Source organism: Cibotium barometz, chromosome 28 (genome assembly GCF_041138505.1).
Source record: "Cibotium barometz isolate CiBa-2024 chromosome 28, ASM4113850v1, whole genome shotgun sequence".
In the NCBI taxonomy this organism is placed as follows: domain Eukaryota; kingdom Viridiplantae; phylum Streptophyta; class Polypodiopsida; order Cyatheales; family Cibotiaceae; genus Cibotium; species Cibotium barometz.
In genome coordinates, this window is record NC_141073.1 from 47,405,155 (window position 1) to 47,477,243 (window position 72,089).

The 72,089-nt window shown below is 39.0% G+C and overlaps 1 protein-coding gene and 1 pseudogene across 1 annotated transcript; both read right to left on the reverse strand.

Annotated features, from left to right (window-relative positions):
* Positions 1-7,146: 7,146 nt before the first annotated feature.
* LOC147622877 (serine/threonine-protein kinase PEPKR2-like) lies at positions 7,147-9,596 on the reverse strand (annotated as a pseudogene).
* On the reverse strand, positions 7,147-11,274 carry LOC147622876 (serine/threonine-protein kinase PEPKR2-like). Its single transcript, XM_086822499.1, has one exon. It carries the CDS (start codon positions 11,199-11,201, stop codon positions 9,822-9,824), a length of 1,380 nt encoding a protein of 459 aa, XP_086678625.1. The 5' UTR covers positions 11,202-11,274; the 3' UTR covers positions 7,147-9,821.
* Positions 11,275-72,089: the final 60,815 nt, after the last annotated feature.

Here is a 72,089-nt window from a genome sequence, read left to right on the forward strand (position 1 = left end):
GCACTAAAGGAGGAGGCCAAGAGAAGGGTGACCAGAACCTAGGGGATTCACTCTTAGAAAACTTATGATATCACGTGAGTGTACAAGAGGGGGGTTTTTTTTAAATGAGGCATAAGCTTTATAAGGTAGGGGTAAGGCCAGAACCTAGGGGATTCACTCTTAGAAAACTTATGATATCACGTGAGTGTACAAGAGGGGGGTTTTTTTTAAATGAGGCATAAGCTTTATAAGGTAGGGGTAAGGCCATGTATTTAGGTAAATACTAAATCTTAAATTTAAGTTAGGGGGAGGGGGCCTTGGGGGGGTGATTTACAGTGATGATTTTATAATACTTACCATCTATTTCTTAGTATCATGCATGAAGTACTTATGTTCACTCAATAAGGTTCAAAGTAACATACTTTAATCTAAGGAGAGGGGGGGTGTAAATGCTAAAGAAAAAACCCTTATAAGCTTAATAGGGGTGTTATCATCTTATGAGCATCATATACAGGAGGTTTTTGTGAGGTTCATGCACGCAGGTGACGTCCCCCTTTATTGTGAGTGAATCCACCGAGAAGCAGAACAAGGTGGGAGATGCTTCACTACCCAAACCTACCATGAATGATGAGAAATCCTATATGGTCAAAGGCCAAAAGAAGCGTGAGTTGAACAAGGATGTGGGAGTCACGTCTTAGGCCAAAAACCTATTTGCAAAAGTGCATGGGAGCGCCAAAGGAGGCTAAGACAAGGCTAATTTGAACAAGGAAGTGGGAGATGATTCGCACTTGCTGCACAAGAGAAGTGAGAAGAAAGAAAAGAAAGTGCACACACCACAAGTTACACCTGCAAAAAAAGCCAAAGCCCAGTCTTCAAGTACTCACAGTGAAACCTCGTGTCTAAAAGGCACGGTGCATTTAAGAGGGGGTTCAAGTGGGATCGATGGCTGAGGGGGCCGATTTTGGGCGGGGTCGATCTGGGCCGTCGGATTCCCAAAAGTAAACTAGGGCCGTCTGATAGTAAACTAGGGCCCCAAAGTAAACTAGGGCTGCCCCACATAATAAAAGAATATATTAATATGGGCCGGAAATCCTAGCTAGCAAAAATTATAGCCTAATGGTAAGACTGTGGCCTCCCATGCGGCACGTTGTGGGTTCAAATCATTTCTTTTGCATTTTGAGACTTAGGCAAAAAAATTATAAGTCCAAACTTGGGAACTGGAGTAAACTAGGCAATATGGCAAGCTTGACTTTACTGTGCGGAGCCGCCCTAGTTTACTTTAGGGCCTTAGATCTAACTAGGGGAGGCGAAACATGACATCTTTTGCATTTTGAGACTGTGGCAAAAAAATTATAAGTCCAAACTCGCCACAGTCTAATGGTAAGACTGTGGCCTCCCATGCGGCACGTCGTGGGTTCAAATCATTTCTTTTGCATTTTGAGACTTAGGCAAAAAAATTATAAGTCCAAACTCAGGAACTGGAGTAAACTAGGCAATATGGCAAGCTTGACTTTACTGTGCGGAGCCGCCCTAGTTTACTTTAGGGCCTTAGATCTAACTAGGGGAGGCGAAACATGACATCTTTTGCATTTTGAGACTTAGGCCAAAAAAAAAATCTAAGTCCAAACTCGGGAACTAGAGTAAACTAGGCAATATGGCAAGCTCAACTTTACTGCAGGGCACGGCCCTAGTTTCCTTTGGGGCCCTAGATCTTTTGTAAACTAGGGGAGGGGAAGCACGACATCTCAAAAAAAACTTGGCGATCCGATGGCCCGAATCGCCCCCGCACAAAATCGGCTCCTTAGCCGTAGATCCCACGTCCTTTTCCTATGTGTCCGCAGACTCTCCCTAGCTCTCAGACCACTCCAAACTTGAAGGGATATCACCTCACAGGCTCTTTGCTGCCAACAGCTACAAGCCCATAGCTAACTCTGATGAATGACTTTCCTCTTGAGAATGACTAGCTCTGACCTAGCTGAAGTAGAATCTCTCTTTTCTGAGTCAACTAGCACTTCTAGTTGCTCACACCACTCAAACCACACAAAATCCCGTCACAATGGATACTCAACTGACAGCACCTGAATCACTGCTGCCACACACAGAAAGCACTCAGAACATAAAACCTTCCTACTGGTAATAGTAGCTAATAGCTCTGACTATCATACGAGGCCCAAAAACACTTCTTACACACTCAAACAAGTTAGCTCAAGATCCTCTTACTCCCAGATGATGGTTCTGATGTTCTGCTTACATAGAACTAACTCTATATACTTTCTCTTCTAATTCTAACTCAGAATCAGTTCTGGCACAAAAGACACTTAATCTACCCTCTCAGAAATCCCTTCTCCATCATCTCACTCAACTCAACTCAACACAAATAAATCATCAAGGCACAAAAAGACACTTAATCTGCCCTCTCAGAGATCCCTTCTCCATCATCTCAACTCAACTCAACACAAATAAATCATCAAGGCACAAAAACTCACCAAACTACAAAAAAAACACAAGCTCAAAACACTCTACCCTTCATTCAAACCAAACAAACAATCTCAACAAGCCTGAGACCTTGGGCTTTAAAAAAAAGAAAGCACAAGAAACTTTCTGGATCTGCCACAAATAGACCCGCAACTTCAAACTTCACATCATCATCATCTTCATCCTCCACTAACCAGCTTTCAACTAACAAATAGGTATAGTCAAAGAAGTTCTAATCTGGATCACGTTTGTAACAGAGGTTTTGCTTAGAGAATCCAAGAAACACCTTGGCCAATCCTTCGCTTGGCTACCTCCTTGTGCTTTGATCCAAACACTCCTCCCTCACTGCATCTGACTCTTCTTTGTAGACCTAGAAAGACATGTAGGCATCTCCAGCGTGCTACACTGAGACCTACAAAAGCCCACACAACTACAGTTCTTTCCTGGTGGTCTCTCCAACCTTACTGCTATCAACCACACTCGATTAATCACCCCTTTTCCTCTTCAAGCACTGTTGCCGCGTTTGTTCTCTTCTAGAAGATTATGCCGCCTGGCTTCCATGATTGCTCGTATTGCTTCTATTTTGGTTTAGCACATTTGCATTTTTCATTTGCTTGCCACACGTCTTTGGCTACCTTGGATTCACACAACACTATCATACACACAATCTATATATACACACATCATGTTTGTGAGGGGCTTAGATTTCCCCTCACAACATGGCAAACTAGAAATGCGCATTCTCACTTCTGATTGCATGTACATAAGTTTGCAGGTATCCAACTACACGTTCATATCTCGGGATGCATGTATACTGGGCCACACATGTTCCTAGGTCCCCACACATGTTCCTAATGCCGTGAATGCACGCTTATAAACCTCAGAATATCGAAGATCACTAAGGTCACCCCTATAAGAATGATACATACCAATCCATGATGCTCCTATATGGCCTACATCCCAAGATAGATCTATCTCCAATAAAAGTGGATCTAAGTACATATCTAGATCAAATGAAAATCTCTCTAGATCCATATGCATAATCCTCTCTCCTACGAGGTCTCACCTTAACAAAATTGTGGCTATGCTCATGTGCAATGCCTGACTACCCAAACATATGCACTAAACCTAAGTGAATGCTACCAGCAGGTATGCTATGAGAGCTAGGAGTAGAGATAGAATCATAGATATCCCCGAATAGAAGACCTAAAAGAGTAGCCTGACTTATCTAGCACTAGGAACTTAGGTCTGTGCTCCTCATGCACTATCGTATGCTCATCAACATGTAAGGTATCATCATCCCCAATCTCATGCATGCCAATGGATGCATCACTAATCAAAAATTGATCCACATGATAGTCTAATGCATCCATATCTCCTAATGCATCACTATGATTGACTGGAAAGTAGGTAGACATAAGCGTATCATCAATCATAATGCTCAGAATGTTCACTGCCATCCCTCCCATCAAGATCATGCCCACATGATCTAACTCACACACATTACTCTCACTATCACTATCGCATGCATCATCATCATGTGCATATGTGTCAGTGGCATCATGTGCACGCATATCAATCATCATTTGTATGTGTGTACGATAACATCAATATCATCAGTGTATGTTTGTGTGATACAACAATATCATCATGTGTATGTGTCCACAATGATACATCATCATGGTCATCTGAATCTGAGTCGGCATAGTCTACATCCTCGAAAACATAGTCGTAGAGGCTCAAGAGTGTGGGACACTCAAACAAGGAAGACCCATCCCATGTGAACAATGCCACACCATCTATGTTGAGGTGGCACTGAAATAATAAAATCGCCATGACCACAACATGTGGACCATCTGTCATGTACATTCACCTCATGAAACAAATACCTCGAGTGATGAGGTATCAATGCCTCGAGCTCAAATAACCACCGATGGCATGAGTAATCCTCCGCATCATAGCATGAAGTCGACGAGTAAAGGTCTAGAGGTCTGAGTCTCAAAGTGCCAAAGGTATATGTGAGAGCGGCGAAAGACCTGTGATACAAAGCACAAAATGGCAAGTCAAAGTAGCGATCCCGTAACCACAAAGATAGTGCCACAGCTGATCTCATGCAATTAGGATTAATAATAGAATCGAAACTGTATACATAGTGTTGATCATAAGAGGGATAGAGGTAATAAGAAACACCCATATCTACATGTGAACACTCCCCACAAAGCACCACTCCCAAATACGCCAAATCGGCCCAATGTGTGTAAATAACCTCCTCAAGGCTCACCCCATGTGAACAAGGCTCAAAACTACCACGTTGTGCATGAACAACCTCCTCAAGGCTCAAGGCAAGTGAGTGAACTCAATCATTGCATGTGAACAGCTCAAATCCATGTGGATCACTCTGGATGTGAACTACCCTTTGCTCCCAAAAAAAAAGGTAGATGAGAAAGTGTGGAATGAAAGATTAATGGCTAGGGTATGTGAATAAAGAGACCAAAGGATTAATTGGAAGGTGGACCAAAGTATAGAATGGCTCCCTTTTCACCTCACATTGGCAGAGCAAACCCTAAACTAAAAGAGCTATTAATGTTTTTATCCTCCTTCCTCACTTCTCTCGCTAGAGCAAATAGGCTCAATCTCTCCTGTCTGTGCTAGAACAAACAGGCTGCCTAGCTCTCAGAGCCATCGGATCGCCAAAAGTAAACTCGGGCAAAAAAAAAACTCTGCCTATGAAGTAAACTAGGGATCCTAGTTTACTTCACAAGCCGAGTTTTTTTTGTGATGTCCGCACTTGGCCTATGAAGTAAACTAGGGATCCTAGTTTACTTCACAGGCCAAGTTTTTTTTTGAGATGTCGTGCTTCGCCTCCCCTAGTTTATAAAAGATCTAGGGCCCCAAAGTAAACTAGGGCCACCCCGCAGTAAAGTCGGGCTTGCCAAATTGCCTAGTTTACTCTAGTTCCCGAGTTTGGACTTATAATTTTTTTGTCTAAGTCTCAAATTGCAAAAGAAAGGATTTGAACCCACGACATGCCGTTAGGGAGGCCATAGTCTTACCATTAGGCTATAATTTCTGCTAGCTAGTCTATCCGACCCATATTAATATATGATTTTGTTATGCGGGCAGCCCTAGTTTACTTTGGGACCCTAGTTTATTATCGGGCGGCCCTAGTTTACTTTCGGGGATCCAACGGCCCGGATCGCCCCCGCCCACAACCGGGCCCCCCTAAGCCGTCGATCCCACTTGAACCCCCTCTTAAATGCACCGTGCCTTTTAGACACGAGGACGGTGAAATGAAGTCCCACAAACCATGTGCTATTTGCACTTGCCATTGTTAGGCAAATATTACCACAATTGTTATTATGACTTACATTTTTGTAATCAAACCTTGTATCGAGAATGTTTCAGCCTATTTCACCAAACTCAACGTGATAAATGAGTTAGAAAGGCTATGATTGCCACACAAGGGAAAACCAATACTGCTAGGCTTGGCGTTGCTTTGATAGATATGATGCTGTTGACGAGTGCTTAAGGATCTTAATATTTGTGATATATATATATCCAATGACACTGCTATCCACAAAACAGCTACCAATGCTATGTGCTCTTGCCCAACGCTCATCTATTCACATGACAGCATAATGGTGGTGATCATGAGCTCATGTAGCGGTGTGGCGGTAATACCCCAGAAGCCTCAAATCAGAAAGAGGGTGGGAGCTCATGCCTGAAGGGCAGCAGCGCCTTCAAAGGGGTTGCTCAAAATCTGCAAACCATCACTCAGAGCTATGAGGTCCATTTGGAGAGTACCTCCCCCACCCCCCACATCCTCTACATCAGCTTGTCTTTGGGGTTGCATTCTTACCCTTGAAGATTGGTCTCAAGCAATATTGGCTGGTTGCAAGAGGCCTCACAATAATCAAGACAAAGTGCCCCGTGTTCATTGTCCCAAAAGGTTTGCGCAGGATATACACAACAGAGACTGGCGTTGTGACATGTTCATCCAGGAAAACTTGGCCAAAGGTGGATAAACTTGCCAAAGTTGGTGACCCCCCGCAAAGCTCATCTGGCTCAAAAACAAGACAAATGATGATAAACATGTCTGATGATGTGATTGTGATTTGTGAGATAGTGTTAAGGGTATTACGTGCGTGAACATTTGAAATCAAAATTATCATCTCAAAAGCCGCCCCATATTTAGCACATTAACATCAATTCAAAACTAGTGTTCCTCAAGCTGAAAAGTCCGCTTTGTATGAAACTTTGCTTGATTGTATTCACATAGTTCCAGTAATGGCTACGGTGGATTGAGGTTCAGAATGTCCTTATAATACGTAAATGTAAATCTACCAGGGATTCCCAACGGGCCACTGCCAAGATCAAATTTACTCCAAGATCACTAGTTCAAAACCTTGAAGATTATGCTACCACTTGTAATTGCAGACTGTAGTGTTTCAAGCTTTTTATTAGAATACAGAGCTGATTCAAGTGCTGGCCTTCTTCATTGAATATGATGAAGCAGGCAGCACATTCAAGTGCTATGTATAAGGGGACTAGCCCCTGCTCACTTTAAAAGATTTTCTTTTCTTCGAAAAACGACCTTAATTTTGAAGTCTCTTCTTCTACACTTGATATGTAAAGAAACTACACATTGGACAACAGTACACATACTGTTCAGAAGTTAAGCGTCTTTCTCTCAATGTCTTTCTCAGAGGCATGCTATTATCTCAATGTGAATGGAAGCATGTAACAAGCTGAATGCCTTATAATTTCACACTGTGGTGCTGTAAGTATTGAATTGCATCACAGAGAAGATTCAAGTGCTACCCATCTTCTTTAAACTTAGTGAGGAAGGCAGCAGATTAATCAGAGTTCTAGATGATTTGATGTTCATGGCATCTGGCAATAGAATACATGGCACATGACACGCCACATCAAGTTTCATCATCCCGGCTAGCACATCTATGTTCCAGCAAAAGCCCAGAACATAAGGCTGGACCATGTTCTGTTTGGCACATCGATGCCGTCGCAAACAGCCTCATATTCAAGGTAGAAGTGCCCTCTCCCTCTATTTTGAGGTGATGTGTAGCACACACCCTTTTTTTTTCTTTCGAACTGGCCTTAGGCCCAAGATCCCCCCGTAGTTACTGATTTTCCACCACCCCCAGGCGCTTATTTATCCACCCGTAGGCGATGCCACCGAGGAAGCACCAAGGGGGTTTTGAACCCTGGACCCCTTGGTCCTGGAAAACACCTTCACCACTTGAGCTATCACCTCATGGGCAATGCTACACATACCTTGTCTGTACACATTCCAAAAAAGTGTGCAGGCCCATGTGGGACGCACCCAAAAGGGGGGAGGGGTTGCTACGCAACAGGAGAGCCCCTCTGAAAAGGATCTTGAGCCTTCACGGAACAGCATACCATGCTAGAAGCCAGGAGCTCTGATCTAGCACACAAAACCAGGAGTTGTAGTAATTCGGGCAGGATGAGCGATGGCATCCCAATGTTGTCGGTAGCATTTTCTGCCCATAGGGATGCGGACTCTCGATGTGATCTTGGCATCCTCATCATCCCCGTGATCTGCATCATCAACAACTGGCTGTATTGGCAACACTGAGGGCATGAAGACGAGCGATGGCATGTGCCATGTCACCACGATGTTGCTGGTAGCATTTCCTGCTCCTGTGCACACCCGTTTTTCTAGTAATCTTGGGAGCCCTGTCATGTGCTTTATCAACAGTTACCGACTGTGATACAGCTCCATGCTTCAGGTTGGCATCGATCACGGGCTCCATGTTGAGGACAAGCCATGGATGAGACAAGATCTCATCTAGGGTAAGCCTGGAGTCGGGGTCTTTGTAGAGGATGCCCGTGCGAAGGTCTTGTGCTCAAGGGGAGAGGCCAAAAGTGTCGAGTTCGAGCTTGTTGCATAGGATGGCATGATGGATGGCAGAGTCAGGGGCATCATGGGGGAGAAAGGCAAAGCAGAGGTAAGAAGCAGGTGAAGGACGACGCCCAAACTCCAAGCATCGGGGCGATGGTCATATTTGCCCCAAATAACCTCAGGAGCATGGTAACAGGAGGTTCCGACTCGATCATGAAGGATCTCTCCGGGGCAATAGTGGCAGCCAAGCCCAAGTCTGCTAGAAATACATCCACATGATCGGCGCCTTCCACTCGATGCAAGAGGATGTTTCCCGGTTTCACGCCCCTGTGGATGATGGCACGGGAGTGGCAAGCGGCAAGTGTGCGAGCAAGGCTAGCCACTATGGGAGAGGACTCGCCGTCATCAAGCTTGAATCGCGGGGGATGAGAATCAAGTTTACCAAGGAGGTCTCCTGCGTCACAGAAGGGGGTGAGGAGATGGAAGCAACCATCGCCCTCAATGGTGGAAACCAGGGGTAGGATGCCGGGTATGCCGCTGAGGTGTTGGAGAAAGCAGGCCACGTCTCCTTAAGAATTAAAGAACATGTCATGACTGTGAGTTCACCTGTTCATGGCATCTGGCAATAGAATACATGGCACATGAGAAGCCACGTCATGTTTCATCATCCTGGCTAAACTATGTTCCAGCAAAAGCCGAGAACATAAGGCCAGACTATGTTCTGTTTGACACATCAATGCCGTTGTATGCAAGGCAGAAGTGCCCTCTCCCTCTATTTTGAGGTGACACTACACATAATGAACATTTCTTGTCTGTACACTTTCCAAAAAAGTGTGCAGGCCCGGGGGGGTGGGCCAAGGCTCATCTATTGACATGATCGCATAATGGTGGTGATCATGAGCTCATGTGGCCATGACATTCCATTAGTAATACACCATAAGCCTCAAATCAGAGAGAGGGTGGGAGCTCATGCCTGGAGGGCAGCAGTGCCTTGAAAGGAGCAAAAACTTGCTCAAAATCTGCAAACCATCACTCAGAGCTATGAGGTCCATTTGGAGGGTACCTCCCCCACCCTCCACTTCCTCTACATCAGCTTGTCTTTGGGGTTGCATTCTTACCACATACCATGACCAGCATCTAGCAATAGAATACATGGCACATAAGAAGCCACATCAAGTTTCATCATCCCGGCTAGCGCATCTATGTTCCAGCAAAAGCCAAGAAGATAAGGCCAGACTATGTTCTGATTGCTCACAGCCATATTCAAGGTAGAAGTGCCCTCTCCCTCTATTTTGAGGTGATGCTAGCAGCTACACATACTGAACATTTCTTGTCTGTACACTTTCCAAAAAAGTGTGCAGGCCCATGTGGGGCCCACCCAGGCCACTGGTGGGTGTGTTTTCGCTACGGAACAGGCAAGCCCCTCTGAAAAGTATCTTGAGCCTTCATGGAGCAGCATACCATGCTAGAAGCCAGGAGCTCTGATCTAGCACACAAAACCAGGAGCTGTAGCAATTCGGGCAGGATGAGCTATGGCAGGCCAATGTTGTCGGTAGCATTTTCTGCCCATAGGGATGTGGACTCTCGACGTGATCTTGGCATCCTCATCATCCCCATGATCTGCATCTTCAACAACTGGCTGTATTGGTAATCCAGGGTGAGAAGGCAGACGAGCCACAACACTGAGGACATGAGGACAAGCAATGGTGTGTGCCATGTCACCACAATGTTGCTGGTAGCATTTCCTGCTCCTGCGCACGCCTGTTTTTCTAGTAATCTTGGGAGCACTGTCATGTGCGTCATCAACAGTTACCGACTGTGATACAGCTCCATGCTTCAAGTTGACATCGATCATGGGCTCCGTGTTGAGGAGAAACCATGGATGAGACAAGATCTCAGCCAGGGTAAGCCTGGAGTTGGGGTCTTTGCAGAGGATGCCCCTGAGAAGGTCTTGTGCTGAAGGGGAGAGGCCAAAAGTGTCGAGTTCAAGCTTGTTGCATAGGATGGCATGATGGATGGCAGAGTCGGGGGCATCATGGGGGAGGCCATCAATGAAAGGCAAAGTAGAGGTAAGAAGCAGGTGAAGGACGACGCCCAAACTCCAAGCATCGGCGCGATGGTCGTAATTGCCCCGGATAACCTCAGGAGCCTGGTAACGGGAGGTTCCGACTCGGTCGTGAAGCATCTCTCCGGGGGCGATGGTGGCAGCCAAGCCGAAGTCTGCTAGAAATACATCCTCATGATGGGCGCCCTCCTCCAGTCGATGGAAGAGGATGTTTCCCGGTTTCACGTCCCTGTGGATGATGCGACGGGAGTGGCAAGCGGCAAGTGTGCGAGCAAGGCTAGCCACTATGGGAGCGGCCTCGCGGTCATCAAGCTTGAATTGTGGGGGATGAGAATCAAGCTTACCAAGCAGGTCTCCTGCGTTGCAGAAGGGGGTGAGGAGATGGAAGCAACCGTCATCGCCCTCGATGGTGGAAACCAGGGGTAGGACGCCGGGTATGCCGCTGAGGTGATGGAGGACCTCCGCTTCCCATCGAAGCTGCGCGTCTTGGGATAGCTCCTCTGCACTTAGTTTTCTTTTCCTGGATGAGACTTGATGTTGCAGGTCATCAGCGAAACCCGGAGCCTCTAATTTCCTCCTTTTGCTAGCTATGCTCTGTTCTTTCTGCTGTGAGATTGATTGCTGCGGCGAGCGAGTACGACGATGAGAGAGGATAATCTTACAAGCGACGCGGGGCTGATCGCTACACAGAAGAACTAGCCCCTGTCCACCTTTGCCGAGCTCGCGGAGCGTCTCAAGACCCAATTGCCTCTTCAGAACGGAGCAACAAGAGCACAAATCACTCTCTGTTATGCTAGCCATATAAACTTCTTCTTCTTCTCCTACCTGCAAGCTCTCTGATTTCTTCTTCTTCTTCTTCTGTTGAACCAAACGCTGCTCGATGTTGCTGAATTTGTTCTTCTGATTTTGCTTTTTGATTCTGCTTTTCAGGTGTAAAGTAGAGAGTAAAAAGCAGATGTAGCCCACACGCTAAAAGGGTCAAAAGCAAATTGTTCCAAAAAAGCAAAATGAACCTTTGTGATCTACTACTTCCAAACTTAATTAGATGCCAAAGTGAACTTCTTGCGAAAAGTTTCTCCCAATTTGTCCTAGAAATCCAAAATGGCTGGCTGGTTTATATTGAGATTAGGATAAATCAAAACGAACTACACATTCACTCTAACACATTAATTTGACGCTTTTATTTGTGGTGCATTAATTAGTGCTTGCTATGCGCGGGCATTAATTAATATTAACGACGACGAAGGTCAAAGGCTCGTCCCTTTCGCACGCCAACCTAGCCCAGCGCTCCCCCCTCTGCCCTTCATACGCGCCTCAAGGCCCACGGCATCGCCCTCATCACACGACGGTTGGCCAATAATGCTTCATAAAAGGGGAATCTCTCCATAACTGCCTACACTTGTTCCCACCGAGCAACGGATTCAGGATACTGGCAGCGGAAGTAGCACTTCTCGCGCGGGACAGGGGTCCACACTCGGGGCCTCGCCCATGGATATCCGGACAAGAGACTAATCCGTCGGTTTGTCCAAAACCGAAACCGGAAAAACTTCCTTTACCCGGAAAGCATGGGCGATTCCACCAGGATAACTCTTTACTCTAACGTAGTCAAGATCATTACGGATCAACTGATCTGACTGCACCTTTAACGGTACTTGGTCAAATCAAGGAAGAAACTTGCACTTGGATCATTGGGATCAACGCTTTTTTCCCCATCAAGAGGCACAGCCGTTGATTCCTATCCATAGAACAATTTCTATCCGGGATTTACTTCATCTATCGTAATAATAGAAATTAAATCTCGATTTACGGATCCATCAGTCCAGCCTAACCCCATCCAGTCCCATGGGTTAGCCAACCGCCCAACCACTGTAGTGATGGGATCCAATTTGAAATTTGGTTAGGTTTTGTCCCGGGTACCAAGGAAAAGAGTTCCAAGGCCCCCTAGCCGGAAGTTCATGCAAACATAAAACTAGCCACACCACTTACACACCCAATATGAAATTGCCTTTTTCTTAGCTTCAGCTAACTTTAAAACAATCCTTTAATGAAACCATAGTACCACTGATCACAATCTTTCAATTTATCTGGTTGATTCATAATTTCCCATCATTCCTTCATCAGAGTATCTATGGCATCATTGGCAACTAGAACGCTCACCACCTGTCCACACAGGGGCCTTTTCAATAGTTCCTAGCCCATAATACTCGGCAATATAATCACTTATAAAAATCAAGATGGACTCTCGTTGAAGATCAGCAAGATCAACCAACAGATCCATATAAAGAGCCATGGACTCATCCATTGAAGACCAGCAAGGTCAATCAACTAGATCCATGCCCGGTTTCACAAAACAACTCTTACTCCTTGTTCCAATATCTTCCTCGACGCACGCGTGGGTATCTTCGGCGACCCAGAGCCCGAGCACCGTATGGTCAGCACCCTCTAGGATCCTTCGCAGGTGACCTAGCGCTTCACTCATAGGCCGCTTCCTTGGTCCCTCATCCACCGTACCGGAAGCTCACCATTTAAATCGAACCGAGGCTGGTCAAGACCTCGGTCGACCTTGCTACGCGAGACGTCCTCCATTGACTCTCCGTCAGCAGTTGCAACTTTAACAGTTAGGTCTTCATGACCTTAATCCTTAAGACGGTCAAAATGCTTCCCCAGCATTCTTGACATAAAACAGTCATTTACAAACAGTCATTTACAAACAGTCACAAAAATACAGTTTCTAAATTGAACTCTCGTCTTTCCACATTATCCCTCCTTAGTCCACATTACTTATTCCACATTCCATTCAATGTGTACTCATTCTCATCCATTTCCTCATATCGACGACACATTAATTCACATACACATTCACCTTCACATCCATACATCCACATTTACATGTATACATCCATTTTCACATCCTCATTTATACATCCACATCCCATATCCACATTCATACATACACATCCATATCCACATCCAACATCCACATCCACATCCACATTCACATTCACATTCACATTCACATCCTCATTTATCCACATCCACATCCACATTCACATCCATACATCCACATCTACATGCATACCTCCATTTTCACATCCTCATTTATACATCCACATCCCTTATCTACATTCATACATACACATCCATATCCACATCCATACATCCACATCCACATCCACATTCATATTCACATCCATATATCCACATCTACATGCATACATCCATTATCATGTCCTCATTCATACATCCACATCCACATACATACATACATCCACATCCACATACATACATACATACATCCACATCCACATACATACATACATCCACATCCACATTCTCATTCACATCTATACATCCACATCTACATCCACATACATACATACATCCACATCCACATTTCCATTCACATCTATACATCCACATCCACATTCCCATTCACATCTATACATCCACATCTACATCCACATACATACATACATCCATATCCACATTCCCATTCACATCTATACATCCACATCTACATCCACATCTACATCCACATTCACATCCACATTCCCATTCACATCTATACATCCACATCTACATCTATTTATAGAATACAAGAGAACTCTTATATTTGATATAAGATTTCTTTACACATTTACTTATGCATAAATTCCATTTAAGGAGATTAATACTTCCGAAGAAAAATCAATCTTTTATGCATCTTCCTATGCATAAATTCATTTTAAATGAAAATGACACTTTTGAATTAAAATTCAATCTTTTATGCATCTTCCTATGCATAAATTCAATTTAGATGAGAATGACACTTTTGAATTAAAAATCATTTTTTTAAAATGCATCTTCTTATGCATAAAGTCAATTTGGTAGGAATTACACTTTTAGAATAAAAGAATTTCTCTTATGTATCTAAGTTATGCATAAAATCCATTTATGATGAAAATCACACTTTTAGTATAAAAAGAATATCTTTTATGCATACCTCCATGCATGAATTCCAATTATGATAAAAGTAACACTCTTACAATAAAATAATCAACTTTTATGCATACCTCTATGCATGAAATTCAATTATGATAAAAGTCACACTTTTATAATAAAATAATCAACTTTTATGCATACTTCTATGCATGAAAATTAAAAATGATAAAAGTAACACTTTTGATATAAAAAAATTTCTTTTATGCATACTTCTATGCATGAAAATTAAAAATGATAAAAGTAACACTTTTGATATAAAAAAAATTTCTTTTATGCATACTTCTATGCATGAAAATTAAAAATGATAAAAGTAACACTTTTGATATAAAAATTTTCCTTTATGCATACTTCTATGCATGAAAATTAAAAATGATAAAAATAACACTTTTGATATAAAAATTTTCCTTTATGCATACTTCTATGCATGAAAATTAAAAATGATAAAAATAACACTTTTGATATAAAAATTTATCCATTATGCATACTTCTATGCATGAAATAAAAATGGTAAAAATAACACTTTTGATATAAAAATTTATCCATTATGCATAATATTAAAATTCAATTTCTCCATGATTGTAATGAAATTATTTCAATTAATCTAGGATGTTAATTCCTAGAATATGGTAGGAAGTCCTCTTTTTATGCTTTGAATGAGATTATTTTATGCATAATTTTTATAAAAATTTTGCCATAGCTCCGCTGCTATGACTGATAAATCTCAATTTTTCTAAGGGATAATGCTTATCATTAAGAAAATAATTAAAATAATCTCTAATTGGATTATCAATCCATAATGGATTGAATCATTAATATACATAAACTAAAAGCATAGAAAAAAGCCATTAATTTGGCCTCAAGCATAGCTTAATCTTGGGTTAAGGAAAAGCTTTATGAAAAGCTTGATTTGGATTGAGAACGGTTCATGAGTATGACCATTTCTTGAGTGAGAGAGAGAATTTACATAAAAATCATTAGAATTTAAACATAAATGAAAATTAACTTCAATAGCATTATGTAACTCTTCACTACTATTCAAACTTCAATAGCATTAAAAAAAAACCATACCAATTAAACTTCTCAAGCTTGAGAGGGGTTGAGAAGAGAGAAACATTGAGAAATTATAGAAAGATCAATATTCACTAATTACCTTACAACTTGCTTGATTCTTTGTTCACGGTAGAGGCCCCCAACCAATCAATTGGTTAAGTATGTTGATGGAGCCACTAATGGGGATTGAAGAAAGAGGGAAGCTCCAAAAACTAGTGAATTATTAAATGAATTCACAGTTTCTGGCTTAGGTGGAGTAGAGTAACGATGCATAAACACTATATATTTTTCAACAAGGGGGAGGCTTCTATTTATAGGAAAAATTGAGCTCCTAACCAAACAAACTGATTCTAGAATTTTCTAAATCAGTTTGGTCAATATTTGACCATTTTTAGGTCAGTTAAGCTAACTTTTTGGAACTAGACTTAAATGAGGAGAGAGGAGAGATGAAATATCTCAATTTTTATGAGTTTAAAACTCATTCAAGCATGTGAAATATGCACCTCCTTTAAAGAACTCCCCTTCCTTACATATGTGTCATAATGGAATCATTTTAGTATTGCTCATAGTTTTTTTTTACTAATAAACTTGTACATTTTAAACTCTTCATCTTATGTGAAATATGCACCTCCTTTAAAGAATTCCCCTTCCTTACATATGTCATATTTTTAATATTGCTCATAGTTTTTTACTAATAATCCTTGTACATTTTCAACTCTTCACCTCATGTGAGCATTTACTCATTTTTGGGTATTTTCTTTTTACAAGTTGGATTTATCTCCTCCCTACACATGGATTGATGTTATTGGTCCATAGGAACCTTAATTGGACCATAGTCTAAAGATTTCTGAAAATCTAGACCCTTAGACTAAGGTTCTTTATACCTATTTCCAATTAATTCCAATTGCACATTGGAAAATTCTTTTTGAATTTCTGTTTCAGGGGAACTCATCTGAATTATAAGCGATATTTTTCTATCCAAAAATATTCAAAATCTGAATATTCTCTCTCTAGAATAATTTTTCTCTCTCTAGGCTAAAATAGTTAGCAACAGGGTCTTTATATTTCTGAAGAGGGTTGATTACAGGGGAAGATACTAGACATCAAAAAGGGGTTGGGGGAGGAATCTTACACCTCGGGCCCCTCCTCAAACTCTTTCTTTGTTTTTGTCTACACTAACCCTCTCTCTACTTCAATATGAATTAAACTATCTAAAGATATAGGCCTAGGAGAACTAACATTAATAAAACAAAATACGCAAAGAGACGCTGATCCTACCGTAATGATGGGAATTTTGAGGGGCGACTTAGTATTGACTAATCTCTAGGACATCTTTTTCTATCCTCTACATCCTATCGTGCTAAACTTTCGTAGTTGATGTCGCGTTCTCCAAAACTCAGAAATTATGGATAACAGTGTCAAAAAATCAAACATGTTTGTCCTAGATGACATTCCAGAGATGTTGCCAACTACGAAGTAGTAGCACATAGTTACCAATGGGTTATAAGTCATAGCTGGCTAGAGGTATATAACACTCACCAACATCTAAACCTATGTGAGTCCACTCTCTATCATCCTTTTGGCATTATAAAACTCTAGACTAATATCTACAAACATTTAGAAGCCATGCTAACAAATGTACAATACAATTTGATGCTACCCATATAGAGTATCCCACTATAAACGAAGAAGAAATTCTAGACTTATGGGAGTTTATTCTCATAATCCTAGCCACCCACCCCCTAGCACAGGTTAGAGTCAAGAAGAATATTCTTCTTCATTTTCAAAATCAATTTCTTCTTCATTATAGAGTATCCCACTAAAAACGAAGAAGAAATTCTAGACTTATGGGAGTTTATTCTCATAATCCTAGCCACCCACCCCCTAGCACAGGTTAGAGTCAAGAAGAATATTCTTCTTCATTTTCAAAATCAACTTACCCTGTCTATTTTAATGTCACCTAGTAAGCTACTTAACCCATATCCTAACACACAACCTACTAACACATCTCAGGCTAAATGCATTTTCTCATCTTTTTATCCTCCCGAGATAGATTTTCCCACTAACACTCTCACCCCTGTTGAGATTCAAGCTCGATGTCAGTGTGAGCCAGCTATGCTATGTGCTGGCAGATTAGGTAGGAACATGTGTGAGACATAAATGACCACGTGTCCAGCTGGTCATAGTGTGTGGACATTAGCTAGGGTTAGTAGAGTGTGGACACAACTCATTGTGTGTAGTGTGGATTATGGATTAGTGCATTATGTTTTGTGTGAGAGTGGACATGGCTTCCCTCTATGGTTAGGGTTTGCAATATACATTAGGGTTTGCTCCTGTGTGTGTGTCTCCTCCTCCTCTACCGTTCTTTAAACATGGTATCAGAGCCTTGTGCTGTTTATTAGGGTTTATGAGTGAAGAGGGAGAAGAAGCTGTGAAAAGAAGCTGTGAAGCTTGCCATTGGAGCTGTGAAGCTTGGAGCACACCAAATACTATCAGATCTGAAAGCTTGGCCTATCGGGTAAGGTCTTATAAACATCCTTGAGCGGATTGCAAGTGAAACAGGCAAAAGCAAAGCAAAATAGAGCAAATCAAAGCAAAGAAAAATTCTGGTTTTTGAAGCTTTCCATTAAAGCTTGGGAACATTGATGTATGGTGGAAATACGCGTGATTCTGGCAGAAGACATATGTATTTGACAAAGAGGGATGTATTGGAAACCCATGTGCAAGCCTTGAACAAAATTTGGAGCAATTTGAATGCATTTAATTGAGTGGAAAACTCTGGTTTTTGAGCTCACACAAAACAGAGAAAAGCAAGCCCAAAATTGAATCATTTGGAGCATGTATTTGGTAAAAATCAAAGCATTGGTGGATTGCACACATACCTAGGAGTGTTGGGGACTTGATTACCTCATCATTGAGCATTACAACCACTCCCAAAGAGCTCTATAGCAGGCGGCGCAGCCAGACAGAGGAAACAGGGCAGTTTTCTGGTATTTTTCACACGAGGAGGTCAAATTTCACTTATGTGCTTGATTACTTCCACAATTGTTTTAGCAATTGGATGCTTAACACTTTGGAGAAGAGGGCTATGTGATTTGTTTGGTCAATTATGCCTAATTGAGCTGGGAATGAGCTGATTAAAACAGGCTGTCCACTGGTTGCAGAGAAACAGAGCATTTTAATTGAGCAATTAATCTTTGGTGTTTTACAATTGGACAAATTCCTCTTACATGGAGTTGATGGACACTATTGCTAAGCCAATGAATGCCTGGTTGCGCAATTTGGTGAAATATTGAAGGAATTAGAGCCAAATCATTACTGGTTTTTCTGGTTTTTCTGGTTTTTTCAAAAATAGAGAAAGGGGTTTTCAAAAATCGATATGTACACATGTCAGATGGTGTTGATACTCAACATTGAGGTTCATTAGGTGTCAATGCAAATTGCCCATACTTGATTGCACCATTACATTGCAATTTGGAGCCTTGGAAGGCGTGTCAATTCAGGGTATCCCGCACTGAGTGAGTCAGTTCATCTTGGATGATTATACAGGTTGATTTTCTACGTCAAATTTGGAGTTTGTTGGCTACCTTGGAGTATCTGGAACATTCATTGGAGTGTGGTTGAGCTGAGGAAGGCTCATTTACAGTTTTGAAGTGTGCGGAAGGTGCACATTGAGCACATATGTCGGATAATCCACTTCAGATTGTTGGTGAAAAGCTGGATAGGAAGAACTTCCAGGCATGGAAGTACAGGATAAAGAGTTTCTTGAAAGGGAAAGGATTTTGGAATCTCATTACAGATGCTGAGCCAGAGCCTGAGCTACCTCGACAACCTACACAGCAGCAGCTTATTGCTCATAAGCAATGGTCAGAGAGAACATTCAAAGTGCTGCATTATTTGTCTATATGTATTTCTGATGCTATGCTCATACACATACAGGATGCTGAGAATCCCAAAGATGCATGGGATACTTTGGTCAAAATGTTTGATACAGATACGAGTGCTCACAAGTCTCAATTGCGACAGCAGATACACAATGTGAAAAGGAATAAAAGGAGCATACATGATTATGTGCAAGAAATCAAGAAGTTTGCAGATGCATTGGCCACAATAAATGCCCCCATGCCTGATGATGATTTGGTGGATATTACATTGCGTGGTCTTGGCAAGGAATACAAATCTTTTGATACATCTATCTCAGTGAGGAGTACAGGTTTACCCGACTTCGATGAGTTGGTTTCACTCTTATTGGTTGAGGAAATCAAGCTCAGTGATTCATTTCTGGATGCATCTACTAGCCATGATGATGGCAGAAATCAGGCTTTCTACTCGCAGAGAGGTTTTAGAGGCAGGGGGTGATTCGCATCACGACGAGGACGTGGTGGTAATGGTCGTGGATGGTAGGATAGCCCTCCACAACAGAATTTTCAGCCTTCATATGGTGCTCGAGGTGGTCGTGGATATGCACCACAAAGAGGCAGAGGTAACCCCCGTGGTCGAGGACGTTGGCAAGGCCAACAAAATTCTATGCAAGATGTGGAATGCCATTACTGTGGCAAATATGGTCATATGGCGAGAGATTGTTTCCGCAAACAGAATGATTTAAGAGGGGGAAGAGCACAGCGTGGTGGTCATTATGGAGGAAACTATGCACAACATGGTGGTAACTATGCATCAAGTAGCAATGATGGAACTGCAAATCATTTGTTTGCCATGAAGCATGTTGTGGGTTCTATGACGACAAATGCTGAGAATGATGATACATGGTACATGGACTCAGGAGCATCAAACCATATGACATGTCATGGTGAATGGTTTGAGCATATGAAGCCTATGGATGTAAAAGGCTATGTGGAAACAGGTGATGATACTCAGCATGTCATTACACATGTTGGAAGTGTACCATTGGTCATGCATAATGGTCAGACAAAGTCTATGTCAGATGTGCTGTATGTGCCTTCGATCACTAAAAGCTTGGCCTCAGTTGGTCAAATGGTAGAACAGGGATTACAGGTTTGTTTCAACGAGCATGGATGCTTCGTTGAAGATTTCAAACATGGATGTAGAGTGATTGCTAAAGGCAAGAAAGAAGGCAGATTGTTTAAGCTGGATGCTGGAATTCCTGAGCTAAAATCAGCCATGTTCTCAAAGAGCAGGAATGTGGTACAGGACATTGATATGTGGCACAAGAGGATTGGTCATGTCAATATACAGAGATTAAAGAACATGCAAACAAGAGGCATTGTCAATGGATTGCCTAGGTTCAAATATGATGGACATATGCATGTTTGTGAAGCCTGTCAGTTTGGAAAGCAGGCAAGGTTGAGGTTTCCTAGAGAAGGAAATATGAGTAACAGGCCACTTGAGATAGTACATAGTGATGTATGGGGTCCTGCACAAAACCCATCTATCAAAGGCAGTTTATACTATTTTACATTCATAGATGATTTCAGCAGGATGACATGGATATACTTTCTGAAAGAGAAGAGTGAAGTGTTGGAAAAATTCATGGATTTCAAAGCTTTTGCAGAAAAGCAGTATGGCTGTTGGATTAAATGTCTGAGGACAGATGGAGGTGGTGAATACACCTCAAAGGCTTTTGAGCATTTCTTGAGGAAGCATGGAATAAGAAGACAATTGACTTGCAGGTATACACCTCAGCAGAATGGTGTGGCTGAGAGAAAGAATAGAGTCATATTCTGAAGTGGCAAGGGCAATGCTTAATGAAAAGAGCATGCCAGATTACTATTGGACAGAAGCATGTGCTACTGCAGTGTATATTCTGAACAAAACACCTACAGTAGCCATTCATGGAAGCACGCCAGAGATGCGGCTTACAGGTTACAGGCCAGACATTGGACATCTTAAAGTTTTTGGATGCATAGCTTATGTACATGTGCCTGATGAAAGAAGAAGGAAGTTGGATCCTAAAGCAGAGAAATGTGTATTTGTTGGATATGCACAGGATCGAAAGGCCTACAAGTGTTATAATCCACAAACTAGGCAAGTGGTCATCTCACGTGATGTGGTGTTTGATGAGCTTGCTAGTTGGTATAAAGAAAAAGATGAGGGTGTTATTGAGTCACTTGAGGCTGATGTACATGTGAACTTGCCATCACAAGCAAGTTCTAGTTCTACTACTATGTCTGGGCCAGCAGGCAGAAGCTGAGAGTAGCAGTGTACGTCCATGGTCAGGACGGTTGAGGCATGAGAGTGTAAGCACTGGGAGTAGTGCTATGGATAAAGGCAAAAAGAAAGTCAAAGGAATTGGTTGCTTTATCCAGTACAGAGGCTGAGTACAGAGGTGCAACCATTGCTACTTGTGAGGCTATATGGTTAAAGAGTCTCTTGGCAGATTTATGTGAGCCTCTTGATGGCAAAGTTGTCATTCATTGTGACAACATGAGCAGTATACAGTTGGCAAAGAATCCAGTGTTTCATGCGAGGACCAAACACATAGAGGTCCATTATCACTTTGTCAGAGAAAAGGTGCTAGATGGTACAGTTGATCTTCACTATGTGAAGACTGATGAGCAGGTGGCAGACATCTTTACGAAGCCACTTAGCAGGGAGAAGTTTGAGTACTTCCGAACTATGTTGGGAGTACATGGGATGAGCTTGAGGGGGAGTGTTGAGAGTCTCGATATCCCAAGCTCATCTACATCTTCATCGGCAGTACATCATGAGCTTGAGAGGGGCTGTTGAGATTCAAGCTCGATGTCAGTGTGAGCCAGCTATGCTATGTGCTGGCAGATTAGGTAGGAACATGTGTGAGACATAAATGACCGCGTGTCCAACTGGTCATAGTGTGTGGACATTAGCTAGGGTTAGTAGAGTGTGGACACAACTCATTGTGTGTAGTGTGGATTATGGATTAGTGCATTATGTTTTGTGTGAGAGTGGACATGGCTTCCCTCTATGGTTAGGGTTTGCAATATACATTAGGGTTTGTCAGTGTGAGCCAGCTATGCTATGTGCTGGCAGATTAGGTAGGAACATGTGTGAGACATAAATGACCGCGTGTCCAGCTGGTCATTGTGTGTGGACATTAGCTAGGGTTAGTAGAGTGTGGACACAACTCATTGTGTGTAGTGTGGATTATGTATTAGTGCATTATGTTTTGTGTGAGAGTGGACATGGCTTCCCTCTATGGTTAGGGTTTGCAATATACATTAGGGTTTGCTCCTGTGTGTGTGTCTCCTCCTCCTCTACCGTTCTTTAAACAACCCCCGAGGAGGTACTCGCACCTCACCCATATCCAACAAGGCACTCTCAAGAGGTAAGACACACCATCCTGCAAGATAATCTTGAACCATTTACTAATGATACCATCTTGGATTCTTTGTTAGCTGCTGGAGAGTATGAGGGGCTCATACGTGCAGGTAATCCTCTTTTGAATCCAAAGTTAATGCTCAGGGTATTCATGCAGATTATTCCATTTGAGCCCACATGCCAGATCATGCCAGAAGCATATTTAGAAGTCACTCCAACAAAATAGCATAATGTACCATACCCTCTCCGCGCCCCCCATGACCTCACTTAGAAGAACTACATTGGCTGGAGAGGGCACATTATGGGCAAATGTGGCAAAGCACACAAAGTTGGGCCAATCCTCAATTAGTTGATTTGCTGGAGATAAGGATAGTTACATTTATGATTAGCTACTATTTTTGCAAGTGGAGGAAAGCAAACCATGTGCACACAAGAGGTGGCTATGCCACTATAGTCACCACTGAAGAGCACCCCCGCCTGGAGGATTTTGGAATTAAGCTCGAGTGGAGAAAGGAGTACCTAGAAATTCCAAAATATAGCTAAGTGTACATGAGCGTGCCACCAACACTGTGGGTCGATTCATTATACATGCTAGTTAAAAGAAGATGGACACCACTGGAATTTCAGGAAGCCAAAAGGCGCGACTCGCATGTGTGCTACAACATCCCCATCTTTATGGCAGCAACATTTGCACACATTCAGGAACAAAGATAGCAGATACTTACATGGATCAGAGAATGGCACAGAATTCCAGACCCTGCTATTGTTGTAGCTAGCGTCAGATTTTTGAAATAAGTGGTGGAACTCACCACCAACCAAAGGAGCCTTATGATGGCTATGAAGTAGAACACCTGAGGTTCGACATGAACCAAGGGCCATCAAATAGGGGAATCATGCTTTATTACCACCGACTTCAATGTCTTCCAGGATACATGCATATCACTTTCGAAGACATGGTTGATACAGGATTCTGGATATCACATTCGGCATTCCGACACATACACTCGAGAAACTCCAATCCAGGAGGGACTTCTACCGGCATGAGTTTGGTGACTAGGTCTTAAGACCTCGATAACAGGTTCTGTGGAAAGAACCTACATCAGCAGAAAGGGGGGGATATTAATCCCATTTTGGATTAACAAACATGACCTCAATTGAGGACATTAATAAGTGTCATAAATAGCACTATAAAAGTTGTACATTATTTGATATTGGCCACCCAAGGCCTAGTAAATAAGTACGTTTTGGGCGCCAAAGTGTGAGGTCCCTATCCCCACCGCGCAACAAATTTAGGGGTTCTAGCAGCGAAAGTAGCACTTCTTGCGCGGGACAGGGTCTCACACTCGGGGCCTCGCCCACGGATATCCGCGCAACAAATTTAGGGGTTCTAGCAGCGAAAGTAGCACTTCTTGCACGGGACAGGGTCTCACACTCGGGGCCTCGCCCACGGATATCCGGACAAGAGACTAATCCATCGGTTCTTCCAAAACCGATCCCGGAAAAACTTCCCTTGCCTGGAAAGCACGGGTGATTCCTCCAGGATAACTTTTCTCTAATGTAGTCAAAAGCCTTAACTAACTGAACTGATCTGACCAAACCCATAAGTCCCAAGTCAAATCAGGGAAAAGATTGCACTTAGAGACCAACGCTTTTTTCCTCATTGAGAGGCATAGCTGTTGATTCTTTTCCATAGAACAATTTTTGTTCGAGATTTACTTCATCTATCGCACCATAACAGAATTGAGTCTCAATTTAAGGATCCATCAGTCCAGCCAATCCCGTGGGTTAGCCAACCGCCCAACCACTATAGTGATGGGATCCAATTAAGAATTTGGTTAGGTTTTGTCTCGAGTACCAGGGAAAAGAGTTCCCAAGCCCCCTAGCTAGATATTCATGCAAACTTAAAACTAGTCACACCACTTACACACCCAATATGAAGTTGCCTTTTTCTGAGCATCAGCTATCTTTAATGAAACCATTGTGTCACTGATCACAATCCTCAAAATCTCCGGTTGAATCCTTATTTCCAATCATTCCTTCATCGGTGTATCTACTATGGCATCATTGGCAACCAGGACGCTCACCACCTGTTCACTCAGGGGCCTTTTCTTAGCTCATAGAAGCCGGCAATAGATCAAAATGGAATCTCCACGAAGATCAGCAAGATCAACCACCAACGGATCCATATAAAAGAGCCATGGACTCATCCGTTGTCAACCAACTAGATGCATGCCCGAATTCAAAAAACAATTCTTACTCCTTGTTCCAATATCTTCCCCGACGTACGTGCGGTATCTTCGACGACCCCGCAAAGCCCGAGCACCGTATGGTCAGCACCCTCTAGGATCCTTCACAAGTCACCTAGCGCTTCACTCATAGGCCGCTTCCTTGGTCCCTCATCCACTGTACTGGAAGCTCACCATTTAAATCAAACCGAGGCTGGTCAAGACCTCGGCCGACCTTGCTACGCGAGACGTCCTCCGTTGACTCTCCGTCCAGCATTTGCAACTTTAACAAATAGGTCTCCACGACCTCATTCACAAGACGGTCAAAATGCTTCCCCAGAATTCTTGACATAAAACAGTCATTTAAAAACAAATTTCACATACAAATACAGTTCCAACAATATTTCCATTTTTTCTCATCACTCCACATCCTTTCACATTAGTCCCCATCTTTTCTCATCTTCCCACATTTTTTTTCTTCATCGATCCCTATCACATCATATCATTCCTACATAAAATCACATCTAATCACATCATCCACACATCAATCCACATCATCCATACATCCATCCACATCATCCACACCAATCCACATCATCCATACATCCATCCACATCAATCCACATTATCCACACATTATCCACATCATCCATACATCCATCCACATCTTCCATACATCCATCCACATCAATCCACATGTCAATCCACATCATCCATACATCTATCCACATCAATCCACATTATCCACGCGTTAATCCACATCATCCATGCATCCATTCACGTCAATCCACATTACCCACACATTAATCCATATCATCCATACATCCATCCACATCCATCCACATTATCTACTTATCCATCCACATCAATCCACACATTAATCCATATCATCCATACATCCATCCACATCAATCCACATTATCTACTCATCCATCCACATCAATCCACACGTCAATCCACATTACCCACACATCAATCCACATCATCCATACATCCATTCACGTCAATCCACATTACCCACACATCAATCCACATCATCCATACATACATCCACATCATCCACATCAATCCATATTATCCACTCATCCATCCACATCAATCCACACGTCAATCCACATTACCCACACATCAATCCACATCATCCATATATCCATCCACATTATCCACTCATCCATCCACATCAATCCACATTATCCACTCATCCATCCACATCAATCCACATTACCCACACATCAATCCACATCATCCATACATCCATCCACATCATCCACATCAATCTGCATTATCCACTCATCCATCCACATCAATCCATATTACCCACACATCAATCTGCATTATCCACTCATCCATCCACATCAATCCACATTACCCACACATCAAATCATCAATCCACATTCATTTCATAAGTATTCCCATTCTCCCATTCTCATCTAATTACATCTTTTTCTAACTCATCACTTATTTCCTCATTTATCCTCATCAGATCACATCTACTTGCATCTACCCATACATCTCATCACTTCACATACATTAACATCTATCCAGTTTACATCGCATCTTATCACATCCATTTCACATCACATGTCATTCATTCACATCCTGATTCACATGCTAACACATTCATTCATGTCCCTTATTGTTCATTCACATCCCGATTCACATGTTATCACATTCATTCACATCCTATATCATTCATTTACATCCTGATTCACATGACATTACATCTCATCTATTCATTCACATTTATCTGATTCGCATCACATATCATCACATCTATTTACCTTTCATTCTCATCACTTCTATTCTCATCATATTCTCGTTACTCCTATTCTTATCGCATCCATCCATCCATTCATTCCCATCTATCTGATTCGCATCACATATCGTCACATCTATTTATCTCTCATTCTCGTCACTTCTATTCTCATCACATCCATCCATCCATTCTTTCCCATCTATCTGATTCGCATCCCATCTCATCACATCTATTTACCTCTCATTCTCATCACATCTATTTACCTCTCATTCTCATCACTTCTATTCTCATCACATCTATTTACCTCTCATTCTCATCACTTCTATTCTCATCACATCCATCCATCCATTCATTCCCATCTGTCTGATTCGCATCCCATCTCATCACATCTATTTATCTCTCATTCTCATCACTTCTATTCTCATCACATCCATCCATCCATCCATTCCCATCTATCTGATTCGCATCCCATCTCATCACATCTATTTACCTCTCATTCTCATCACTTCTATTCTCATCACATCCATCCTCTATTCATTCCCATCTATCTAATTCGCATCCCATCGCATCCCATCTCATCACATCTATTTACCTCTCATTCTCATCACTTCTATTCTCATCACGTCCATCCTCTATTCATTCCCATCTATCTGATTCGCATCCCATCTCATCACATCTATTTACCTCTCATTCTCATCACTTCTATTCTCATCACATCCATCCTCTATTCATTCTCATCTATCTGATTCATATCACATCTTATCACATCTATTTAAGAGAATTCTTATTTTTGATATAAAGATTCTTTACGCATCTATTTATGCATATGAATAACTTCAGTGGGAAATAACACTTTTATAAAAATCCGTTTATGCATCTATTTATGCATAAATTCAATTTTAAGGAGAATAACACTTTCGAAATAAAAATCAATCTTTTATGCATAAATTTAATTTTAATGAGAATAACTCTTTTGAAATAAAAATAAATTTCTTTATGCATCTTTTTATGCATAAAATCAAAATTGATGCGAATAACTCTTTTGAAATAAAAATAAATTTCTTTATGCATCTTTCTATGCATAAAATCAAAATTAATGAGAATAACTCTTTTGAAATAAAAAGAAATTTCTTTATGCATCTTTCTATGCATAAAATCAAAATTTGATAAAAGTAACGCTTTTATAAAAATTTTCTTTTATGCATCTATTTATGCATAAATTTAATTTTAATGAAAGTAACACTTTTATAATAAAAAAAATTCTTTATGCATCTATTTACGCATAAAAATTAATTTTGATGAAAGTAACACTTTTATAATCAAAATATTCCCAATATGCATCTTTCTATGCATAGAAATTAATTCTAATGAAAATAACACTTTTATTATAAAAATATTTCTAATATACGTTTTTCTATGCATAGAATAGATATAACACTTTTAGAATACACAAGCGGTGGGGATTACTCTTTTTGAATAATAAAAGATAAAACGTATTTCACAAAATTTAAGAAAATTTTACCATAACCTCCTTTATATGGCTGACCATTTTTTAATTTTTTTCATTCTCAAGTTACTTAGAAATTATCCCAAATGGTTAAGCATTCTAAACTAATCAAATTTCACTTTTTAAAGAGAAACAATATGAAAAGTTTAATTCTAACAATTTGATTACACATCTAGGATAAAGAAAGGATGAATTCAAGAATGAAGGGAGGGGAAAAGCCTTTCCAACAAGGCATAGCATCATTTTTCATTTTAAAGAAAACAAAAATTAGAAAACCATTAAATGGAATAAAGAAAAAGTAGGATTTCTAGCCTACATGAACTTTTGTGAGCTTTCCTTTGGCTTGATGGTTTGAGGGATCTACTCTTGTTTGCAACAAGAGTGGCCACCAATTCTTTTGAAGAGGAAATGGTCAAAAACTAATGAATTATCAATAAATTCATTGTTTTTGGCTCTGGGGAGGAGTAGAGTAACAGTGCATAAAACACTATTAACCATTTACAAAGGGGGAGGCTTCATTTATAGGAAAAAGTGAGTCTCTAACCAAGAAAACTGATTCTAGAATTTTCCAGATTAGTTTGGTCAATTTTTGACCATTTTTAGGTCAGTTTAGCTTACTTTTTGGATCTAGTTGAAGCAGGAGAGAGAAGAGATGATAATATCTCATTATTTGTGAGTTAAAACTCAACCACACATGTGAAATAGCACCTTCTTCATGAGGGGAATTTCCCCACACACTGAGGTGTCGAAAATGCATCATTTCTTCTAAATATCTCTTCTTTTTTAACTAATAACCTTGTCCTTGTCAACTCTTCATCTTATGTGAGTATTTACTCATTTTTGGGGGGATTTCCTTTTATTCTTCAATTTATCTTCTCCTCCCTACATTAAGATTAATCTAGTTAGTCCCATAGGAACCTTAATTCAAAAATTTTAAAAAATCTGGACCCTTAGGCTAAGGTCCTTTTTTCTTGATTTCAATTTATTCCAATTACACATTGGAAATTTCTTTTTGAATATCTGTTTTAGGGGAAACCATTTTAAACACTAGGAAGATTTTTATATCCAAAAATATCTCAATTTTGAATTACCTCCCTGTAGACATTTTCTCTCTCTAGGCCAAAACAGGGTAAAATAGGATCTTTCTTTTATTTTAGAGAGGGGAATAATTATGAGATCAGAAGGGGAGGTTTTTACACCTGCACACCTCAAAAGCCGAAGGGAGGAATCTTACACAAAGTGTGAATAAGGGCCAAATGTATATAAGTCATAATGAAAAGACACAATCCCCTTTGTGCTATATACAGAGCTCTCCCTTGTGTCTTGAGAGAGATTGAAGGAGAGAGAGCATTCTAGCATTGTGCCTCTTTTATGCTTATGTGAGAGAGTGAGAGAGAGTGTGATTGCCTTATCCTCCTATGGTGCCAGTGACCCTACGGTGACAGCGTGGAGGTGGAGCTTGGAGGTTGGAGCTTAAGAAGTGAGCTTTGAGGCCTCAAGGGACTCGAGTTCAAAGCATTGGTAAGTACCCTACGACAGTGGTGATCTATTGCTCATCCTTTAGGTGAATGTGTAGAGTTCCCTCTTGGAGATGTGGTAGCCCATAACACTCCTCTATGTTCGGGTATCCTGACGTGTTTGTAGTGTTCACACCATTTGTAAGATTCCTCCCCCAGCCCTTCAAGATGTCCAATTTCTTCCCCTATAATCCACCCCCTTTTCAGAATAATAACAGATCTTGTTTCTACCTATTTTGACTTAGAGAGAGAAAAGTTCTAGAGAGAGGTTATTCAATTTTTAGATATTTTTGGATGGAAAAATATCTCTTCTTATTAAAATAAGTTCCCCTGAAACAGAAGTTCAAAAAGAATTTCACAAGGTGCATTAGAAATAAATTATAATATGTTCAAAAGGCCTTAGCCTAAGGGTCCAGATTTTCTCAAAATTTTAGATTAAGGTTCTGAGGGACCAATTAGATTAATCCAAATGTAGGGAGGAGATAAATTGAAGAAATAAAGAAAATCTCCCCAAAAATGAGTAAATACTCACATAAGATGAAGAGTTGACTAAGGACAAGGTTATTAGTTATGTAAGATTCCTCCCCCAAACCCCTTTTTGATGTCTAGTATCTTCTTCTATAATCAATCCCTCTTCAGAAATATAAAAGACTTGTTTCTAACTGTTTTAACCTAGAGAGAGAAAATATTCTAGAGAGAGAATATTCAGATTTTTAATATTTTTAGATAGAAAATTATCTCATCTTATTAAAATAAGTTCCCCTGAAACAGAAATTCAAAAAAGAACTTTCCAATGTGCAATTGGAATTAATTAGAAATGTGTATAAAGGACCTTAGTCTAAGGGTCTAGATTTTCAGAAATTTTTGGATTATGGTCCAATTAAGGTTCCTATGGGCCAATAGCATCAATCCATGTGTAGGGAGGAGATAAATCCAATTTGAAAAAGAAGATACCCAAAAATGAGTAAATGCTCACATAAGATGAAGAGTTGAAAATGTACAAGGTTTATTAGTAAAAAATTATGAGCAATATTTAAAGTATGACATATATAAGGAAGAGGAGTTCTTTAAAGGAGGTGCATATTTCACATAAGATGAAGAGTTGAAAATGTACAAGGTTTATTAGTAAAAAATTATGAGCAATATTAAAAGTATGACATATGTAAGGAAGAGGAGTTCTTTAAAGGAGGTGCATATTTCACATAAGATGAAGAGTTGAAAATGTACAAGGTTTATTAGTAAAAAATTATGAGCAATATTAAAAGTATGACATATGTAAGGAAGGGGAGTTCTTTAAAGGAGGTGCATATTTCACATGCTTGAATGAGTTTTAAACTCATAAAAATTGATTTCATCTCTCCTCTCTCCTCATTTAAGTCTAGTTCCAAAAAGTCAGCTTAACTGACCTAAAAATGGTCGAATATTGACCAAACTGATTTAGAAAATTCTAGAATCAGTTTGTTTGGTTAGGAGCTCAATTTTTCCTATAAATAGAAGCCTCCCCCTTGTTGAAAAATATATAGTGTTTATGCATCGTTACTCTACTCCACCTAAGCCAAGAACTGTGAATTCATTTAATAATTCACTAGTTTTTGGAGCTTCCCTCTTTCTTCAATCCCCATTAGTGGCTCCATCAACATACTTAACCAATTGATTGGTTGGGGGCCTCTACCGTGAACAAAGAATCAAGCAAGTTGTAAGGTAATTAGTGAATATTGATCTTTCTATAATTTCTCAATGTTTCTCTCTTCTCAACCCCTCTCAAGCTTGAGAAGTTTAATTGGTATGGTTTTTTTTAAATGCTATTGAAGTTTGAATAGTAGTGAAGAGTTACATAATTTAATAAATGCTATTGAAGTTAATTTTCATTTATGTTTAAATTCTAATGATTCTTATGTAAATTCTCTCTCTCACTCAAGAAATGGTCATACTCATGACCCGTTCTCAATCCAAATCAAGCTTTTCATAAAGCTTTTCCTTAACCCAAGATTAAGCTATGCTTGAGGCTAAATTAATGGCTTTTTTCTATGCTTTTAGTTTATGAATATTGATGATTCAATCCATTATGGATTAATAATCCAATTAGAGATCATTTTAATTATTTCCTTAATGATAAGCATTATCCCTTAGAAAAATTGAGATTTATCAGTCATAGCAGCGGAGCTATGGCAAAATTTTTATAAAAATTATGCATAAAATAATCTCATTAAAAGCATAAAAAGAGGACTTCCTACCATATTCTAGGAATTATCATCCTAGATTAATTGATAGAATTTCATTACAATGATGGAGAAATTGAATTTTAATATTAGGCATAATGGATAAATTTTTATATCAAAAGTGTTATTTTTACCATTTTTATTTCATGCATAGAAGTATGCATAATGGAAAAATTTTTATATCAAAAATGTTACTTTTATCATATTGGATTTCATGCATAGAGGTATGCATAAAAGTTGATTATTTTATTATAAAAGTGTGACTTTTATCATAATTGAATTTCATGCATATAGGTATGCATAAAAGATATTCTTTTTATACTAAAAGTGTGATTTTCCTCATAAATGGATTTTATGCTTAACTTAGATGCATAAGAGAAATTTTTTTATTCTAAAAGTGTAATTCCTACCAAATTGAATTTATGCATAAGAAGATGCATAAAAGATTGTTTTTTTAATTCAAAAGTGTCATTCTCATCTAAATTGAATTTATGTATAGAAAAATGCATAAAAGATTAAAATTTAATTCAAAAGTGTCATTTTCATTAAAAATGAATTTATGCATAGGAAGATGCATAAAAGATTGATTTTTACTTTGAAAGTATTAATCTCCTTAAATAGAATTTATTCATAAATAAATGTGTAAAGAAATCTTATATCAAATGTAAGAATTCTCTTGTATTCTATAAATAGATAAGAGATGTGATAGGATGTGATAAGAGGTGTGATAAGATGCTTATGAAATAAGTTAGGAGGTGATAAGAGATGTGATAAGAGGTGTGATAAGAGGTGATAAGATGCTTATGAAATAAGTTAGGAGGTGATAAGATGAATTAAGATGTGTATGGGGGGATGAGGTAAGAAGTGTATGTGATAGGATAAGATGTATATGGGTTGTGATAGGGCGAGAATGGATGTGATGTAAAAGATTAGATGTGAAGGTATATGGGGTTATATAAATGGGAATGTGGAAATGGATGTATGTATGTGGATGTGTGGATGTGGAGATGGGAGTGTGGATGTATGAACGTGAAAATGGATATATGCATGAAGATATATATGCATAGATGTGAATGTGGATGTAGATGTGGATGTATAGATGTGAATGGATGTGGATGTATAGATGTGAATGGGAATGTGGATGTGGATGTATGTGAATGTGGATGTAGATGTGGATGTATAGATGTGAATGTGGCATGTGGATGTGGATGTATGTGAATGTGAATGTAGATGTGGATGTATGTGAATGTGAATGTAGATGTGAATGTATAGATGTGAATGTGGAATGTGGATGTATAGATGTGGATGTATGGGAATGTGGATGTGGATGTATGTGAATGTGAATGTGGATGTGGATGTATGTATGTATGTGGATGTAGATGTGGATGTATGGATGTGTATGTATGAATGTGGATATGGGATGTGGATGTATAAATGAGGATGTGAAAATGGAGGTAAGCATGTAGATGTGGATGTATGAACGTGAAAATGGATATATGCATGAAGATATATATGCATAGATGTGAATGTGGATCTAGATGTGGATGTATAGATGTGAATGGATGTAGATGTGGATGTATGGATGTGGATGTATAGATGTGAATGGGAATGTGGATGTGGATGTATGTGAATGTGGATGTAGATGTGGATGTATAGATGTGAATGTGGAATGTGGATGTGGATGTATGTATGTATGTGGATGTAGATGTGGATGTATAGATGTGAATGGGAATGGGGATGTGGATGTATGTGAATGTGAATGGGAATGTAGATGTGGATGTATAGATGGGAATGGGAATGGGGATGTGGATGTATGTGAATGTGAATGTAGATGTGGATGTATAGATGTGAATGTGGAATGTGGATGTATAGATGTGGATGTATGGGAATGTGGATGTGGATGTATGTGAATGTGAATGTGGATGTGGATGTATGTATGTATGTGGATGTAGATGTGGATGTATGGATGTGTATGTATGAATGTGGATATGGGATGTAGATGTATAAATGAAGATGTGAAAATGGAGATAAGCATGTAGATGTGGATGTATGGATGTGAATGTGGATATGGATGTGGATGTATGGATGTGGATATGGATGTGAATATATGATATGTGATGTGAAGGAATTTGAAGTGAAGAGATGCAAAATGAGGTGATTGGATGAGTACACATATAAATGGAATGTGGAATAAGTAATGTGGATTAATGAGGAACAATGTGGAAAAATGAGAGTTAATATAGAAACTGTATTTGTAAACTGTTTGTAAATGCTGTTTGTAAATGACTGTTTTATGTCAAGAATGCTGGGGAAGCATTTTGACCGTCTTGTGATTAAGGTCGTGGAGACCTAACTGATAAAGTTGCAACTGCTGTGACGGAGAGTCAATGGAGGACGTCTCGCGTAGCAAGGTCGACCGAGGTCTTGACCAGCCTCGGTTCGATTAAAATGGTGAGCTTCCGGTACGGTGGATGAGGGACCAAGGAAGCGGCCTATGAGTGAAGCGCTAGGTCACCTGCGAAGGATCCTAGAGGGTGCTGACCATACGGTGCTCGGGCTCTGGGTCGCCTAGGATACCCACGCGTGCGTCGAGGAAGATATTGGAACAAGGAGTAAGAGTTGTTTTGTGAAACCGGGCATGGATCTGGTTGACTGACCTTGCTGGTCCTCAACGGATGAGTCCATGGCTCTTTTATATGGATCTGTTGGTTGATCTTGCTGATCTTCAACGAGAGTCCATCTTGATAAATGATTATATTGCCGAGTATTATGGGCTAGGAACTATGGAAACGGCCTCTGAGTGGACAGGTGGTGAGCGTTCTAGTTGCCAATGATGCCATAGATACTCTGATGATGAAGGAATGATGGGAAATTTGAGAATCAACCGGATAACTTGGAAGACTGTGATCAGTGGTACTATGGTTTCATTAAAGGATTGTTTTAAAGTTAGCTGATGCTAAGAATAAGGCAATTTCATATTGGGTGTGTAAGTGGTGTGCCTAATTTTATGTTTGCATGAACTTCCGGCTAGGGGGCCTTGGAACTCTTTTCCTTGGTACCCGGGACAAAACCTAACCAAATTCCAAATTGGATCCCATCACTACAGTGGTTGGGCGGTTGGCTAACCCATGGGATCGGATGGGGTTAGTTAGGCTGGACTGATGGATCCGTAAATCGAGACTCAACTTTAATACGATAGATAAAGTAAATCCCGGACAGTAATTGTTCTATGGATAGGAATCAACGGCTGTGCCTCTTGAATGGGGAAAAAAGCGTTGATCCCAATGATCCAAGTGCAAGTCTCTTCCTTGATCTGATCTAGTATCTTGAAGATACAATTGGATCAGCTTGATCAGAAATGATCTTGTCTTCGTTAGAGAAAAAAATTATCCTGGTGGAATCGCCCGTGCTTTTCGGTAAGGGAAGTTTTTCCGGGTTCGGTTTTGGAAAAACCGACGGATTAGTCTCTTGTTCGGATATCCGTGGACGAGGCCCCGAATGTGGGACCCCTGTCCCGCGCGAGAAGTGCTACTTCCGCTGCTAGTACCCGAATCCGTTGCTCGGTGGGAACAGGGGGACCTCACAAGTTAAAAAAAGAAGAGATATTTAGAGGAAATGATACATTTTTGACACCTCAGTGTGGGGGAATTCCCCTCATGAAGGAGGTGCCTATTTCACATGTGTGGTGAAGTTTTAAACTCTCAAATAATGAGATATTTCATCTCTCCTCTCTCCTATTTCAACTAGAACCAAAAAGTAAGGTAAACTGACCTAAAAATGGTCAAAAAGTGACCAAATTGATCTGGAAAATTCTAGAATCAGTTTGCTTGGTTAGAGGCTCACTTTTTCCTATAAATAGAATCCTCCTTCTTTGTAAGAATTTAATAGTGTTTTATGCACTGTTACTCTACTCCTCCCCAGAGCCAAAAACATTGAATTCATTGATAATTTCCTCTACAAAGAATTGGTGGCCACTCTTGATCCAAGCAAGAGTAGAACCCTCAATCCATCAAGCCAAAGGATAGCTCACAAAACTCCATGTAAGTTAGAAATTCTACTTTTTTCTAATCCTATTCTATGGTTTATGATTTCTTGCTTCTTTTAAATTAAAATTGGATGTTATGCCTTGATAGAAAGGCTTCCCCCTTCTCTTCATTGAATTCAGCCCTTCTTTATCCAAGATGTGTAATGAATTAAATAGAGTTAAACTTTTCGTATTGTTCGCTCTTAAAAAAATGAGAATTGATTAGATTAGAGTGCTAAATTAATCTTGGATTAAATTCTAAGTAGAATTAGAATGCAAAAATTAAAAAATGGTTAGCCATACAAAGGAGATTATGGCAAAATTTTCTTAAATTTTGTAGAAATAAGTTTAATCTTTATGTTATTCAAAAAGAGTAATCCCCTTCGTTTGTGCATTCTAAAAGTGTTATTTTCATTCTATGCATAGAAATATTCATATTGGATATTTTTTTAATTATAAAAGTGTAATTTAAATTCTATGCATAAAAAGGTGCATATTGGATATTTTTTTATTATAAAGTGTGATTTTCATTAGATTTAAATTCTATGCATAGAAAGATGCGTATTGGATATTTTTTTATTATTAAAGTGTGATTTTCATTAGATTTAAATTCTATGCACAGAAAAATGCATATTGGATATTTTATTATTATAAAAGTGTGATTTTCATTAGATTTAAATTCTATGCATAGAAAGATGCATATTGGCTATTTTTAATTTTTTATAAAAGTGTGATTTTCATTAGATTTAAATTCTATGCATAAAAAGATGCATATTGGATATTTTTTTATTATATAAAAGTGTGATTTTCATTAAATTTAAATTCTATGCATAGAAAGATTCATAAAGGAAACCATTTAAAATTCAAAAAAGTTATTCTCATTTTATGCATAGAAAGATGCATAAAGGAATTCATTTTTATTTCAAAAGAGTTATTCTCGTTAATTTTGATTTTATGCATAGAAAGATGCATAAAGGAATTCATTTTTATTTCAAAAGAGTTATTCTCGTTAATTTTGATTTTATGCATAGAAAGATGCATAAAGGAATTCATTTTTTTTTCAAAAGAGTTATTCTCATTAATATTGATTTTATGCATAGAAAGATGCATAAAGGAATTCGGTTTTATTTCAAAAGAGTTATTCTCATTAATTTTGATTTTATGCATAGAAAGATGCATAAAGGAATTTATTTTTATTTTGAAAGTGTTATTTTCCTTAAAATTGAATTTATGCATAAATAAATGTATAAAAGGATTTTTATAAAAGTGTTATTCCCATTGGAGTTAACTTTTATAAAAGAATGAATGGATGGATAGATGTGATGTGAATCAGATAAATGTGAATAAATGGATGGATAGATGTGATGTGAATCAGATAAATGTGAATGAATGGATAGATGTGATGTGAATCAGATAAATGTGAATGAATGGATGGATAGATGTGATGTGAATCAGATAAATGTGAATGAATGGATGGATGGATTGATGTGAATGAATGAATGGATGGATTGATGTGAATCAAATAAATGTGAATGAATGGATGGATTGCTGTGAATCAGATAAATATGAATAAATGGATAGATAGATGTGATGTGAATCAGATAAATGTGAATGAATGGATGGATAGATGTGATGTGAATCAGATAAACGTGAATGAATGGAAGGATAGATGTGATGTGAATCAGATAAATGTGAATGAATGGATGGATGGATGTGGATGTATGTGAAGAATGGATGTGGATGTATGTGAAAGAATGGATGTGGATGTGGATGTATGTGAAGAATGGATGTGGATGTATGTGAAGAATGGAAGTGGATGTATGTGAAAGAATGGATGTAGATGTTTGTATGTGAAAGGATGGATGTGGATGTATGTGAAAGGATAGATGTGGATGTGTATGTATGTGAAAGGATAGATGTGGATGTGGATGTGTATGTATGTGAAAGGATAGATGTGGATGTATGTGAAAGGATAGATGTGGATGTGTATGTGATAAGTATGGATGTGGATGTATGTGGAAGAATATATGTGGATGTGAATGTGATGGATATGAAGGAGAATTGAGGTGATGAGATGTGATGTAAATTAGATAGATATGAATGATAAGGGATGTGAATGAATGTGATGGCATGAGAATCGGGATGAGAATAAATGATATGGGATGTGAATGAATGTGATAGCATGTGAATCAGGATGTGAATGAATGATAAGGGATGTGAATGAATGTGATAGCCTATAAATCAAGATGAAAATGAATGATAAGGGATGTGAATGAATGTGATGGCATGTGAATCGGGATGAGAATGAATGGTATGAGATGTGAATGGATGTGATGAGATGTGAATCGGGATGTGAATGAATGAGATGTGATGTGAAATGGATGTGATAAGATGCGATGTAAACTGGATAGATGTTAATGAATGTGATGTGATGAGATGTATGGGTAAATATACGAGTGGATGAGATCTGATGAGGTTAATTGAGGAAAGAAGTGTTGAGATGAAAAATGATGTGATTGGAGGAGAATAGGAATGCATATGAAATTAATGTGGATTAAGTAATGTAGATTGATGTGGAAAGACAAGAGTTTGTTATAGAAATTGTATTTATAAACTGTTTTTAAATGACTGTTTTATGTCAAGAATGGTGGGGAAGCATTTTGACCGTCTTGTGAATGAGGTCATGGAGACCTAGCTGATAAAGTTGCAATAGCTGACGGAGAGTCAATGGAGGACATCTCGTGTAGCAAGGTTGGCCGAGATCATATGACTAGCTTTAAGTTTGCATGAATATCCAGCTACTAGGGGGCTTGGGAACTCTTTTCCCTGGTACTCGGGACAAAACCTAACCAAATTCCTAATTGGATCTCATCAATACAGTGGTTGGGCGGTTGGCTAACCCATGGGACTGGATGGGGTTAGGCTGGACTGATGGATCCCTAAAATGAGACTAAATTTTTGTTACTATGCCTCTCAATGAGGAAAAAAGCGTTGGTCTCTATGATCCAAGTGCAATCTTTCCATTGATCTGACTATGGGACTTACGGGTCCGGTCAGATCAGCTCAGTTAGTTAAGGCTTTTGACTACGTTAGAGAAAAGTTATCTTGGAGGAATCGCCTGTGCTTTTTGGGCAAGGGAAGTTTTTTTCGGGTTCAGTTTCGGAAAAACCAATGGATTAGTCGGGCGAGGCCCCGAGTGTGGGACCCTGGCCCGCGGCGCAAGAAGTGCTACTTCTGTTGCTAGCACCCGTGAATTCGTTGCACGGTGGGAACAGGGATTTCACAGCTCGTATTAGAGCAAATTGGCTAATGAGGATCAACCGAGAAGCCAAGAATGTCATAAATTTATGAAGTAGCAGTAAAAGGTTAGAATTGTGTGATGAAACTCATACAAATTGATATTCATAATGAAATTCCTAAATTGATAATTGGGTCTTCATATGGAAGTACTGCAAAAAACTTGATTTTTCTCATCTGAAAGTCTTTGGATGCATTACATATGTGCATGTGCCAGATGAGTTGAGATCTAAGTTGGATTCAAAAGCTAAAAAATGTGTGTTTATTGGGTATTCCCTTGAGCAAACAAAGGATAGCTCACAAAACTCCATGTAAGTTAGAAATTCTACTTTTTTCTAATCCTATTCTATGGTTTATGGTTTCTTTCTTCTTTAAAATTAAAATTGGATGTTATGCCTTGATAGAAAGGCTTCCCCCTTCTCTCCATTGAATTCAGCCCTTCTTTATCCAAGATGTGTAATCAATTAAATAGAGTTAAACTTTTCGTATTGTTTGTTCTTAAAAAAATGAGAATTGATTAGGATAGAGTGCTAAATTCATATTGGGTTAAATTCTAAGTCGAATTAGAATGCAAAAATTAAAAAATGGTCAGCCATACAAAGGAGGTTATGGTAAAATTTTCTTAAATTTTGTAGAAATAAGTTTTATCTTTATGTTATTCAAAAAGAGTAATCCCCTTCGTTTGTGCATTATAAAAGTGTTATTTTCATTCTATGCATAGAAAATGCATATTGGATATTTTTTTATTATAAAAGTGTAATTTTCATTAGATTCAAATTCTGTGCATAGAAAGATGCATATTGGATATTTTTTAATTATAAAAGTGTGATTTTCATTAGATTTAAATTCTATGCATAGAAAGATGCATATTGGATATTTTTTTATTATAAAAGTATAATTTTCATTAGATTTAAATTCTATGCATAGAAATATGCATAAAGGAATCCATTTTTATTTCAAAAGAGTTATTCTCATTTTATGCATAGAAAGACGCATAAAGGAATTCATTTTTATTTCAAAATATTTATTCTCATTAATTTTAATTTTATGCATAGAAAGATGCATAAAGGAATTAATTTTTATTTCAAAAGAGTTATTCTCATTAATTTTGATTTTATGCATAGAAAGATGCATAAAGGAATTCATTTTTATTTCAAAAGAGTTACTCATAAATTTTGATTTTATGCATAGAAAGATGCATAAAGGAATTCGTTTTTATTTCAAAAGAGTTATTCTCATTAATTTTGATTTTATGCATAGAAAGATGCATAAAGGAATTAATTTTTATGTTGAAAGTGTTATTTTCCTTAAAGTTGAATTTATGCATAAATAGATGTATAAAAGGATTTTTATAAAAGTGTTATTCCCATTGAAGTTGATTTTATAAAAGAATGAATGGATGGATAGATGTGATGTGAATCAGATAAATGTGAATAAATGGATGGATAGATGTGATGTGAATCAGATAAATGTGAATGAATGGATGGATAGATGTGATGTGAATCAGATAAATGTGAATGAATGGATGGATTGATGTGAATCAGATAAATGTGAATGAATGTGAATGGATGGATTGATGTGAATCAGATAAATGTGAATGGATGGATAGATGTGATGTGAATCAGATAAATGAGAATGAATCTATGGATAGATGTGATGTGAATCAGATAAATGTGAATGAATGGATGGATAGATGTGATGTGAATCAGATAAATATAAATGAATGGATGGATGGATGTGGATGTATGTGAAGAATGGATGTGGATGTATGTGAAAGAATGGATGTGGATGTGGATGTATGTGAAGAATGGAAGTGGATGTATGTGAAAGAATGGATGTAGATGTTTGTATGTGAAAGGATGGATGTGGATGTATGTGAAAGGATAGATGTGGATGTGTATGGGATAAGTATGGATGTGGATGTATGTGGAAGAATATATGTGGATGTGAATGTGATGGATATGAACGAGAATTGAGGCGATGAGATGTGTTGTAAATTGGATAGATATGAATGATAAGGGATGTGAGTGAATGTGATGGCATGAGAATTGGGATGAGAATGAATGATATGGGATGTGATTGAATGTGATAGCATGTGAATCAGGATGTGAATGAATGATAAGGGATGTGAATGATTGTGATAGCTTGTGAATCGGGATGTGAATGAATGATAAGGGATGTGAATGAATGTGACGGCATGTGAATCGGAATGAGAATGAATGGTATGGGATGTGAATGGATGTGATGAGATGTGAATCGGGATGTGAATGAATGAGATGTGATGTGATATGGATGTGATAAGATGCAATGCAAATTGGATAGATGTTAATGAATGTGATGTGATGAGATATATGGGTAAATACGAGTGGACGAGATCTGATGAGGTTAATTGAGGAAAGAAGTGTTGAGATGAAAAATGATGTGATTGGAGGAGAATAGGAATGCATATAAAATTAATGTGGATTAAGTAATGTAGATTGATGTGGAAAGATGAGAGTTCGTTATAGAAATTGTATTTATGAACTGTTTTTAAATGACTATTTTATGTCAAGAATGCTGGGGAAGCATTTTGACCGTCTTGTGAATGAGGTCATGGAGAACTAGCTGATAAAGTTGCAATAGCTGATGGAGAGTCAATGGAGGATGTCTCGTGTAGCAAGGTCGGCCGAGGTCTTGACCAGCCTTGGTTCAATTTAAATGGTGAGCTTCGAGTACGGTGGATGAGGGACCAAGGAAACGGCCTATGAAGAGTGAAGCGCTAGGTGACCTCTGCGAAGGATCCTAGAGGGTGCTGACCATACGGTGCTCGCACTCTGGGTCACTGAAGATACCCACAAGTATGTCGGGGAAGATATTGGAACAAGGAGTAGGAGTTGTTTTCTGAATTCGGGCATGGATCTGGTTGATTGAACTTGCTGGTCCTCAACGGATGAGTCCATGGCTCTTTTATACGGATCCGTTGGTTGATCTTGCTGATCTTCAACGGAGATTCCATTTTGATATGTGAATATATTGCCAGTTACTATGAGCTAGGAACTATCGAAAAGGCCCCTGTGTGGACAGGTGGTGAGCGTTCTGGTTGCCAATGATGCCATAGGTACACCGATGAAGGAATGATTAGAAAAAAGGATTTAACTGGAGATTTTGAGGATTATGATCAGTGAAACAATGGTATAATTAAATGATTATTTTGAAAGATAGCTAATTTTGTGAAAAAGGCAATTTCATATTGGGTGTGTAAGTGGTGTGACTAGCTTTAAGTTTGCATGAATATCCGGCTAGGGGGCCTGGGAACTCTTTTCCCTGGTACCCCCGGGACAAAATCTAACCAAATTCCAAATTGGATTCCATCACTACAGTGGTTGGGCGGTACGATAGATGAAGTAAATCTTGGATAAAAATTGTTCTATGTGGAAAAGAATCAACGGCTGTGCCTCTCAATGAGGAAAAAAGCATTGGTCTCTATGATCCAAGTGCAATCTTTCCCTTGATCTGACTATGGGACTTACGGGTTTGGTCAGATCAGCTCAGTTAGTTAAGGCTTTTGACTACATTAGAGAAAAGTTATCCTCTCGAGAAATCGCATGTGCTTTCTAGAAGAATCAATGGATTAGTCTCTTGTCCCGATATCTGTGGGGGCGAGGCCCCGAGACCCTGACCTGCGCAAGAAGTGCTACTTCCACTACTAGCACCCCTGAATTCATTGCGCGGTGGGGACAGGGATCTCACACCATCCATGACTGTAAATTTGTGTTTTTTAGGAGGGGTAGGAATGGCCGTAGTCTAGTCGGGCAAAGTTTAAATTCTAATGGGAAAGGTACCAGGGTAGGAAATTTTAAAGCTTGTATATGTAAGATTCCTCCCCAGCCCCTCAAGATGTCCAGTTTCTTCCCCTTTTAAAATAATAAAAGATCTTGTTTCTACCTATTTTGGCCTAGAGAGAGAAAATATTCTAGAGAGAGATAATTTAGTTTTTAGATATCTTTGGATGGAAAAATATCCCTTCTTATTAAAATAAATTCCCCCGAAATAGAAGTTAAAAAAAGAAGTTCCTAAGGTGCATTAGAAATAAATTATAATGTGCACAAAAGACCTTCGCCTAAGGGCCCCTATTTTCAGAAAATTTTGGATTAAGGTCCAAACAAAGGTTTGACAGGCCAATGAGATTAATCCAAATGTAGGGAGGAGATAAATTGAAGAATAAAAGAAAAATCCCCCAAAAATGAGTAAATGCTCACATAAGATGAGTGGACTAAGGACCAAAGAAAAGAATTAAAAAACTAAATTTTGACACCTCAGTGTGGGGATCTCCACACCTCAGTGTGGGGATCTCCCCTCATGAAGTAGGCGACTTTTTCTCATAATTACCCCCAATTTGTAATCAATAAAATGAGATATTTTCATCTCTCCTCTCTCCTGTTTCAAAACTAGCTTAAAAAGTAAGCTGAACTAACCCAAAAATGGTCAAAATTGACCAAACTGATTTGAAAAATTCTAGAATCAGTTTGCTTTGTTAGAGGCTCACTTTTTCCTATAAATAAAAACCTCCCCCTTTGTAAAAGCTTAATGGTGTTTATGCACTCTACTTCTATCCTGGAACCATCTACATTGAATTTTTTAATAATTCAATTGTTTTTGGCCTAATCCTCTCCAAAGTGAATTGGTGGCCACTCCAACTTCAAACAAGAGTAGAACCCTCAATCCCTCAAGCCCAAGGAGAGCTTACAAGCTCCATGTATGCTAATTTTCTTACTTTGTTACGAATTTTAAGTTACGAATTTTAATAAAAAATCTATGGTTTTCTTGATTTTTATGTTTTACAAATGATTGAATTAAATTCAAATGCTATGCCTTTGATGAAAAGGCCACCCCCTTCTCTTCTTTACATTCCATCCTTTCTTAATCCTAGAAAGATTAACTAAGTGATTAATTAAACTCTTCTTATTATTTACTCTCTTGACTTTAGAAAATTGTGTAGATTAGAGTTCTATAATTCTAAATTGGGTTAATTAAGTTAGGTAAAGAAAGATAAAAATGAGAAATGGTCAGCCCATACAAAGGAGGTTATGGCAAAATTTTCTAAAATTTTGTCAAAAAGAAAGTTTGTTTTTATGTTATTCCAAAAGAGATTAATTCCCACCATTTTTGCATCCAAAAGAAATATTCTAATTACTCCATGTACATATTCACCTATGAATATGGATGGATATCACTGATATTAATTATTAGGTTTGATTTCTATGCATAGAAAGATGCATAAAGGAATGTTTTTAATTTTAAATGTGTTATTCTTATTAAATTTGGTTTCTATGCATAGAAAGATGCATAAAGGAAATTTTTTTATTACAAAAGTGTTATGCTTATAAAAATTTATTTTTATGCATAAATAGATGCATAAAAAAATTCTTTTTATGTTAAAAGTGTTATTCCTATTAAATTTGATTTTTTGCATAAATAGATACATAAAAGGATTTTTTTAATAAAAGTGTTATTCCCATTGAAGTTGATTTTTATGCATAAAGAATTTTTATATCAAAATTAGAATTCTCTTAAATTCTATGAGTATTTAATAAATGAACAATTAAATACTCTAAGAGAGAAATTTCTATCGTTTTATATTCTATTCACACAGATTGTAAAAAGAAAATTTAGAAAATCTATCGAGATCGAAATATTCAGATAAATGATTAATTTATTCCTCATTGGAATTCGTAACTAATTTAGAAATCAGTTAAGTGAATATTCAAAGAAAGAAATTTAGTAAAATAGTAACTTAATTATCAAACCTTTTTTAGAAAGATAGTTGAGGAAAAATCTTATTTGACTCGAACCTTGAATCAGACTATGAGACCAAGACCAAACTCTTTCGCCAGTTTTGAGGCCAGTTTCGAGGAAAGAAGGTGTGACCAATTTAGAAAAATACACTCAAAACTCCCGCCAAATCGGAAACTAAGTTTGAGAACCTTCGAATTGATCTGTGGATCAAGGTTATAGAATTGGAGGAATTCTGGTATGAAATTCAGAATTCCGATCAAGAAGTTTTGGGGATACTGATTCAAGAAATACTCCTTGTATTCAAAGGAAAATCAAACTAAAAACTTGCATAGAAACCCTATTTTCTTAAAGGACTATCTTACGCCAGAATGCTGGAGGGAGCATTTGGTATATGTTTTTCTGAGGGAAGTTCGGTTGCAAAACAGCTGGCGGGGAGTGTTCAAAGGACGGCTCATGCGGCAAAGCCTGCCCAAGTCTTGACTAGCCTTGGTATGGTTGAAAAATGGTGCGCTTCTAGTACGATGAGTGAGGGCCGATGAAGCGGTCCTTGAGCGAAGTGCTAGGACACCTAAGAAGGATCCTAGAGGGTTCTGACCAGGACATGCACGGGCTCGCTGTGTATGTCGTGGAAGATATGTATGATGAACAAAATGATTATTGTAATCTTTTAGTGGATCTTGTTGTGCTGACCAGTTGATCTCAACCGAGAGTCCAGAGTGATACTATTTTTTTGAGAAACAAGGGACTGGATGGAATTGTTGAGTTATGACATCTGTAACCAATAACTTTTTCAATGGATTATTTATATGTTAAAGTTTTAAAGAGGAGTGTGTGTGTATCTGTATTCGAAAGCAAAAGTTAAGAGAGCCATTCAATTATGGGTGGGTGAGTAATTGTCTGGTTCTACTGATTCCAGTGGCTAACCCATGGGGGCCAGATGGGGTTAGGCTGGAATTAGTGGAGTTTTAATAATTAAATTGAAATAATAGGAATACGCTTAGAATTTGAGTAGTTAAATAAAAACGTAAAGAATTTCTCAAATGAGTAGATCAATGGTGGCTGTGCCTGACTTCGGTTAGGAAAAAGGCATTGATTTCCTCAAATGATTATATCAACAGCTGTGCCTGATTTTGGTTAGGAAAAAAGTATTGATTTCTTTAAATTAAGTCAAGAGTTTTCCTTCAATCTGGTATAATCAGCTAAAGGATAGTTTAGTCTCTTGACCCCGTTAGAAAATTAGTTAAGAAAATGAAAAAGGTGGAATCGTCCACGTTTTTCGGGCAAGGAAAATTTTCCTAGTTTCGATTTTGGAATGACCACCAGATTAGTCTCTTGTCCGGACATTCGAGGGCGAGGCTCCGAGTGGGAAACCCTACCCCACACAAGAGGAAGCTACTTCCGCTCTTTTGCTATCCGGTGCATGGAGGGGGCAGAGGGGTCTCACAGCTAGTATCAGAGCGCTGTTGTAAACTTACAAAACAACAGCAGAAACTACTTGAAAGTTTAAAGTAAATCTGGGAAATAATGTTTTCACTTGTTAAGATTATGTTTGAAATGAACTTTATAAATTAAAAACTCATAAATTGAACTGGATTTTTAGATGGATACCCCAAATCTGTCTAGCATCCTTGGACTCTCCCAGAGTCAGGATATGATCGCCTCTGCCTTCGAAAATCTCATCAACTCCGCTACAACCCGTGGAAGTAGAGTTAGACTCACTCGTCACTTTGAGGATCTATACTTTCGTGATCCAGTAGAGCGACATCAGCATATGTGGTTCTCTGGAGGGTGAAGGATTTGCGTCAATACCAATTAACGACGGCAGAGACTCAGAAATAATGCCTCGCTAGCCATGATCTTGATAAAGCTAGGAGTTGTTCATTATGTACAACTCTATAATCGCTCGCCCCCAAAATTTTAGAAATTCTTGCCATATTTTTAGACTTCTTAGCCGCTTTATTCCTAGGAGAAGAATTACAACACCATTATGAGTGATGAATCGTGTATATCATAGCATGTCTCCATCGCAGTATTGTCTTTCTATGCGTATGTGATTTAGGCGATGACTTTTAGAGCCGAGACGCTCTATGTATATATCAAAAACTTTTGATAGTAAATGATGTTTTGCAAAAGATTCTAAATTGTTTTCGTGGTTGTGAATATTGGTTAATAAAATTATCACTGTGAATCTTGTTTTCAAGAATTATGATGGAATATTTAATTATTTAAGAAATAAATCTCAAAAATTAAATAGTCATAAATTTGATGGTGACAAATATAAGTTGACAAAAATATAATTTTGTCAGAATCATGAGGTGCGCGTCCCGTGGTAGTAGGCAGCCGGATCCTCTCGATGATGAAGATTTAGATCTCCGGACATTCGTAAAGCCCTGCACCGACGATCCCAACCTGGTCCCTTCAAGGGTGAAAGGGAACGGTTAGGAGAAGTAGTGAAAAATGGATCGAGGCAATGGAAGAGTATTTTGATGTAGTCGGTTATGACGAGAAGACCAAGATGGCTCTCGCCAGATTGCAAAATGTGGAAACGGCCAGGTTCGCATGGAGGAACCATTGCAAGACAAACCATCTCGACCGAAATACCCAGACCTGGTTAGATCTTAAAGCTTACCTCAGGAAGAGGTTCGGTCCTCTGGGCTTCCTGGAAACCAAAATGAATGAGTTGTTGGATTTGAAGCAAGATAGCCGGACGATGGAAGAATACCATTAGGCATTTGCCCTTCTCCTCAAATATTCTCCACTTTTGGATGAAGAGAAACGGATGGCCAGATTCATTCGAGAGATGAACGAGCCATTGCACACTTTAGTGAAAAATGTCAAACCAATCTCAATGGCAGAAGCTGTCAGAATGGCAAAGGACTTTGCCAAAGCATTTGTTCTTAAGGTCCCGCCAAAGCCTGCGTTCTCAAACTTTAATAGGTTCCAAACCCCGGGAAGTGCTTCAAACTTTCCACCCCCAAAGAGGCAGTAAAGCCCTAATCAAAATCAAGATGCTGGGAAACTCAGAAGTGAAGGAAGACCCTTTCCTTAGAACACTTTCTCAGGAGCCCCACCTCTCTCAAGGATTCAGAGGGATGAGCTTAGAAGTGAGAACAGGTGTTTTGGGTGTCAGGGTTTCGGTCACCAGCTTAAAGACTGCCCGACTCCTGCCATGTCTAGAGAACAAGGAAGTCAAGGACCTAGAGTGCAGAGACCAGCCCCTTGGTATCGGTCAAATCAGGGTCCCCTCTCGCTAAAATCAGGGCAATCCCAGGAGGACTCTAGCTCAATTATCTACCTTTGTTTAGAGTAATCTCAGAACTCCCTCCCAGAACTAGGGTAACCAAAGAGAGAAAGTTTTGCCCCAATCTACAGCAGCCAAAGCAGTTACAATAGCAGCAGTAGTGGAAGAGGAAAGAGGTCAAATTTATGCCGCGATTGAAAACCAAGGGCCAAATCGTCAATTCTCTGTCATCTGTGCTCTAGTGGAGTATAAGGATAAGCCATTTAAGCTTTTCAAGTAGTACTCATTCATTTATTTCCCCAGGATGCTTGCGTAAGCTAGTCTTAGAACAGAAATCAGGGAAACCTATGCAAGTTGAATTGGAGAGTGGGAAGATTCTTTTCACTCACCATGAGACAGATCGTATTCAGTTTAATCTAGATGGGAATGTAACTGACTGCCAATTCACAGTCTTACCTTTGGGAGTTTTTGATAGAATCCTTAGAATGGATTGGCTCCTCAAAAATCAAGCTAACATTCACTGTCACAATGGAACCATTTCCTTCCATGACCTTCATGGGAACAAAGTTCAAGGAACTAGAATTTTTGCATCCCTAGATCTACAATTAGTAAAAGCTTCTAGGTTATTGAAAGGACTTAGAAAGAAGCAGCTCACTTTTGTTGTCAAAATGAATCTAGTAGACACAAAGTTAAAGGCTAAAAAACCAGAATGGTTAAGTGAGTACGATGATTTATTCCCAGCAGAGCTAACTGAGATGCCTCCGATTTGGGAAGTAGATCATGAGATAGAATTGACCCCCAGAGCTCAGCCAGTAGCCCAGCGCATGTACAAAATGCCAGTCCTTGAAGCCATTGAACTCAAGGAACAGCTTAGGCAGCTGCAAGGGTTTGTAAGACCGGGTGTTCCAGCTTGGGGAGCGCTTGTTCTCTTTCAGAAAAAGAATGATGGAACGTTAAGACTCTGTGTGGATTACAGAGGTCTCAATCAGCTGACAGTTAAGAATAAGTATCCTATCCCCACAATTGATGAGCTTCTAGACAGGCTAAATAGAGCTCAGATCTTCACAAAGATAGACCTCAAATCAGGGTATTACGAGATCAAGATTAATGATCAAGATATCCCGAAGACAGCCATCAATACTCGCTATGGGCACTATGAATTTATTGTCAAGCCGTTTGGATTGACAAATGCCCTAGCTTCATTCAATCGCCTAATGCAACATTCTTAGAGAATACTTGGATGATTTTGTTCTTGTTTTCTTTGATGATATTCTGATTTACTCAAAGAATTCAGCTGACCATCCAATAAACACACATTTTTCAACTTTTGGATCTAGCTTAGTTCTCAACTCATTTGGCACATGCACATATGCAATGCATCCAAAGACTTTTAGATGAGACAAATCAGGTTTTCTGCCAGTAAACCTCTCCTATGGAGTTACATCATGTATGGCTGTAGTTGGAGTCATGTTCATGATGTAAAGTGCTAAAGAAACAGCCTCACCCAATAGCTATGTAGCATATTCCTCTCTCCCATCAATGCTCATGCAATCTCAGCAATGTGCCTATTTTTTTGCTCAGTAACTCCATTTTGCTGCGGAGTGTATCTGCATGTAAACTATTTCTGAATACCATTCTTCTGCAAAATTCAGAGAACTCACTGCTGCAGAAGTACTCTCACCCTCCATCTTACCTTAGGCACTTTACATGTTTCCATGTTTGCTTTTCAACCATAACTCTGAAATTCTAAAAATGAGTGAACACCTCACTCTTCTCCTTCATGAAGTATACCCACACTTTCCTTGTGTGGTCATCAATAAATGTCACATATAATACCTGCAGCCTCCCATAGACATGGTCTTCGTAGGACCCCATACATCTAAATGCACATCTAGTGCATTTCTTCTCACATTTCTATCACGTGAAAATACATGCTTTGTTTGCTTTCTAAATTGGCATGCTTCACATATTTTCTGCATACCTTCAACTTTAAACTTTGCAGCCCTGTCACAATTACTTTAGTCTGCATAGACTTCATTCTCTACACATTCACATGTCCAATTCTTTTATGCCAAATGTCTGTGTCTGTAACAATTCCTAAACCATTTGCAAACATCGCAGCACTCACTTCAGGCATGTTTACATTCAATGTAAACATTCTACCCACTCTTTTGCCTTTTGCAACCAACCTGCACTTGTCTTGAAAGTCTTCAACATAACAACCATCAGGGTTAAACAGAACCTACAAACCCTGCTCAATCATCTAGCCAATTGAAACGAGATTCTTTGTTATGTTCGGAACATGAAGTACATCTACAAGGTACTTCACTTTGCCATCCTGCATAGAAAATGGCACATCTCCGACATGGGCAATTGGATGAGTAGTGTCATCCCCTGTTTCCACAAAACTTGGTCTTTCAAGGTTTTTCATCTCCTTGAACCACTCCCCATGACTTGTCACGTGGTTCGAAGCACCTGAATCAATGTACCATACATCATCTTTATGTGGTGCTTTAACATTTTCAGACATGGCATTAATGACATGCTGCATAACAAACAACCTTTCATTATCCTCATTGTTTTTGCTCGAGGATGCATAGTTGTTTTGCTGCAATTTTCCATTTTGCATGTCAGCCTGCTTCTTATAACAATCTGCCTACACATGTCCAAGCTTACCACAATAAAAGCATCCACGTGTATCATTATAGTGCCTTTACCAATTTCCATGACCTCTTTGGCCTCTTCCACCTGCGTGTTATTGTTGTTGTGAATTCTGGGACTGTTGTTGTTATTGCTGTTGGCCATAATTCTGATTACCTGTTCGGCCACCTCCTTGGCCGCGTCCACGGCCTCCTCTACCTCGTCCTCTTCCTGAACTTGTGTAGAAGGCCTGTTGCTCTGAACTGTTTTTGTTTTGTGAAGACTATTGGTCTTCACCCAAGCTCTTCTCTTCTATAATCAAGATAGACACCAAATCTTTGAAATTGGGAATGTTTTCCCGAGCTTGAATAGATGTCTTGAACACCTTGTATTGTGGCCCGAGACCACGTAGACAGACTTCCACCTTATCATCATCATCTACTACTGAAACACCAATAGATGCAAGGGATTCCACAATACCCTTGATCTTCAATGCATAGTCATTCACAGACATACTCTTTTTCTCCACAGTATGAAGTTCATTCTTCAACTATATCTTTCGTGCCTCGGTATTCGTTTCATAGAGTTTTACCAAGGTGTCCTATGCCTCCTTGGGCGACTTGGCATCATGTATGTGCCCACAATCATGGTGTCCTGTATACTGATAGATAGCCAATACATAACTTTTCTGGCTCCCTAGTTCCAATCCTTAAACTCTTTCACATCTGCAGCAGTCACATTGATCTCTGGTATCTTCAGTCCCTCTTCATGCTCACCTTCTATGTAGTCCCCCAGTAATCCTTTCCCATTAGGAAATTTGTCAACCTGAACCTCCAAGCATGGAAGTTGTTCTTGTCAAGCTTCTCAGCAATAATCTGGTTTATGCCATCATTTGACATCTTGCCAGACACACAAATTTACCAAAAACAACACTCTGGTTTGTCCTGCACAAACTGCTATATTTTTTGTAGGCAGCGGTACTGTACTACACTCAAATGTCATACAACCGGTGACCTCAATGTGCAGACATACACCCAATGGCAACTATTTGACCTCCTTGCAGCACACACAATGTCTGCACAACCAATCTGTCTTCTTGCAGTTCTTAAAACAGAGTTTTGCATAGAATCGATGACTTAACCGCAATGCTCGAAATCGCCTACTTTTTGAAAAACGGAGGTCCTTGTTGAAATGTCAAGCTCGTATACAGCTGGAGGATAGCACATGGGTGCTGACAGAGTGACAGTATGGTAGATGAATATCGTGTGGTGTTTTTATGACCGCGTCCAACTGGTCATGTGTGGTGTGGACATTACATTAGGTTTACTTTGTAGTGTGGACATAACACTATGTTGTGTTCTTCTTTGTGTGTGTGAGAGAGATGGCGACTATGGCTTCTCTCCTTCTTTACGATTGATGGATATGGATTAGGGTTTGCTTCTCTTGTGTGTGCTCCCTCCTGCTTCTGTTTTTTATCATGGTATCAGAGCCTAGAGCTCCTTAGTTGTGTTGTGAGAGTGAGTGAGAGAAGAGGGAAGAAGAAGAAGAAGCTGTGAAGATTTCCATTGAAGTTGTGGAGAAAAAGAAAGCTGTGGAGGTCACCTCAGTTACAGATCTGAAGCTTGGCCTAACTGGTAAGAGTAGCAAAACTCCCTTGAGCAGATTGCAGGTGCCAAAGAGCAAGTTTAGTGAAGATTGAAGTGCATAAAGCAAGCAGAAAATTTCTCGTTTTGAAGCTTTCATGGAAAGCTTGTGAAGGAATGTATTTTGTCAAATGTATTGGGGCAAATACAAAGGAAACACAGAGGTTCTCATGTATTGTGAAAGGGCACATGTATTAGCAACACTGGAGCAAACCATTGCATGAAACATTGATGTATTTCAGGAGATTTGTGAAAGAAAAATTCTGGTTTTTTTGACTCCTGCAAACTAGAGAATACATGCCTCGTGGGGGAGGATCAAATGTGGCAATTCTACTCAAAATTGGAGCTTGCCCTTTATAGCCATGATAGATTAGGTCATTTCTAAGAGACCTATCAACTCAAATGTGAATTTCCCCTCTTCTACAACCCTCTGGAGCAGGCGGCGCATCTCTGTGCAGGTTCTTGGACAGGTTGAATACTTTTTGGTCTAATTCACTCATTACTACTCCATTTGATGCCATTCAAAGCTTGGCGAGTTTCGCAAAGACATTGCTAAGGCATTGTGAAGCTTGGTTGCAGCTCATTTGATGTATTTGGAGCTCATTGAAGTCATTTATCAGAGGTGTGCAGGTTTGCAGAAAGTCTGTCCAGAAACAGAGCATTATTAATCAAGGCATTAATCCTTTTCTATATCAAATTGGCCTAATTACTTTGGTACAAGTAGAGCCCTATGAGTTGCTAAACTTTTGATTCAAAAAGTTTTGAATTTTGATAATATTTGAAGGAGATAGAGCACTTTTAGTGAGAGGTGGTACCTGACATATGCAGAAAAAGGCAAACCAGGGAGCTACAAAAATTGGTGGTTCTCATTAACCTTGAAGAATTTGATCAAACCCTTCTAGGATATGTTGGATCAATGTGTTATGAAGTCAATGAATGCATAAACATCAAATTTGAACAATATTTGAAGGAATTAGAGCAAGATCTTTGACTGGTTCTCTGGCGAGAAAAAAAACCAAAATTTTTTTTGTGAAGAAGTATCATTTGTTTTCAACCTTGATCGAGTATACATTGTTGATGAAGCATTGTGGGATGTAAAAGCACATATATTGCAATCATTTGATGTGATTTGGAGAGATTCGGAGCATTACAGGTACTTCATACATTGTGATCAAAGGGGTACATCTACTACCTTGCAAACATGGGAGATGGTCTGATACAGATTGTTGGAGAGAAGCTTGACAGAACTAACTTTCAAGTGTGGAAGTTTCGAATGAAGAGTTTTTTGAAAGGCAAAGGTTTATGGAGTCTCGTGTCGGATGAAGACCCGGAGCCATTCCTACCTCCTCAACCAAATAATGCTCAGTTGGCTCACAAGCAATGGGTAGAGCGGTCTTCGAAAGTGTTGCATTACTTTTCAATATGTGTAACAGATGCCTTGCTTATTCACATCCAAGATGCAGATACACCGAAAGAAGCATGGGGTATATTGTGCTGAATGTATGAGACAGACACTGGTGCAAGGAAGATACAACTAAAGCAACAGATTCACAGTGTAACACAAAGGAATAGGAGTATACATGAGCATGTTCAGGAAATCAAGGGTTATGCAGATTCCTTGTCATCAATCCATGCCCCAATGGATGATGATGATTTGGTTGCTCTCACATTGCGTGGTTAGGCAAAGAATACAAATCTTTTGACACTTCCATCTCAGTAAGGTTGGGAGGAATGCCAGACTTTAATGAGCTTGTGTCATTGCTCATTGTGGAAGAATTGAAGCTTGGACTTTAATGAGCTTGTGTCATTGCTCATTGTGGAAGAATTGAAGCTTGGACTTGGTGGTATGAATATTACAGGTGGTGCATCCTCATCCAGTAATGATGAGCATGCAAGGAATCAGGCTTTTTACTCATCTAGAGGCTTTCCAGGCAGGGGGAGATTTACTGCTCGAGGCCGTGGAGGACGTGGTTGGAATGACAGGTCTACTCAACCACAATCAAATCAGAATTTTCAGAATTCACAGTCATCATTTGGATCACGTGGAGGTCGTGGATTTCAATCCCATAGGGGAATTCGAGGAATTCTGGTATGAAATTCAAAATTCCAATCAAGAAGTTTTGGGGATACTGATTCAAGAAATACTCCTTGTATTCAAAAGAAAATCAAACTGAAAACTTGCATAGAAACCCTATTTTCTTAAAGGACTGTCTTACGCCAGAATGCTGGAGGGAGCATTTGGTATATGTTTTTCTAACAAAATTTTACGCAAGGAGTATTCAAAGGACGGCTCACGCGGCAAAGCCTGCCCAGGTCTTGACCAGCCTTGGTATGGTTGAAAAATGGTGTGCTTTTCCGGTACGATGGTGGGCGAGGGCTAACAAAGTCTCAGTATGTGATAGCCTGTAAATCGAGATGTGAATGAATGATAAGGGATGTGAATGAATGTGATGGCATGTGAATCGAGATGAGAATGAATGGTATGGGTGTGATAAGATGTGAATCGGGATGTGAATGAATGAGATGTAGATGTGATAAGATGCGATGTAAACTGGATAGATGTTAATGAATGTGATGTGATGAGATGTATGGGTAAATACGAGTGGATGAGATGTATGGGTAAATACGAGTGGATGAGATCTAATGAGGTTAATTGAGGAAAGAAGTGTTGAGATGGAAAATGATGTGATTGGAGGAGAATAGGAATGCATATGAAATTAATGTGGATTAAGTAATGTAGATTGATTTGGAAAGACGAGAGTTCGTTATAGAAATTTTATTTACTGTTTTTACATGATTGTTTTATGTCAAGAATGCTGGGGAAGCATTTTGACCATCTTGTGAATGAGGTCGTGGAGACCTAGCTGATAAAGTTGCAACAACTGATGGAGAGTCAATGGAGGACGTCTCGTGTAGCAAGGTCGGCCGAGGTCTTGACCAGCCTCAGTTTGATTTAAATGGTGAGCTTCGAGTACGGTGGATGAGGGACCAAGGAAGCGGCCTATGAAGAGTGAAGCGCTAGGTGACCTAGGTGACCTCTGCGAAGGGTCCTAGAGGGTGCTGACCATACAGTGCTCGAGCTGTGGGTCACTGAAGATACCCACAAGTATGTCAAGGAAGATATTGGAACAAGGAGTAAGAGTTGTTTTCTGAATGCGGACATGGATCTGGTTGATTGACCTTGTTGGTCCTTAACGAATGAGTCCATGGCTCTTTTATATGGATCCGTTGGTTGATTGATCTTCAACGGAAATTCCATTTTGATATGTGAATATATTGCTGATTACTATGAGCTAGGAACTGTAAAAAAGGCCCCTGTGTGGACAAGTGGTGAGCGTTCTGGTTGCCAATGATGCCACAGGTACACCGATTGGAAAAAAGGATTTAACTAGAGATTTTTAACTAGAGATTTTGATATGTGAATATATTGCTGATTACTATGAGCTAGGAACTAAGTCAATATTAGATAAAGTGGGAAAAATCCCATTCCCATGAAAAAAGTGGGGGTATGGTAAACTCATCCAAAAGTTTGTCAAAACATATTCATGTGACATATCATTGGAAAGAGCTTGAAAAGTAGAATCTAGATCTACTTTGTCCGACAAATTTGGAGTTTGCATGTTCAAGTTATGGCCAAAACAATTTTTTTAAATACATTCCCATTTTGAGGGATTTGTTCCATTTTATCTAATATAGTCTTAACTATAAAAAAGGCCCTTGTGTGGATAGGTGGTGAGCGTTCTGGTTGCCAATGATGCCACAGGTACACTGATTGGAAAAAAGGATTTAACTAGAGATTTTGAGGATTATGATCAGTGACACAATGGTTTCATTAGATGATTATTTTGAAAGATAGCTGATTCTATGAAAAAGGCAATTTCATATTGGGTGTGTAAGTGGTGTGACTAGCTTTAAGTTTGCATGAATATCCAGCTAGGGGGCCTGGGAACTCTTTTCCCTGGTGCCTGGGACAAAACCTAACCAAATTTCTAATTGGATCCCATCATTACAGTGGTTGGGGCGGTTGCCTAACCCATGGGACGGTTAGGCTGGACTGATGGATCCCTAAAATGAGACTAAATTTCTATTGGTACGATAGATGAAGTAAATCCTGGATAAAAATTGTTCTATGGAAAAGAATCAATGATTGTGCCTCTCAATGAGGAAAAAAGTATTGGTCTCTATGATCCAAGTGCAATCTTTCCCTTGATCTGACTATGGGACTTACGGGTTTGGTCAGATCAACTCAGTTAATTAAGGCTTTTGACTACATTAGAGAAAAGTTTTCCTGGAGGAATTGCCTGTGCTTTTTGAGCAAGGGAAGTTTTTTTCGGGTTCGGTTTCGAAAGAACCGATAGATTAGTCTCTTGTCTGGATATCCGTGGGCGAGGCCCTGAGTGTGGGACCCTGGCCCACGCAAGAAGTGCTACTTCCATTGCTAGCACCCTTGAATTCATTGCGCGGTGGGGACAGGGATCTCACACCATCCATGACTGTAAATTTGTGTTTTTTGGGAGGGGTAGGAATGGCCATAGTCTCAGGAAAAGTTTAAATTCTAATGGGAAAGGTGTCGGGGCAAGAAATTTTAAAGCTTGTATATGTAAGATTCCTCCCTAGCCCCTCAAGATGTTGAGTTTCTTCCCCTCTAATCAATCCCTTTTTCAGAGTAATAAAAGATCTTGTTTCTACCTGTTTTGGCCTAGAGAGAGGTAATTCAATTTTTAGATATCTTTGGATGGAAAAATATCCCTTCTTATTAAAATAAATTCCCCCGAAACAGAAGTTTAAAAAAGAAGTTCCTAAGGTGCATTAGAAATAAATTATAATGTGCACAAAAGACCTTAGCCTAAGGGCCCCTATTTTCAGAAAATTTTAGATTAAGGTCCAAACAAAGGTTTGACAGGCCAATGAGATTAATCCAAGTGTAGGGAGGAGATAAATTGAAGAATAAAAGAAAAACCCCCCAAAAATGAGTAAATGCTCACATAGGATTAAGAGTGGACTAAAGACCAAAGAAAAGAATAGATAAATGATTAATTTATTCCTCATTAGAATTCATAACTAATTTAGAAATCAATTAAGTGAATATTCAAAGAAGGAAATTCAGTAAAATAGTAACTGAATTATCAAACCTTTTTTAGAAAGATAATTCAGGAAAAATCTTATCCGACTCAAACCTTGATTAGACTATCACCAAGACCAAACTCTTTCGCCAGTTTCAAGGAAAGAAGGTGTGACCAATTTAGAGAAATACACTCAAAACTCTCGCCAAATCTGAAACTATGTTTGAGACCCTTCGAATTGATTTGTGGATCAAGGTTATAGAATTCGAGGAATTCTGGTATGAAATTCAGAATTCCGATCAAGAAGTTTTGGGGATACCGATTCAAGAAATACTCCTTGTATTCAAAAGAAAATCAAACTGATTCAAGAAATACTCCTTGTATTCAAAAGAAAATCAAACTGAAAACTTGCATAGAAACCTTATTTTCTTAAAGGACAGTCTTACGCCAGAATGCTAGAGGAAGCTTTTGGTGTATGTTTTTCTAAGGAAAGTTTGGTTGCAACAGTTGGCGGGGAGTGTTCAAAGAATGACTCATGCAGCAAAGCCATGACCAACCTCGATATGGTTGAAAAATGGTGCACTTTCGGTACGATGGGCGAAGGCCGACGAAGCGGTCCCTGAGGAAAGTGCCAGGACACCTAAGAAGGATGCTAGAGGGTTCTGACCAGGAGATGCACATGCTCATAGTTCCTATGACACCCATGCGTATGTCGTGGAAGATATTTATGATGGACGAAATGATTATTGTAATCTGTTATACTGGATCTCGTTGTTGCTGACCAATTGGTGTCAACGGAGAGTCTAGAGTGATACTATTTAAAAAAAACAATGTTCTGGATGGAATTTTTGAGTTATGACATCTGTAACCAATAACTGTTTTTCAATGGATTATTTTATATGTTAAAGTTTTAAAGAGGAGTGTGTGCATATCTGTATTCGAAAAGCAAAAGTTAAGAGAGCCATTCAATTATAGGTTGATGAGTAATTGTCTCGTTCTACTAATTCCAGTGGTTGGGCAATGGCTAACCCATGGGGCGGATGGGTTGGAATCAGTGGAGTTTTAATAATTAAATTGAAATAATAGGAATACACTTAGAATTCAAGTAGTTAAATAAAAACCTAAAGAATTTCTCAAATGAGAAGATCAATGGCTGTGTCGCCTGACTTCGGTTTGAAAAAAGGCGTTGATTTTCTCAAATGATGAGATCAATGGGTGTGCCTAATTTTGGTTAGGAAAAAAGTATTGATTTCTTTAAATTAAGTCAGTGATAGTTTTCCTTCAATCTGGTATAATCAGCTAAAGGATAGTTTAGTCTCTTGACCCCATTAGAAAATTAGTTAAGAAAATCAAAAAGGTGGAATCCTCCCATGTTTTTTGGGCAAGGGAAATTTTCCCAGTTTCGATTTTGGAATGACCACCAGATTAGTCTCGTGTTCGGACATTCGAGGGCGAGGCCCCGAGTGGGAAACCCTACCCCGCGCAAGAGGAAGCTACTTCTGCCTACTAGCAATCAAGAATTGGTGCGCAGAGGGGACAGAGGGGTCTCACAGCGAGTATCAGAGCGATGTTGTAAACTTACAAAACAGCAAATTGCCTAAAAGTTTAAAGTAAATCTGGGAAATAATGTTTTCACTTGTTAAGATTATGTTTGAAATGAACTTCATAAATTGAAAACTCATAAATTGAACTGGATTTTTAGATGGATACCCCAAATCTATCTAACATTCCTGAACTCTCATGGAGTCAGGATATGATTGCCTCTGCCTTCGAAAATCTCATCAACTCCGCTACAACCCATGGTGGTGGAAGTAGAGTGAGACTCGCTCGTCACTTTGAGGATCTATACTTTCGTGATCCAGTAGAGCGACGTCAACATATATGGTTCTCTGGAGGGTGAGGTATTTGCATCAATACCAATCAATGATAGAGACTCAGACATAATATCTCGCTAGCCATGATCTTGATAAAGCTAGGAGTTGTTCATTATGTACAACTCTATAATCGCTCACCCCGAAATTTTAGAAATTCTTGCCGTATTTTTAGACTTCTTAGTCGCTTTTTTCCTAGGAGAAGAATTATAGAACAGTGATGAATCGTGTATATCATAGCATGTCTCCATCGCAGTATTGCCTTTTTATGCGTACACAATTGAGGCGGTGACTTTTGGAGCCGAGACGTTCTATGTATATATCAAAAACTTCTGATAATAAATGATGTTTTGCAAAAGATTCCAAATTATTTTCGTGGTTGTGAATATTGGTTAATAAAATTATCACTGTGAATCTTGTTTTCAAGAATTATGATGGAATATTTAATTATTTAAGAAATAAATCTCAAAAATTAAATAGTCATAAATCCAATATGACAAATATAAGTTGACAAAAATATTGTTTTGTCAGAATCATGAGGCGCGCGGCCCATGGTAGGCAGCCAGATCCTCTTACCGATGATTGAAGAGTTAGGTCCAAACGTTCGTAAAGCCCTGCACCGATCCCAACCTAGTCCAAGGGTGAAAGGCAACGGTTAGGAGAAGTAGTGGAAAACTTGATCGAGGCAATGGAAGAGTATTTTGATGTAGCCGATTAACGAGAAGAGCAAGATGACTCTCACCAGATTGAAAAATGTGGAATTGGCCAGGTTTGCATTGAGGAACCATTGCGAGACAAACCATTTCAACCAAAATACCCAGACCTGGTCAGATCTTAAAGCTTACCTCAGGAAGAGGTTCGGTTCTCCGGGCTTCCTAGAAACCAAAATGAATGAGTTCTTGGAACTGAAGCAGGATAGCCGAAGATTGAAGAATACCATCAGGCATTTGCCCTTCTCCTCAAATATTCTCCACTTTTCGATGAAGAGCAACTCATGTCCAGATTCATTCGAGGGATGAACGAGCCATTGGACACTTTAGTGAAAAATGGCAAACCAGTCTGAATGGCAAAAGTTGTCAGAATGGCAAAGGACTTTGCCAAAGCATTTGTTGTTAAGGTCCCGCCGAAGCCTACATCCTCAAACTCTAAAAGGTTCCAAACCTCAGGAAGTGCTTCAAACTTTCCACCCCCAAAGAGGTAGTAAAGCCCTAATCGGAATCAAGATGCTGGGAAATTCAGAAGTGAAGGAAGACCCTTCCCTCAGAACACTTTCTCAAGAGCCCCACCTCTTTCAAGGATTCAGAGGGATGAACTTAGAAGTGAGAACAGGTGTTTTGGGTGTCAGGGTTTCGGTCACCAGCTTAAAGACTGCCCGACTCCTACCATGCAAGAGGACAAGGAAGTAAAGGAATCTCAAAACTCCCTCCCAGAATTGGGGTAGCCAAAGAGAGAGAGTTCCACCCCAATCTACAGCAGCCAGAGCAGTTACGATAGCAGAAGTAGTGGAAGAGGAAAGAGGTCAGAAGTAGTGGAAAGAGGTCAGAAGTAGTGGAAGAGGTCAGAAGTAGTGGAAGAGGAAAGAGGTCAGATTTATGCCACGATTGAAAACCAAGGGCCAAATCGTCAATTCTCTGTCATCCATGCTCTAGCTAAGTATAAGGGTAAGCCATTGCAGCTTTTGATTGATTCAGGTAGTACTCATTCATTTATTTCCCAAGGATGCTTGCGTAAGCTAGTCTTAGAACAGAAAGTAGGGAAACCTATGCAAGTTGAATTGGCCAGTGGGAAGATTCTTTTCACTCACCATGAGACAGATCATATTCAATTTAATCTAGATGGGAATGTAACTGACTACCAATTCAGAGTCTTACCTTTGGGAGTTTTTGACAGAATTGGAATGGATTGGCTCCACAAAAATCAAGTTGACATTCACTCTATCACAATGGAACCATTTCCTTCCGTGACCTTCACGGGAACAAAGTTCAAGGAACTATAATTTTTGGATCCCTAGATCTACAATTAGTAAAAGCTTCTAGGTTACTGAAAGGACTTAGAAAGAAGCAGCTCATTTTTGTTGTCAAAATGAATTCGGTAGACACAAAGTTAAAGGCTAAAAAGCCAGAATGGTTAAGTGAGTATGATGATTTATTCCCAACAGAGCTAACTGAGATGCCTTCGATTTGGGAAGTAGATCATGATATAGAATTGACCCCCGGAGCTCAGCCAGTAGCCCAGTGCATGTACAAAATGCAAGTCCCTAAAGCCATTGAACTCAAGGAACAGCTTAGGCAGCTGTTAGAACAAGGGTTTGTAAGACACAGTGTTTCACCTTGGGGAGCGCTTGTTCTTTTTTAGAAAAAGAAGGAAAAAAGAAGGATGGAACATTAAGACTCTGTGTGGATTACAGAGGTCTCAATCAGCTGATAGTTAAGAATAAGTATCCTATCCCCACAATTGATGAGCTTCTGGACAGGGTGAATATGGACACCAAATCTTCACAAAGATAGATCTCAAATCAGGGTATTAACAAATTAGGATTAATGATCAAGATATCCCGAAGATAGCCATCAATACTCGCTATGGGCACTATGATTTTATTGTCATGCCGTTTGGATTGACGAATGCTCCAGCTACATTCAGTCGCCTAATGCAGGACATTCTCAGAGAATACTTGGCTGATTTTGTTCTTGTTTTCTTTGATGATTTGCAAAAAAGAGCAAATGCAACTTCTCCATCGAGACCATGTTGAATACTTGGGCTTTTTGGTATCCAAAGATGGAATTTCTCCAGATTTTGCACTCCAGATTTCGTAAAAGTCCAAGCAGTCATAGATTGGCGTGCTAAACCAAAGACAGTGTCAGGGGATTCTTGGGATTATATCACAACTCTCACTGTTGCCATCTTGGCAACTGGGTTTAAAGTTTCCTCATAATCAATGCCATATGCCTGTGCATATCCTTTGGCTACAAATCTAGCCTTGTACCTTCTTATGCTTCCATCACTGTTATGTTTTACTTTGTACACCCACTTGCATCCAATGGCTTTCTTGCCTTCAGGCAATTGCACTAAATCCCAAGTCTCATTTCCATATAGTGCATCCATCTCCTCATCCATAGCTTCCTCCCAACACACATTTCCAATAGCCTCATCAATGCATGTGAGCTCTACAACCTGCACAACTTTTGCCATGTATGCATAGTGATGTGCCACATAACCATCATAGGTAAACCTCTGCATAGGATTCTTCACTCTCCCAGATCTTCACAGCTTTGCATTCATGGCTTCCATAGCCTTCTTTACACTAGGTGTTCTCATAGTTGGTATCCCAAGATCCTCATCAAGGCTCATCTCTGAGCCACTAGACTCTCCATCAACATGAGAATGCCCTGTAGAAATGTCATGCATTCCAAGGGGCTCAACCACTTTCTCTTTTCCTTTATGTGATGTACTAATCACATTTGAAGGACTGGTATCATGACGCAGCCTGCCACTCCATGGTCTATCAATTGAACTTTTGGATCTAGCTTAGTTCTCAGCTCATCTAGCACATGCACATATGCAATGCATCCAAAGACTTTCATATGAGACAAATCAGGTTTTTTGCCCCAGTAAACCTCTCCTCTGGGAGTTACATCATGTATGGTTGCAGTTGGAGTCCTGTTCATGATGTAAACTGCTGTAGAAACAGCCTCAGTCCAATAGATTCTCTCCTATCAATACTCACGCAATCTCAGCAATGTGCCTCTTTTTTGCTCAGCAACTCCATTTTGCTGCGGAGTGTACCTACATGTAAACTGTCTCTGAATACTATTCTTCTGTAAAAATTCAGAGAACTCATTGGAGAAGTACTCTCCTCCTCCATCTAACCTTAGGCACTTTACATGTTTCCCTGTTTGCTTTTCAACTATAACTTTGAAATTCTGAAAAGGAGTGAACACCTCACTCTTCTCCTTCATGAAGTATACCCACACTTTCCTTGTGTGGTCATCAATAAATGTCACATAATAATACCTGCAGCCTCCCATAGACATGGTCTTCGTAGGAACCCATACATCTGAATGTACAACATCTAGTGCATTTCTGCTCACATTTATGTCATGTGGAAATACATGCTTTGTTTGCTTTCCAAATTGGCATGCTTCACATATTTTCTGCATACCTTCAACTTTAAACTTTGGCAGGCCTGTCAGAATTCCTTTAGTCTACATAGACTTCATTCTCTGCACATTCACATGTCCAATTCTTTTATGCAAATGTCTGTGTCTGCAACAATTCCTGAACCATTTGCAAACATCGCAGCACTCACTTTAGGCATGTTTACATTCAATGTAAACATTCTGCCCACTCTTGCCTTTTGCAACCAACCTGGACTTATCTTTAAAGTCTTCAACATAACAACCATCAGGGTTAAACCGATCCTGCAAACCCTGCTCAATCATCTGGCCAACTAAAACCAGATCCTTTGTTATGTTCGGAATATGAAGTACATCTGCAAGGTACTCGGTTCGATTAAAATGGTGAGCTTCCGGTACGGTGGATGAGGGACCAAGGAAGCGGCCTATGAGTGAAGCGCTAGGTCACCTGCGAAGGATCCTAGAGGGTGCTGACCATACGGTGCTCGGGCTCTGGGTCGCCTAGGATACCCACGCGTGCGTCGAGGAAGATATTGGAACAAGGAGTAAGAGTTGTTTTGTGAAACCGGGTATGGATCTGGTTGATTGACCTTGCTGGTCTTCAATGGATGAGTCCATGGCTCTTTATATGGATCTGTTGGTTGATCTTGCTGATCTTCAACGAGAGTCCATCTTGATTTTTATAAGTGATTATATTGTCGAGTATTATGGGCTAGGAACTATTGAAAAGGCCCCTGTGTGGACAGGTGGTGAGCGTTCTAGTTGCCAATTATGCCATAGATACTCTGATGAAGGAATGATGGGAAATTATGAATCAACTGGATAAATTGGAAGATTGTAATCAGTGGTACTATGGTTTCATTAAAGGATTGTTTTAAAGTTAGCTGATGCTAAGAAAAAGGCAATTTCATATTGGGTGTGTAAGTGGTGTGGCTAGTTTTATGTTTGCATGAACTTCCGGCGGCTAGGGGGCCTTGGAACTCTTTTCCTTGGTACCCGGGACAAAACCTAACCAAATTCCAAATTGGATCCCATCACTACAGTGGTTAACCCATGGGATCGGATGGGGTTAGGCTGGACTGATGGATCCGTAAATCGAGATTTAATTTCTATTATTACGATAGATGAAGTAAATTCCGGATAGAAATTGTTCTATGGATAGGAATCAACGGCTGTGCCTCTTGATGGGGAAAAAAGCGTTGATCCCAATGATCCAAGTGCAAGTTCTTCCTTGATTTGACCAAGTACCGTTAAAGGTGCAGTCAGATCAGTTGATCCGTAATGATCTTGACTACGTTAGAGTAAAGAGTTATCCTGGTGGAATCGCCCATGCTTTCCGGGTAAAGGAAGTTTTTTCGGTTTTGGTTTTGGACAAACCGACGGATTAGTCTCTTGTCCGGATATTCGTGGGTGAGGCCCCAAGTGTGAGAACCCTACCCACGCATGATGTGCTACTTCCGCTGCTAGTATCCTGAATCCGTTGCTCGGTGGGAACAGGGATCTCACAGTTGGTATGAGAGCATTTGGTTAATAAAGATCAACTGAGAAGACAAATATGTCAAAAATTTATCAAGAAACACAAAAAGGTTGTAATTGTGTGATATAAGTCATACAATTTGATATTCAAACTAAAATTCGTAATTTGGTAATTGGGTCTTCAGATGGAAGTACCACAATTATATAGAATCCCTGACTTGCTTGAGGCCTAGACATGATGGTATTTACCTTATAATTCTAAGGGCCGTGACTACCCGTATATACCGAGAGTATACTGCAGCTCTTTACTGACAGTATATACGAGTAAATCTAAGACTTGAAATTATAAGTGTTAATGCTATCCAGAGGATGATTTCAAATGTGGTTGATATGATTTTTAATTCTGTTTGAGAATTGATGAATTGATTTGGATTCTGATTGAAAAATGATGATCCTTGAAATTTGGTTGAAATGTAATAAGCTGAGCGAAACCTCAATGAGGATGAATGGGACGAGTCCCTGTGATGATATTCATAACTGGAATGATGATAATGATTTCAGCAAATCACTATGAGATTAGTGGATTGTGCTGTCAGATTGCTACTATTAATACTTGACCGTTAGATCAAGTTAAGGGATGACAAATTGAGAACTTACTTGACTAAAATTCCCGTGGAGGAATGTTCAGAAGGAAATTTTTCTGTCTAATGGACCATTATCATGTTAAAGATATGAATGATATGATCTGAATGAATTGTTGATGAGTTCTAAGAGATATTTATCCCAGTATTCTGTTGGGTTGACCAGAATATAAGGAATCCCAGAATAAAATTGGATCTTAAGAAAAAGAGTTATCCTCTACCTTGCGAGATGAGGACATCTCGCACTTTTTTAAGTGGGGTAGAATGTAAGATTCCTCCCCAACCTTCGAGGTATATATGAGTAAGAATCTCCCTTTTGATCTTATAATCATTCCCTCTCTAAAATAAAAGAAAGATTCTGTAAAAAAAAAAAAAGAAAAAAAAAGAAGATCCTTTTCCTAGAATACTTCTCAGGAGTCCTACCTGTTTTAAGGATTCAGAACAATGAGTTTAGAAGTGAAAATCGGTGTTTTGGATACCACGGTTTTGGTTTTCATTCGAGTACGGCCCAAAAAGAAGTTCTTTATCTCTTGGGGAGTATAAGAAGTTATCCCCCAGATATTGTGAACCTTATCTGAATTCAATGAAAGTAGGTGACTTAGCCTACAAGCTTCTTTTATCTCCTCATCTCAAAGTTCTTAATGCCTTCTATAGAAAAATGTGCCAAACCCAAATCATGGAAAGACGGTAAAACTTCAGTGGCAAGTTACCGTTGGCTTCTAGGTTACGCTAGCTCCTTCCTTTATATAAGTCGTAACTTTTACTTGTCGCTCACAGTAATCTTACTTCCATCGATCTCCCTTCTTCTTAATCTCCCTTCTTCTTAATCTCCTTCATGGCTTGGCAACAGGAATTAGTTTTATCCATGATGATTTCTCACCTTCAAGACGCAAGCGAGTCTGTGAAGAAAGATTTTATAGAACAGTATGAGCGCTCACTTTTCCCTCACTTGGGAACTTCTGTAGCTCAGACCAAATGGCGGACCTATCAAAACATAACTAGGGTAACACCCTGGGGTCAGCAGCACTTTCGTAACAATGTCCGCTTGGCCATGGTTATTGAAGCTTTGGGTTTGGGTCCCCGATACTACTGCGTCATGAGATCAAGACATCTTGGGTTTTCTGAGCGGGTCTTCTTACTGGCGTGTTTTCTTCCTCATGAGAAGATATGCCTTTACCCCGTTTTTGGCTTACCTCTCAGAGGTCCTTTTGTTAGAACACCTCATACCACTGAGATAGGTGCGACAATAACCAGCAGAATCATTCCCATAGATGAGTTACCCTATACTTGCGCAGCTTGTGAGTGCTGCTTTTGTGATCATATGATGGACGGGCTTATGGAAGTGTAAAGAGTTCTTCTATCCTTACTGTATAAGTTCCGAGAATGAATAAAGTTTAAATCTTGTTCTTATTTTGAATCTTGCTCTCTTTAAGACTTTTCTTGGTGGTTAACCTTGATTAAAATTTTTCTCTAAGTCTCATATTCGTGCATCTTGCGAAATTATCCCAGTTTGCGAGATGAGGACATCTCGCATTTTTAAGTGGGGTAGAATGTAAGATTCCTCCCCCAACCCCCTTTTGATGTCTAGTCTCTTCCCCTTTTGATGTCTAGTCTCTTCCCCTGTAATCAATCCCTCTTCAGAAATATAAAGACCTTGTTTCTAACTGTTTTAACCTAGAGAGAGAAAATATTCTAGAGAGAGAATATTCAGATTATGAATATTTTTGGATAGAAAAATAACTCATCTTATTAAAATAAGTTCCCCTAAAACAGAAATTCAAAAAGAACTTTCCAATGTGCAATTGGAATTAATTGGAAATGGGTATAAAGGACCTTAGCCTAAGGGTCTAGATTTTCAGAAATTTTTGGATTATGGTCCAATTAAGGTTCCTATGAGCCAATAGCATCAATCCATGTGTAGGGAGGAGATAAATCCAATTTGTAAAAGAAGATACCCAAAAATGAGTAAATGCTCACATAAGATGAAGAGTTGAAAATGTACAAGGTTTATTAGTAAAAAAAACTATGAGCAATATTAAAAATATGAGATATTTTGGGTATCCAAAAAGGAGTAAATGCTCACATAAGATGAAGAGTTGAAAATGTACAAGGTTTATTAGTAAAAAAACTATGAGCAATATTAAAATGATTCCATTATGACACATATGTAAGGAAGGGGAATTCTTTAAAGGAGGTGCATATTTCACATAAGATGAAGAGTTGAAAATGTACAAGGTTTATTAGTAAAAAAAAACTATGAGCAATATTAAAATGATTCCATTATGACATATGTAAGGAAGGGGAATTCTTTAAAGGAGGTGCATATTTCACATAAGATGAAGAGTTGAAAATGTACAAGGTTTATTAGTAAAAAAACTATGAGCAATATTAAAATGATTCCATTAAGACACATATGTAAGGAAGGGGAGTTCTTTAAAGGAGGTGCATATTTCACATGCTTGAATGAGTTTTAAACTCATAAAAATTGAGATATTTCATCTCTCCTCTCTCCTCATTCAAGTCTAGTTCCAAAAAGTTAGCTTAACTGACCTAAAAATGGTCAAATATTGACCAAACTGATTTAGAAAATTCTAGAATCAGTTTGTTTGGTTAGGAGCTCAATTTTTCCTATAAATAGAAGCCTCCCCCTTGTTGAAAAATAGATAGTGTTTATGCATCGTTACTCTACTCCACCTAAGCCAAGAACTGTGAATTCATTTAATAATTCACTAGTTTTTGGAGCTTCCCTCTTTCTTCAATCCCCATTAGTGGCTCCATCAACATACTTAACCAATTGATTGGTTGGGGGCCTCTACCGTGAACAAAGAATCAAGCAATTTGTAAGGTAATTAGTGAATATTGATCTTTTCTATAATTTCTCAATGTTTCTCTCTTCTCAACCCCTCTCAAGCTTGAGAAGCTTAATTGGTATGGTTTTTTTGAATGCTATTGAAGTGAATTGATGAATGTTAGTGAAGAGCTACATAATTTAATAAATGCTATTGAAGTTAATTTCCATTTATGTTTAAATTCTAATAGTTTTTATGTAATTTCTCTCTCTCACTCAAGAAATGGTCATACTCATGACCCATTCTCAATCCAAATCAAGCTTTTCATAAAGCTTTTCCTTAACCCAAGATTAAGCTATGTTTGAGGCCAAATTAATGGTTTTTTTTCTATGCTTTTAGTCTATGTATATTGATGATTCAATCCATTATGGATTAATGATCCAATTAGAAATCATTTTAATTATTTCCTTAATGATAAGCTTTATCCCTTAGAAAAATTGAGATTTATCAGTCATAGCAGCGGAGCTATGGCAAAATTTTTATAAAAATTATGCATAAAATAATTTCATTCAAAGCATAAAAAGAGGACTTCCTACCATATTCTAGGAATTATCATCCTAAATTAATTGAAATATATTCATTGTAATCATAGAGAAATTGATTTTTATATTATGCATAGTTGATTTTCATGCATAGAGCTATGCTTAAAAGATTATTATTTTAACATAAAAGTGTTACTTTTATCATATTTGGATTTCATGCATAGAGGTATGCATAAAGGATTATTATTTTAACATAAAAGTGTTACTTTTATCAAATTTTAATTTTCATGCATAGAAGTATGCATAAAGGATAATTTTTTTAATATTAAAAGTGTTACTTTTATCATTTTTAATTTTCATGCATAGAAGTATGCATAAAATATAATTTTTTTATATTAAAAGTGTTACTTTTATCATTTTTAATTTTCATGCATAGAAGTATGCATAAAGGAAAAATTTTTTATATCAAAAGTGTTACTTTTATCATTTTTAATTTTCATGCATAGAAGTATGCATAAAGCATAATTTTTTTTATATCAAAAGTGTTACTTTTATCATAAATGGATTTTATGCATAACTTAGATGCATAAGAGAAATTCTTTTATTCTAAAAGTGTAATTCCTACCAAATTGACTTTATGCATAAGAAGATGCATTAAAAAAAATTGATTTTTAATTCAAAAGTGTCATTCTCATCTAAATTGAATTTATGCATAGGAAGATGCATAAAAGATTGAATTTTTAATTCAAAAGTGTCATTCTCATCTAAATTAAATTTATGCATAGGAAGATGCATAAAAGATTGAATTTTAATTTAAAAGTGTCATTTTCATTTAAAATGAATTTATGCATAGGAAGATGCTTAAAAGATTGATTTTTCTTCGGAAGTATTAATCTCCTTAAATGGAATTTATGCATAAGTAAATGTGTAAAGAAATCTTATATCAAATATAAGAATTCTCTTGTATTCTATAAATAGATATGAGATGTGATAGGATGTGATAAGTGTATAAGAGGTGATAAGAGGTGATAAGAGGTGTATAAGAGGTGATATGAGATGTGATAGGATGTGATAAGAGGTGTATAAGAGGTGATAAGAGGAGATAAGATGAATTAAGATGTGATAAGATGTGTATGGGATGAGGTAAGAAGTGTATGTGATAGGATAAGATGTATATGGGTTGTGATAGGGCGAGAATGGATGTGATGTAAAAGATTGGTTGTGAAGGCATATGGGGTTATATGAATGGGAATGTGGAAATGGATGTATGTATGTGGATGTGTGGATGTGGAGATGAGAGTGTGGATGTATGAATGTGAAAATGGATGTATGTATGAAGATGTATAATGTGGATGTAGATGTGGATGTATAGATGTGAATGAGGAATGTGGATGTGGATGTGGATGTGGATGTATAGATGTGAATGTGGAATGTGGATGTGGATGTATGTATGTATGTGGATGTAGATGTGGATGTATGTATGTATGTGGATGTAGATGTGGATGTATAGATGTGAATGGAAATGTGGATGTGGATGTGGATGTAGATGTGAATATAAATGTGGATGTATGTGAATGTGGATGTAGATGTGGATGTATAGATGTGAATGTGGAATGTGGAAGTGGATGTATAGATGTGAATGGGAATGTGGATGTGGATGTATGTATGTATGTGGATGTGGATGTATGAATGAAGACGTGATAATGGATGTATGCATGTGGATGTGGATGTATAGATGTGGATATGGATGTGTATGTATGAATGTGGATAGGGGATGTGGATGTATAAATGAGGATGTGAAAATGGAGGTAAGCATGTAGATGTGGATGTATGGATGTGAATGTGAATGTGGATGTGGATGTGGATGTATGGATGTGGATATGGATGTGAATATATGATATGTGATGTGAAAGAATCAGAAGTGAAGAGATGGAAAATGATGTGATTGGATGAGTACACATATAAATGGAATGTGGAATAAGTAATGTGGATTAATGAGGGATAATGTGGAAAAATGAGAGTTCGATTTAGAAACTGTATTTTGTGACTGTTTGTAAATGACTGTTTTATGTCAAGAATGCTGGGGAAGCATTTTGACCATCTTGTGGATTAAGGTCATGCAGACCTAACTGTTAAAGTTGCAACTGCTGACGAAGAGTCAATGGAGGACGTCTCGCGTAGCAAAGTCGGCCGAGGTCTTGACCAGCCTCGGTTCGATTAAAATGGTGAGCTTCCCGGTACGGTGGATGAGGGACCAAGGAAGCGGCCTATGAGTGAAGCGCTAGGTCACCTGCGAAGGATCCTTCGAAGGATCCTAGAGGGTGCTGACCATACGGTGCTCGGGCTTTGGGTCGCCTAGGATACCCACGCGTGCGTCGAGGAAGATATTGGAACAAGGAGTAAGAGTTGTTTTGTGAAACCGGGTATGGATCTGGTTGATTGACCTTGCTGGTCTTCAATGGATGAGTCCATGGCTCTTTATATGGATCTGTTGGTTGATCTTGCTGATCTTCAACGAGAGTCCATCTTGATTTTTATAAGTGATTATATTGTCGAGTATTATGGGCTAGGAACTATTGAAAAGGCCCCTGTGTGGACAGGTGGTGAGCGTTCTAGTTGCCAATGATGCCATAGATACTCTGATGAAGGAATGATGGGAAATTATGAATCAACTAGATAAATTGGAAGATTGTGATCAGTGGTACTATGGTTTCATTAAAGGATTGTTTTAAAGTTAGCTGATGCTAAGAAAAAGGCAATTTCATATTGGGTGTGTAAGTGGTGTGGCTAGTTTTATGTTTGCATGAACTTCCGGCTAGGGGGCCTTGGAACTCTTTTCCTTGGTACCCGGGACAAAACCTAACCAAATTCCAAATTGGATCCCATCACTACAGTGGTTGGGCGGTTGGCTAACCCATGGGATCGGATGGGGTTAGGCTGGACTGATGGATCCGTAAATCGAGATTTAATTTCTATTATTACGATAGATGAAGTAAATTCCGGATAGAAATTGTTCTATGGATAGGA

Coding starts and splice junctions, on each gene's coding strand:
- LOC147622876 (XM_086822499.1), bottom strand. CDS start 11,201: ATGGCTAGCATAACAGAGAGTGATTTGTGCTCTTGTTGCTCCGTTCTG.